Source organism: Physcomitrium patens, chromosome 3, assembly GCF_059467195.1.
Source record: "Physcomitrium patens ecotype Gransden chromosome 3, ASM5946719v1, whole genome shotgun sequence".
NCBI classification, from domain to species: Eukaryota; Viridiplantae; Streptophyta; class Bryopsida; order Funariales; family Funariaceae; genus Physcomitrium; species Physcomitrium patens.
This window is the reverse complement of record NC_143412.1, coordinates 10,018,338-10,090,426: the sequence shown is the minus strand read 5'-3', so window position 1 is coordinate 10,090,426 and position 72,089 is coordinate 10,018,338. Positions and strand designations below refer to the sequence as shown.

Here is a 72,089-nt window from a genome sequence, read left to right as displayed (position 1 = left end):
AATGGTTTCTCCCTCAACCTATCTCGATTCCGTTCATGGTTAGGAGGTACTGTTAGAAATTGTACAGCTTTCCTCCCATCTTCGCTCCGTACCCTTGCATAAGCAGAACCATCGTCAAGTACCTTTGTTTCCATCCGTGTTGCCGTGATATAAGGTTGTCCTAAAATCAACGGATAAGACGTTTTATCTTGAACGAAGAAATGTTGCTCCGTCGCAACATCCCCAATCCGAATTTTGACATCTGGACAAGCTCCATATAATTCGCCTCATGTGTTATTAGCTGCTCGTATTGCCCATCCATGTTCCATATCAATTGGCCATTTTTGCTTCTTATAAAGATCTTTAGACATGAGATTTATTTCAGAACCATGATCCACCAAGGCAACTATTGGTTCTTCTATATCTCCTACCTTCATCAATACCTAAGTAGTTGTCCTTGCCCAATGCTTTCGAGTATAATGGCTCAAAGTTTCCATTTCCTTGTCACTAGAATCTTCGAAACGTACTCGCTGATTATACCCATTCTTTTCATTTGTTGGTTGCTTGTAACCAATATCAACCTCTTCTTCATCTCTACATATTCTTGCATCAATAGCATGACTCATTCCAGTTTCGTCCATTAATTGCCTCTTTCGCTTAATGCTGTCAATGATAACATCATGAAACTCCTTCTTTGCAATTCCCAAGACTTCTTTCAATGTGAATTCCACCTTAGCGTTTAATATACGTTCTTCCAACACCCCTTTCAAATTTGTTGCCGCTTCAATGTCAGAAAGTAGTTTATAAGCAGTTGATTTGCCGTTATCTTTTGTCTCCGTTGTTTTTTCTCCCAATGATGCTGAGGTATCCTTTACAGGCAATTCTTGTGAAGCTGCCTCCCGAGCCTTGTCTCCTCGAGTTTGCCTCTTAAAAGAATTTCCTTCTCTAGTATCATCAAAATTTCCTCGTCTTTTTTCTTCCATCAAAGCTTCATGTTGGCTCTTAGCAATATATGCATGAACTGAAAGAGACTCAACAGGATCCTCCCAACCTGTTCTTCTTCGTATTGTAGCTGCAGTTCTCAATAACGCTTCTTGAGGTAATTTCCCTTCTTGCATTGTAGAAACGGCAGAAGCCCAAAACTCACTAGTTTCCGTACTTCCACCAATTTCATCATCTACTCTAGCACCATAACTTGCACTTTTTCATGCTATTGTTTCATGCTCCTTTAAGTAATCTTGAACCAATGCTCTCATTCCTTCCTTGCCAAAATTGGTTTGAAGAAGATCCTCCCTATCTTTCAATGCTATCTTCCCATCTTTCCAACAAATAATTCCCTGCCGTATCATATTATTAAATTCATTGCAATCTTTTCTAGTGTGTGAAGCATCATCACACCAAATGCATCTTTGTACATATCCTTGTTTTGAAACATTCTTTGAATTGTTTATAGAAGTATTCTCTTCAAGTCTTGCCAATTTGATTTGAAGATCTTGCATTCCTCGTATAATTTCTTCCATACCCATATCTGCTTTCTTTGACAAGGATGTCGAAGGTTGAACTGTAGGCATTGTGGGTGGTGTTGTACGTACTGGAGCTTTGGATGCTTGTACTGTTTTCGGAATATTGCTCCTATCCTTCCTCCTTTCTTTTTTTGTAAGCAACCCCACCGCATCTTCAACGCTCTTCCACTTCGTTGTCAATCCTTCATCTTCTTCTTTGTCTTCAAGAAGGGATTCTAATTTCTCTTGTAATTCTCCATCAGGAGCTTGAAGAAATAGATCAACTTTGTTCGGCTCCAATGTCAATTTTTCTACCTTCGATAATTGAGAGTACTGCCTCTCAAATTCCCTTAGTAGCTCTGTTGCTTGCAAATTCTTATTGGGCCGTTCAATCCATCCCAGAAACAGCTTCTTAGTAACGCGATTAGCATCTTCTAAGAAATATTCGTCTTTCAATGCATGTGAAAAATCCTCCCATGAATTCCCACAATGATCCGTAATCGATGTAATATGGTCTCTTATCTCTGGTATCGTGGCAAGTCTAAATAGTGCAACCATTTTCTTCTCAGAAACCCGATTTAATTCCATTTCACGAACATAACATCTTAAATACCTTGAAATATTCCTCCCATCGAATTGATCAATTTTATTGACCACTGCTTGCAATGCTTTGGTTGCCAAAGCTTCCTTTCGATCATTGCTTTGCTGTTGCTGCATTGACAATGAGAAGGCTTGAAACAAACTAGCAATAGACGGATCCATGTACATACCTTGTCCTTTAGAAGACTCCCCACCAGAAACTTCTCCCAAAAATCCTTGAAAATTTTTATTTTCGTTTTCCATAAAAATAAAGATAAAATCAACCAAAATCCAATACCTTCCACCTCAAGCTTTCACGTCGGGTTCACCACTTATGTCGTATTATGTGCTTTCCTACTCGAGAACGCGCCGGGCGTCTGGCTGTAGAAGGTAGTATGGAGATTCGCCGATAGCCAAGCAGTCTATCAGTTTTTGACTGCTAGAATATAAACGACTGCAACAATGTACCGTAAATCTATACGGATGCTCTTCGACTGCTTGTCGAAGTCTTTTTTTTTTTTTTTTGCTCCAGCCGATAGGTCTCTAGACGTTACAGAGAACCCTGAACAACCCAAACTGTTAATCTTCAATACCCCTTTGTACTTACGATCTTGTATCCACTGACTGTCCTGTTAGATTAACCCAATAAATTTCATTCACTCCGCATACTCAATCCTATAGACACCCTTTTAATCCTTCAATCACAGACGTAACTCGATTTTACAAAACAGTCAAGAGTATTCAAACCCACTTCATTTAAAAATCCCGATTCACCATTACAACACTGACTTCAGCAGCGATTGCCTAAGTCTTCCCAAAACTCTACGAAGAAGAAAAATCCAAATTCTATGTCTTTCCTTCCCCGACCCAAAGCATGAAGCTCCTCTCTCTAATTCCCTTGATCTTCAAAGAAAACTCCAATGAAAACCGAACTGGTAACCTTGCAGAAGCTTAAAAACTAGCTTCTCCCCCCCCCCCATTCCCCTGAAAAGAAAAAAAAAAAAAAAAAAAAAAAAAAACTCCCTCCTCAAAACTATATCCCCCCTAACCTTATCCTCTGAATTTCTTCAATCTTCCATCTTAGATCCGGAATTGGCTCCCACCTCAAGCTTGGATCCGAAATTGGCTCTCGCCGTCAAGCTTTCTCCTTCGTTTTTATCTTTAAGAAATCCATTTACCGAAAACAATGTTCCCTGAAATGGCACAGAGAACAGGACAGCCTGAAACAGAATCGAACCCCGTAATCGGGACCACATTGAGTCGCCCGACCAATTCAGGTCCTATATTGGGAAAGATGCCCATAGGAACTTGGATGTTCTCGTAATTAGACCACATTGAGTCGCCCGACCAATTCAGGTCCTATATTGGGAAAGATGCCCGTAGTAACCTGGATGTTCCCGTAATTGGGTCAAATTGGTCCTCCCGTCAGATTGGCTAAGACCCGTAGTAAGACCTAGATTTCCCGTAATTAGACTGCATTGGGTTGACCGGCCAATTCAGGTCTCATATTGGATAAGAGGACCCGGATTGGATTATCGAAATTGGATCCAATTGGCTCCTCGAACCCGTCGTGTGAATTGGTCCTTCTCTTCCTGCTGACTCCCGTTATTGGAATCGAATGGAGCATTTTAGTATGCCCCGGCTGACTGTAACGGAGTGACTGAACCTGACCACTCAGTATTTGTACTGGAGTTAGTCGATGCTCCCAATATTCGAGGTAATTGAATATTAATAAAATTCCCTTTTCTTTTTATTTTCACTGTATACTCGTGTTACAACACGACACCGGTCAACCTTATGTAGTCTAATTACGGAAAATCCAGGTCTTACTACGGGTCTTAGCCAATCTGACGCGAGGACCAATTTGACCCAATTACGGGAACATCCAGGTTACTACGGGCATCTTTCCCAATATGAGACCTGAATTGGTCGAGCGACTCAATGTGGTCCCGATTACGGGGTTCGATTCTGTTTCAGGCTGTCCTGTTCTCTGTGCCGTTTAGGGAATGTTGTTTTCGGTAAATGGATTTCTTAAAGGTAAAAACGGAGGAGAAAGCTCTGACGGCGAGAGCCAATTTTGGATCCAAGCTTGACGGCGAGAGCCAATTTTGGATCCAAGCTTGAGGTGGGAGCCAATTCCTGATCTAAGACGGAAGATTGAAGAAATTCAGAGGATAAGGTTAGGGGGGATATAGTTTTGAAAGGGGGTTTTTTTTTTTTTTTTTCTCTGGGGAATCGGGAGGAGCTAGTTTTCAAGCTTTTTCAAGGTTACTAGTTCGGTTTTCATTGGAGGTTTTTGAAGATCAAAGGGATTAGAGAGAGGAGCTTCATGCTTCGGGTCGGGGAAGGAAAGACATAGAATTTGGATTTTTATTCTTCGTAGAGTTTTGGGAAGGCTGAGGCAATCGTCGCTGAAGTCAGTATTGTAATGGTGAATCGAGATTTTTAATGAAGTGGGTTTGAATACTCTTGACTGTTTTGTGAAATCGAGTTATGTCTGTGATTGAAGGATTAAAAGGGCATCTATAGGATTGAGTATGCAGAGTGAATGAAATTTATTGGGTTAATCTAACAAGACAGTCAGTGGATACAAGATCGTAAGTACAAAGCGGTATTGAAGATTAACAGTTTGGGTTGTTCGGGGTTCTCTGTAACGTCTAGAGACCTACCGGCTGGGGTAAAAAGGACTTCGACAAGCAGTCAAAGAGCATCCGTATAGATTTACGGTATATTGTTGCAGTCGTTTATATTCCAGCAGTCAAAACTGATAGACTGCTTGATTATCGACGAATCTCCATACTACCTTCTACAGCCAGACGCCCGGCGCGTTCTCGAGTAGGAAAGCACGTTATACGACAACGTCTTACTTACATGCTCTTAGGATCCTTTGGCATCTCACGAACTACGAGGGTATCCTATGACACACACTAATGACTCATACTTAGTCTTTGGATATTCTATTGTTAATACTTTATCCTTTTGACTTTGACTCTTGGTCCATGACTTCGTCCTATATCCACTGAATGCCCTTATCATATACTAAGAGTCAAACCTTTGACCACTAATAACTTACCTAAGATAATATCCTATACAAGGTAATATTTTCTACTTTTACTTTAACAGCCACAAATGTAGAAGGGTGTAAAAGACTTCGTTTAGTCATGCAACATTTGTTCAAGATCAAAAACTCTTTGTAATCAACTTTACAGACTTCTTCAACCATTATTTATTCCAAAACAATTACGGTCTTCTGTTTCTATAGATTTCATCACGAATCTTCCAATCTCAGGTTCTTATGATTCTATGTTTGTGATAGTAGATTATTTTATTAAGATGGCACATTTTATACCATATACAAAATCTATCACATGTAAAGAAAAAAATAAGCTCTTTCTTTACAATATCTATCACTATCATGGATTATTCAAGGATATTGTATGAGATAGGGAAACTCAGTTTGTATCAAGATTTTTGCAGACTCTTTTTAAGATTCTAAAAGTAAATATAAAACTAACTTTGGTATTCTATCCTCAAACTGATCGACAAACGGAGCGTGTTAATCAAGTTTTGGAGCAGTATTTAAGATCTATCATCAACTACTAATAATATGATTGGACAACTCTTTTCCTATTGGCAGAGTTTACTTATAACAACACAATATATTCTTCTACAAAATAAACACCTTTCTTTGTCAATTATGGTTATCATCTATGACTTGATACTTTTGACTTTTCAAAAGTTAATAATCCTACGGCAGAAGATTTGATAAATCATTTATTAGAGCTACATACAACAATGAAGGCGCAATTAAAAGAAGCTCAAGAATAACAAAAGATCAATGCAGATGTCTATCAAAAGGAACAACCACCATTCTACATGGGTGATAAGATATGGTTACTTTGTCGTAATATCAAGACTACTTATTTTTTTGATAAGTTGGACTATTGTAGACTTAGACCATTTCTTATTTTTGCATAAATCAATCCAATTGCATATCGTTTATACCTATTATAGTCAATGAAATCCATCCAGTATTCAACGTGTCTCTTCTTCAATCATACAAGACAGTGGACATAACAAGAAGAAGATAAGCTCCACCTCTTCCTATAGAAGTGGACAATAATGAAGAATTTGAAATGGAAGAAATCTTAGATTCAAGGCAACGAGGAAATAAATTGAAATATCTTATCCATTGGTGTGGATATGATATTAATGAATGCACATGAAAGCCAATAAAGAATCTTGTAAATACAGCAAAAGCAATGGAGGCTTTTTATTGATGACATCCATCAAAATCAAGGTAAAAACCTTCTTTGTAAAAAAAACAAGATCTAGACAAGATAACATTATACTTTCAATCCTTGTTTGTAGCTTTTTTGTAATAGTGACACTAAAGAGATGGAGAACCAACAACCAGTGGATTCGATTAAATAGCCTTTATTTGTTGACCTGCCATATGAATCATTGCAATTGTTACAACCTTTAAGACAATGTAATTGAGATAAAAATCCTCAAGAATAACATATTTTTTCTAAAATAGATGGCGAGATATAATGCATTTGATATCACGACCTTGAAAGAGACTCTCAATATTTGATAATTTTATTAGAAGTAAGAACATCTCTTGTTGTTCTCGTTGTGTTCAAGCTTCAATATACCAAAGCAATTGAACTAATAGAAGTGGGTTCGAACATGGAAAAAGATTGGTTATATGAATTGGGTCTATTAGTGTCACAATTGACTGTACTCTGGCTATGTGAAATCAATTATCAAACTACAAAATACCAAGGCTTACTACTTCCGTCTTAATTCAATGCATAATCCATTCCACGACTATCAATTCAACAATACTTCCATATTCTTATCCGTTCATCTCCCACTTACTCTCTTTGTGGTTTATATACATTCAATTACTGATATCGAGCTTACTTATTATATTTTGTTTCTCAATTCATCACACAGAATTATGACTCTCACAGTCTAGCACTCCAGACTAACTTTTGAGTATTTAGAAACTACACATTACTTGTCAACAACAAAGAAACAAAAAGAGGTAGTACCAAGCTTGCTTTGGCTTATGACTATCACAGTCTGGCCCTTGGCTTACAACTCTCACAATGTGGCTCTTGGCTTACAACTCTTATAGTTTGGTTCTCGGCTTGTGACTCTCACAATCTAGCTTTCGGCTTATAACTTTCACAATCTAGCTCCAATCTCTCTTTCTTTAACTTCTTTATCCTACTAAAAAGATGATCTGTTGGCCAATAGATTCCAAAGATTATGACCCTTTGAATTCTTAACCATTTATTCCACTAACAACCTACTACTACTAACTAAACTGCCTAATTATCAGTCTAATTCTCAAGGTTATCAATAACCAACCAATAACTTACTACAAAGTTTATTTACCTATTCTATAAAGCTTCACTCTTAATTAAGCAGTGCCCTCACAAACACACAATTGTTACCTATTTAAAAACTACTTAACAAAATTCTACAAAGGTACTATTTTCTATGGCCCATCCAATTGATTATTTGCTGCATTATCAAATATGCATTCTACCAAATCTGGTTCCAATTGTAAATCTTCTTCTTCCTCCTCTAGTCCGTCTATTGACTCCTTCCTCAACTGGTTTGAGAGATCTTCATTATACTCTTCCAATTCACGGACTTGAGCTTCCTGTTTCAAGATCTGGACATCTCGAAGTTTTAATTGTTGCTGTTGCTGACTCATCCATTCTGGAACATCTTCAATCAATACTTGTGACCGGCTCCTCACTGTTAACTCTTAATTGGAACTATTACTCTCGAAAACACAAGAAATATAAGAAAATGGCACTCCATCCAACCCAAAACAATACCATAGAATCACTTTAACTGGTGCCTTACTCCTATTCTTTTGCTACGTGGTGATAAGACAACATGTTACCCATACTATCCATGGGAGGTAATGAAAAGTAATCTTTTTTGGTGGCCGCATTAAGTTTTCAAAAATCCTGACAAATTTGGATTTTTCCATTCTTTTTCGACACCATCATGATTGGAGAAATCCACTCACTATTTGATACAAGGTAAATAAAATCAATTGCAAGAAGATTGTCTAATTTCTCCTTCAATATGAGAGAATATTTAGGATTAAGGCGATATTGCTGTTGCTGTATCAGTTTAGCATTCTCTTCTAATATAATTCGATGCTCACAAACTTCAGCTGGAATTCCTTTCAAATCTGCATACGGCCATGAAAAAGTAGTTTTATGCATTACAAAGTAATCCATCCAAATTTCTTTCTCTTTGCCTTTTATACCATAATAAATCTGAATGATTTGAGGAGCCTCCCATGTACCTAAATTAATTGGTTGACATTGTGGAATTTCAACAGTCTCTAGAATAATGTTCTTCTCAATTCTAGAATCTTTCAAAAAATTTGACAAATTAGAACTTTCCAACTCCAGTTCCAAAGCACTAACGTGATTAACATCTTGTCTATTCATCCAATATGCAATCATATGATCAGAATCGTCAATAACATCTGAAAGAACTAAGTACTCTCCCGGTCCCTTGCATTGGTATTTCATTCTAGTGTGCTCAAAAACTTGCCTTGTATCAGCATAAATTGAATCAGATATACCAATTTCTTCTTCTGTAGACTCATCTTCATAATCTGACGTGAATTCTCAACTGACAACTTGAGTTTTTCCATGATATTGGATAGGGTATATTTGAAGCACAATTTTATCATTACCTTTTGCAATTGTCAATGTACTACGGCCCCAGTCATTTTGAGCTTTAGCTTGATATAACCACGATCGCCCCAATAAAATTGAGTATGACAATATAGAGCTTTGCAATTGGAAAATAATATAATCAATTTTGTAGGTAATCCCTGTAATTACTGTATCAATACATCGTAAAATATCCATAGGTTTAACTCGATTGGAGTCAGCCATTCTCAAAACAACTATAGTAGGCAATAAGTAATCCAAACCCAACTCCTCTATTATAGCGGCATTCATAAGATTTATATTAGATCCTCTGTCTACTTGCACTCTCGATAATTAGACTCCATTAATTGATGCATCAATCATTGGTGCACTCGGATCGAGATTCAAACTTACTTCTTGGATTTCTTTATTTCAAGATTTGTGACAAATTAATGAAGAATTCAAGATAGTTCGACACTCAGGTGCTATCACCAATAGTTGCTTCATAGAGATCGTGGGCTGTATGGTGCCCAAATCTTTTAAAATATCATATGGTTTTGTATTAGTGATAATTCCCAATGTCCATTTCTTCTTCCTAGTCCTAGACATTGATACATGTAAGTTGGTTTTCTCTATATTAGAAATTGATAAAGCTTCTGGAATTGAATTTGACAGAGCCTGTAAAATCATTTCTTTCAATGAGTAAGATTGTTCTCCCAATTAGGCTGATATTGGTTCTTTGGGATTTACACCTCTAAGAGGATCTTTCAATGGAAAGGGCATTTTCTAAAACTATGTAGAGAATGAAACAGCTTGAAATGGAATCAAAGCCTCCATAATTGGTACCTCATTGGAGTGCACAACCGATATAGGTCTTATACTAAGTAAGGGGCCTATGTCAAGACCTGGATTGGATGTCCCTGTAATTGGGTCCAATTGGTCCTTCGCTTCACGATTATCCAAATGTTGAATTGGTCCTTTTTCCTTTTGCTGACTTCTTGTATGGACAACTTGGACTACTTCTATCTGATGAACTCGTGATTCCTATGTCCCGTTATTTTTTTCTTCTACAATTTATACAATCAATTGTATCTTCTGATCATGATTATTAGGATTAAATAGAACATTACATTGATAATAAAAATGACTCGATTCCTTGCAATTTCCACATACTGAAGCATATTTGTCTATAAACCTTAGATTAAGACATTCACTGGCATAATGACCAATTTGTTGACACCGGTAGCAACGTAGTAGTTTTTGACTCATACCGTCAAGTACACTTGGAGTCTCTATTGGAATATATCTATTAGGCCGATTCCAGGTAGCCATAGTAAATGATCCTAGTTGACCAGTTGTTACTGGTCAAGAATTGGACTGCTGAATTGATATAGTTTGGAGATTATTCCCTTGATTATTTCCACCAATCTATGTCTTTGTTTCATAAGCCGGATTATAATTAGTATTTTGAAAATTTCTAAACCCATGATTAGGTCGATTTGAGCAATTACTATTCCAACCATCCATATTTCGAGTTTGTACTTGATTAATATTCCATTGAATTGGCTATATCGTCTGGTTATTGAACTGTTATTACCTTTGTAAATGCCAGCAGTTTTGGATAGGGTGCTTTCCTCTATAAAATATACATTAAACACCCGTTTGTCTAGGTAACGGATATTTTGTATGAAAATGACCTTGTTCCTTACAATTATTATACCATACATTAGGTCTCATATTAGAAGGCTTATGTCATTTCTCCTTATCTTTAGCCAAATTCACGGCTAATTCTTCCATCTTCTTTGTTAGATTTAATAATAAGGCTTTATTTGGATCTTTAACAATCACATTTGTGAACAACTCTGGTTGTTGATAGGTTGGCGATGTAAAATAAGGTGTCATTATTATTAGCGCTATTGCTTGGAGTAGTATAGCATTAATTGATTGTTGCAACATAACATTCTTCATGTTGGAGTCAGCCATTTGTGGATAATTATCCATTGACACATTTTTCGGTTGTATTTCTTGGCTTCCTGAACTTGAAATCATTGTGGCCCCCATTATTAACAATTGGTCATAATGACATTCTCTCCACACCTTTGCTCATGCCAATGATGCCTCTACCGTAGCTAGTCGAGCCTCTTTTACAAACATTTTTAATTTTGGTGGATGCAAACCATTGATTAATATCGACAATATAAATGCCTCTGACATTTGATTATTTGACCATTTACAAAATATATCCACGATCCGGCCATAATAGGATTCTATTGATTCCTCCGCAAATATCCTGCTATTCATAAAACTTTCTCTAAGCCGATCTTCAAATCCAATTAGTCAAAAATGGATTAAGAAGGCATTCCTTAAGGCCTCTCAATTGACAAATCTATCCACTTATTGCCAAATATATCAATCAAAAGATGTATCTTTTAAAGTTGTTGGCAACTATCTCAACTAAATGTCTTCAGTTCTACCATTATTAGTTACGTAGGCTATCAAGAATTGAGATATATGGTGATCAGGATCAGAGCCCGACCAACCACTAAAAGTAGGTAATGGTGCCACACTTGTAGTTCGGTCTCCTACTACTCTTATTTGTACCACAATTGGTACTTCTGACACTCCCGCAGCCATTGATATTATCATTGGTGTCCTTACTATTTGAATTTGAATTTTTCTTCTTTTGATTTTATTTGGACCTACAATTCTTTTTTGTCATTCCTGTAGAAGATTTCTTATGCGTAATTGCTCTTGTCCTTCTTTTGCTTGTCGATTAATTCTTTGATAATCCTCCCATTCATGATTATCACTCATAATCTTTCATTCTTCTTTACAAAATCAATATTGCCTTGAATTATAACTCACATATTTATAACCCTAAAACTAGTTCTTCTCATGTTTTCATTCAACATATAATTCCATCTCCCATATAATCAATTTCTAAAATTTCATATTGTTATCATTTCCTTGATAGTGGCACCAAAATGTTGTTCTCGTTGTGTTCAAGCTTCAATGTACCAAAGCAATTGAACTAATAGAGGTGGGTTCAAACACGGAAAAAGATTGGTTATATGAATTGAGTCTATTAGTATTACAATTGACTGTACTTTGGCTATCTAAAATCAATTATCAAACTACAAAATATCAAGGCTTACTACTTCCATCTTAATTCAATCCATAATCCATTCTACGACTATCAATTCAACAATATTTCCATATTCTTATCCGTTCATCTCCCACTTATTCTCTTTGTGGTTTATATATATTCAATTATTGATCTTCAGCTTACCTATTGTATTCAGTTTTTTAATTCATCACACAGAATTATGACTCTCATAGTCTGGCTCTCGGCTTATGACTCTCACAGTCTAGCCATTGGCTTACGACTCTTACAGTCTGGCTCTCGACTTATGACTCTCATAGTTTGGCTCCAATCTCTCTTTCCTCAATCTCTTTATCCTACCAAAAAGATGATTCGTTGGCCAGCAGATTCTAAAGATTATGACCCTTTGAATTTTTAACCATTTATTCCACTAACAACCTACTATTACTAATTAAATTACCTAACTATCAATCTAATTCTCAAGGTTATCAATAACCAATCATTAACTTACCACAAAGTTTATTTACTTATTCTATATCTCCTAACGGTGTTTCAAATATTTTATTTGAAGGAAGTTATAAATGCCTCAACAATGATCAAATAACAAGATGGTCTTCTTGTACTAGTATGGGACACTATCAATAGTTGAGAGGTCCTATCAACCATCTTTGAAGAGAATAAAGATCTGAGTATGTAGCGAATATAATTTGTCACATTATAGATTTCTTCAACATATGATGACTACTCCTCATCAAACTCGTCCCTAAAAGAGGGAGTAATGTTATGGACATACGCATGTAAGCCAATAATTACTTATATAAATAAGTAGAAATAAGTAGAAGTAGGTAAAAATAAGTTAATTCTATAATATCTTATATAGAAGCTTTTTAGAAGCTTAATAGATGCTACTTTGATTTTATGGATTAGAAACGAGATCAACAAGTTGGCCATGTGTCATACATATTATTAACTTGAAGATCTAGCTAACTATATGGTCTACATGTAGAAAAACTTGCCTTGTAAGTCAAGGCATGTGTCCTACAAAGTCAACACATATTGGAGGTTCTATAGAACATCGCCATATAGCCCCTAGTTAGGTAGTATATATAGAGACAAGAGTGAAGCCCTTTTCACTTTTGTCAACTCTTTTCTTACTTCTAGTCTAGTTTAAAGAGTCTCAAGTCTTTTGGCAATAAGCCATTTCAATTTCTTTTTAATATACATACTTCTTTATTTCTATTTTGTTACTCTTTCTTTGATATGGATTTCATTGGTTTATGCATCATCTTTTAGTTCATGTCCTTGGCACATATGGATTTTTACATGACCAAAAAAATATTGGATTAAATTATAAGAAAAATCAAGGTTATTAAAAATCTAGTCTATTCAAGGATTTTTCTTCTTTAGCCACAATAATCTTAAAATAATTGAATTAAAAAGAGATCTCATTAAGTTAAATATTACTTATTTATTATAATCATTAATTATTATATCTAAAAGAATTATTTTATAGATAATATCTTTAAAAAATAAAAAATGACAATCTATGATTTTTACATGTATAGATTTGGCTTTCTTGCCTAATAGTATTTCTTATTTTTTAGGAATGTCTTTATCTATAAAATAGGTTGAGGCTCTTGAATTTAAGAAAGCAAAATCTTTGTGATTTTTTTGGTCCTAAATAAACTTTTATTATAAAATAAGGTGAAAGATTTGAGAAGAAAATAAGACCTTTATTAGGTATTTCATAAGATTTTAACAATATAGTTCCTATTATAACTAAAAATCTGATTTTTTGACATATTTTCTTCTTTGGAAATTATGCTCATTATTTTGTGGTTGTATTGCTTCTTGGAGTAATATTTAATAGTATACAAAGATTCTCTATAATATAAGTATAAATCTTCTTTACTACATTAAATCTTTTTTTTTCAATAAGAAGTTTGAAACATACCATGTCAATTTGTATAAGTTTTAACCTTGATGAATAAACTCCTAAAAAATTAAAAGCTATTGCCATGATTTGATTTGTACCTCTTTGACTAAATCTTTATTTTTAACATCTTTTTATAGAGTTGATTGTCACATATAATGGCTTAAGTAATAAATTACTCTTATAAATTTTCTCTTGATAGTATCAATATTAAATCTTTGATATTATCTTTCAATCCATATCAAAATTGATTGATTAAAGCTTTGTCATTTCAATCCATGCTACAAGTAAGGTTTTAGAATTTAGCAGGATATATAGTAGTTGTATATAATTCTTATTGTAAAGATACAAGTTTGATCTTTGCTATCTTTTTTTAATCATTTTTTTTAGATGGAACTCTAAAGACTTTTAAAAATAAATTCAAATCATAAAAGAGTCAAAAATCATTATGCAAATTCCACCAATAGATCTTAATTGGTGGAATTATTAAAAATATAGATTTTAATTATTTAAATATAAAAATACTAGTATTAAAGAATCTTTTTGAGGATTTAAGTATTTATTAGGATTTAAAAATATTTTTAAAATACAAGAGTCTTATTATAAAAAAAATTATTAAAATAAAATCATATTGAGTGGAATATGACCACACTATCTCAAAAATCCAAGATCCTTCTAATCCACAGCAATATAAAGCCTCATCTTAAAATAGGAAAAAATAAATTAGAACAAAACTGAACGGAATTAAACATAATAGGATATGAAAGATAATACTGAAAAAACAGAAACAAAATAGAACAGAACCGAATAGAAGATGTAAAACCAAATTTTACAAAGAAAAAGGATCCAAAGCCATATCTAATCAAATGTCCTAAAAGGCTCAGATTAGTCCTATTTATACCTTTTTTTACCACCCTCGATGAAATAATATCAAACTATCTCAAAAATTTAAGATCTTTTTATTCTATAACAACATAAAACTTCATCATAAAATAAGACAAAATAGATCAAAATAAAATTGAATGAAACTAAACAAAGTAGGACATGAAAGACAAAGTGAGCAAATGGAAATAGAATAGAACAAAATTGAATAAAAAGATGTAAAACCAAACTTTACTAAGAGAAAGGATCTAAATCCATACTTGACCAGATGCCCAAAAAGGCCCTAGTCAGTCCTATTCATACCTTGTTTTATTATCTTTGACTTTCTAAAATATTCTTAGATTGTAGATTTCACATAAGTAACCATAATAAGAATTTTTTAGAAGGTTCTATGATGGACCTCACCTAAATAATTATCCTTAATTTTTTCTAGAATATTCTATAATAGATCCTATATGGTCCACTAATCTAATCCAAATTCTAGAAACTTCTATGGTTCTATGTATCTATACAATTATCTTATCTATACCTTGTTATAGTTAATCTCCCTCTACTAATGTGGAACGTCTTTGTTTTGCTCTTGATGGTATTTCCAAATTGTCTCTTAATAATAGGTGAGGTTTTGTGCAAGTTTCCACATTATATTATGAATAGGATAACCTTTCCAAAGAACTTTGTATTGAAATTGTGGATGCCTGCTACCATGATGAACATAGCAATGCTCCAAAATATTGTCCACTTTATATTCTTAGTGGTCATCAACTACAATTGGTGGTTGTGGTGATTGATATCAATCCAAAATTTTGGCATTTTGGCTTAATATAAAATTCTTTCAATTGCAAAACATGGAAGATTAGATGGATCCAAACATGTAATAGAAGCTTGAGGTGATATACAATATGAAAAATCACTGTAGAAATATAAAAAGATATAAGGCACCAAGGTGCTAGTTTATAGATTTGGATTGATGTAGCAAGTAGCAAGTTGGCATTGGAGAGTAAGATCTAATCACTCTCTCAAAAATTCTTGTATTACAAATGATTATCAACATACTACTTTTGTCGATTTTGTGCAGTGAAGAAGCAGTGCCATACCTCTTCTAAGGCCATTATAAGTTATTGTATAAATTCCTCCATTGTTGAGTTGTTGGTGTCAACGGAACAATGAAGAGTTGTTGGCATAATTGGATGTTAACTTGTATTCAGAAAAAAATGGTGGATGACTAATACTTACTTAAATACTATCATTGTAAGCAAATTCCAAGGACGACAAGTATTCATTCCAATCATTATGATGAACCACTACAAATGCCTGTAGTATATCCTCCAAGATCAAATTTGCATGCTCTATTTTCTCCATTTGTTTGAAAATGAAAGGCTGTAGATATGGCAAGTTGTGTACCTCTTAGCTTGAATAAGGCTTATCAAAAACTTTCTATGAAGCATGGATCTCAATCTATAATAATGACATGAGGTAATCCATGGTGACAAAAAATAGTATCAAAGAATACTTATGCAAGCATTAAGGCATCAATATCCAAGCACATCATAGCCAAGTAAAGTTGCTTCAAGAGTTGATCCACAAAGACCGCAATCGTAGTATGATTTTGAGGCGTCTCCAACAAACACATAATGAGATCCATAGTCACATGCTTTCAATGTGCCATATATACCAAAATTAGTTGCAATAATCCTAGAGATGCTATATTATGTATTTTATTACATTGACATGATTCGCAGGAGCGTTGTCGTGTTGTAACACGAGTATACCGTGAAAATATAAAGAAAGGGGACTTTTATTAATGTTCAGTTACCTCAAATATTGGGAGCAACGACCAACTCCAGTGCAAATACTGAGTGGCCAGGTTCAATCACCCCATTACAGTCAGCCGGGGCATACTGAAATGCTCCGTTCGATTCCAATAACGGGAGTTAGCAGGAAGAGAAAGGACCAATTCACACGACGGGTGAGCCTGGTTCAAAGAGCTAATTGGATCCAATTTCAAGAATTCAATCCGGGTCCTCTTACCCAATATGAGACCTGAATTGGCCGGGCAACCCAATGTAGTCTAATTACGGGAAAATCCAGGTCTTACTACGGGCCTCAGCCAATCTGACGCGAAGGACAAATTTGATCCAATTACGGGGACATCCGGGTCTTACTACTGGACTCTTAGCCAATATGAGACCTGAATTGGTCGGGCGACTCAATGTGGTCCCAATTACGGGGTTTCGATTCTGTTTCAGGCTGTCCTATTCTATGTGTCGTTTCAAGGAACGTTGTTTTCGATAAAAAAGATCTCTTAAAGATAAAAACGAGGAAAAAAGCTCTGACGGCGAGAGCCAATTTCGGATCCAAGCTTTGACGGTGGGAGCCAATTCTGGATCCAAGACGAAAGATTGAAGAAATTCAAAAGATAAGGTTAGGGGAAAAAATAAGTTTTTGAAGAGGTTTTGAAGAAGAAGGAGAGCTAGCTTCATGCTCCGAGTGGGGAAAGAAGACAGAGAATTGGGTTTTTTTTTCTTCATAGGGTTTTGGGAAGACTGAGGCAATCGTTGCTGAAGTCAGTGTTGTAATGGTGAATCGGGATTTTTAATGAAGTGGGTTTGATTACTCTTGATTGTTTTGTGAAATTGAGTTACGTCTAAGATTGAAGAATTAAAAAGGTGTCTATAGGATTGAGTATGCGGAGTGAATGAAATTTATTGGGTTAATCTAACAAGACAGTCAGTGGATACAAGATTGTAAGTATAAAGCAGTATCGAAGATTAACAGTTTGGGTTGTTCGGGGTTCTCTGTAATGTTTAGAGACCTATCGGCCGGGACAAAAAGGACTTCGGCAAGCAGTCGAAGGGCATTCGTATAGATTTATGGTGTATTCTTATAGTCATTTATATTCCAACAGTCAAAAACTGATAGACTGCTTGACTATTGGCAAATCTCCATACTACCTTCTACAGCCAAACGCCCGGCGCGTTCTCGAGCAAGAAAGCACGTAATACGACAAAAGTGGTGAACCCGACGTGAAAGCTTGAGGTGGAAGATATTGGATTTCGGTTGATTTTATCTTTATTTTGTGGAAAACGAAAATAAAAATTTTGAAGGATTTTTGGTAGGAGTTTCTGGTGGGGATTCTTCTAAAGGACAAGGTATGCACATGGATCCATCTATTGTTAGTATATTTCAAGCCTTCTCATTATCAATGCAGCAACAACAAAGCAATGATCGAAAGGAAGCTTTGGCAACCAAAGCATTGCAAGCAGTGGTCAATAAAATTGATCAATTTGATGGAAGGAATATTTCAAGGTATTTAAGATGTTATGTTCGTGAAATGGAATTAAATCGGGTTTCTGAGAAGAAAATGGTTGAATTATTTGGACTTGCCATGATACCGGAGATAAGAGACTACATTACATCGATTACGGATCGTTATGGGAATTCATGGGAGGTTTTTTCACATGCATTGAAAGGCGAATATTTCTTGGAAGATGCTGATCGCGTTACTAAGAAGCTGTTTCTGGAATGGATTGAACGGCCCAATAAGAATTTGCAAGCAACAGAGCTACTAAGGAAATTTGAGAGGCAGTACTCTCAATTGTCGAAGGTAGAAAAATTGACATTGGAGCCGAACAAAGTTGATCTATTTCTTCAAGCTGCTGATGGAAAATTACAAGGGAAATTAGAACTCCTTCTTGAAGACAAAGAAGAAGATGAAGGATTGACAACAAAGTCGAAGAATGTTGAAGATGCGGTAGAGTTGCTTACAAAAAAAGAAAGGAGGAAGGATAGGAGTAATATTCCGAAAACAGTACAAGCACCCAAAGCTCCAGTACGTACAACACCACCAATATTGCCTACAGTTCAACCTTCGACATCCTTATCAAAGAAAGCAGATATGGGGATGAAAGAAATTATACGAGGAATGCGAGATCTTCAAATCAAATTAGCAAGACTTGAAGAGAATACTTCTATAAACAATTCGAAGAATGTTTCAAAACAAGGATATGTACAAAGATGCATTTGGTGTGATGATCCTTCACACACTAGAAAAGATTGCAATGAATTTAATAATATGATACGGCAGGGAATTATTTGCTAGAAAGATGGGAAGATAGCATTGAAAGATAAGAATGATCTTCTTCAAACCAATTTTGGCAAGGGAGGAATGAGAGCATTGGTTCAAGATTACCTAAAAGAGCATGAAACAGCAACACGAGAAAGTGCAAGTTATGGTGCTAGAGTAGATGATGAAATTGGTGGAAGTACGGAAATTAGTGAGTTTTGGGCTTGTGTCGTTTCTACAATGCAATAAGGAAAATTACCTCGAGAAGCGTAATTGAGGACTGCAGCTACAATACGAGGTAGAACAGGTTGGGGGGATCCTGTTGAGTCTCTTTCAGTTCATGCATATATTGCTAAGAGCCAACATGAAGCTTTGATGGAAGAAAAGTGACGAGGAAATTTTGATGATACTAGAGAGGGAAATTCTTCTAAGAGGTAAACTTAAGGAGACAAGGCTCAGGAGGCAGCTTCACAAGAATTGCCTGTAAAGGATACCTCAGCATCATTGAGAGAAAAAACAAAGGAGACAAAAGATAAAAGCAAATCAATTGCTTATAAGCTACTTTCTGACATTGAAGCGGCAACAAATTTGAAAGGGGTGTTGGAAGAAAGTATATTAAACGCTAAGGTGGAATTTACATTGAAAGAAGTCTTGGGAATTGCAAAGAAAGAGTTTCATGATGTTATCATTAACAGCATTAAGCGAAAGAGGCAATTAATGGGCGAAAATGGAATGAGTCATGCTATTGATGCAAGAATATATAGAGATGAAGAAGAGGTTGATATTGGTTACAAGCAACCAACAAATGAAAAGAATGGGTATAATCAACGAGTACGTTTCGAAGATTCTAGTGACAAGGAAATGGAAACTTTGAGCCATTATACTCGAAAGCATTGGGCAAGGACAACTACTTAGGTATTGATGAAGGTAGGAGATATAGAAGAACCAATAGTTGCCTTGGTGGATCATGGTTCTGAAATAAATCTCATGTCTAAAGATCTTTATAAGAAGCAAAAATGGCCAATTGATATGGAACATGGATGGGCAATACGAGCAGCTAATAACACACGAGGCGAATTATATGGAGCTTGTCCAGATGTCAAAATTCGGATTGGGGATGTTGCGACGGAGCAACATTTCTTCGTTCAAGATAAAACGTCTTATCCGTTGATTTTAGGACAACCTTATATCACGGCAACATGGATGGAAACAAAGGTACTTGATGATGGTTCTGCTTATGCAAGGGTACGGAGCGAAGATGGGAGGAAAGCTGTACAATTTCTAACAGTACCTCCTAACCATGAACGGAATCGAGATAGGTTGAGGGAGAAACCATTGCCAAAGATTGTTGAAGGATTTAAGGATTTTGGGGAGGTACCACTGTAAAGCGAGATTATGGAGGTACAAAAGAGGAGGTACTCTCGCGAGATGAAGGTGCCTTTGATTCGAGTTTTATTGGTATTTTGGAGAATGGAAATATTATGTATAAGAAATTTAATGCTTTTAAAAGGAAAGAAAGAAATAGATTATATAATACTGAAGGAGAATTATGCAAGTTAAGTACATTGCAAGATGATGAGAGGATTTTAGATGTTTATGAAGAAAATAGACTGGAAGATTCATTGGAATTGATTACATCTATTGGGTTAGGAGATAATGATAAGATTGTTGAGATTCATTCAAGAGAGGTTTATACCATACTTGAAGCTTTTCAAGCACTAGAAGTCACTGTAGAGGTGAGATATAAAACTGAAGATAAGAAGGTAAAGCCTGTTGCCGGACTATTACCAGAAGATTCTAAAGAACAAATAGGAGAAGCATCAAAAGAAGCAAGTTTAAGAGATCCAATGAGTATTGGACATCAGTTTACTAAAGAAACTTTTGAAGAATTGAAGATTGATTCTGATGGTTCTTTATTGCTGGAGGAAATTACTTGCTTCAAAAAGATGTTGGCTAAACAAGGTAGATTATTTGCTTTAGAATCTCATAAAATTGGGTGTATGGATCCAAATATTATAACACCTATGGTTATCTTCACTGTACCACATGTACCTTGGAATCTAAGTCCGATTCTAGTACCGAGGGCACATTTACCTAAATTGGAGGAACTATTTAAAGAAAAGATAAAGATGAAAATATTGGTACCCTCGTTTGTGCCGTATTCTAGTGGATGGTTTACGGTACCTAAGAAGAATGGGTCACTACGGTTTTTTCAAGATATACAACCGATGAATGCTGTAACTGTCAAGAATGCAGGAATTGGACCTATTGTGGATGAATTTGCTGAGGCGTTTGCTGGAAGGGCGATCTATTCAATGGGTGACTTGTATTCAGGTTGTGATCAATTTCAACTTGCCGAAAGAAATAGAGATATGACAACAATGAGGACACCACTTGGATTGGTTTGAATGTGCACTCTTTCTCAAGGCGCGACCAACTCAGTTGCGCATATGATGAATGGGATGAATAAGGTATTGAGAGATTTTATTCCGGAAAAGACTATGCCTTTTCTAGATGATGTTCCTATAAAAGGGTGCAGAGAAGGAGACAAGGATGAAACTTTAGATAAGAGGGGGTGTTGCAAATATGTTGTTGATCATATACAAGATTGTGAAAAGATTTTAACTCGGCTTGAAGAAGTTCATCTTACATTATCGGGTATGAAGTCCGTATTTGGAGTACGAGAGGTTGTGATTGTTGGACATTTATGTGGATCTTACGGAAGAAAACCAGATCCGACTAAAGTTGATGCAATTGGAAGGATGAAAGAGGATTGTGATTCTTTAATAGAGGTTCGCAGGTTTTTAGGTGCATGTGTATTTTATCGAATCTGGATCCCTCATTATGCTCACATAGCGGATCCATTATATGAACTGTTACGCAAGGGCTACCGATTTAAATGGGAAGAAAGGCATATTCAGGCAATGCAAAGATTGAAGAAATTATTGATGTCACCTCCAATATTGAAGAAGGTTGATTATAAGTGCAATAAACTAGTGATTCTTACTGTGGACGCTAGTCCAATTGCCATTGGATGGGCTGTGGGTCAAGATGATTCAAATGGGAAGAAATTTGCAGTTCGATTTGGGGCTAAACTTTTAAGTATTCGTGAGCGTACATATTCACAAGTCAAAAGAGAACTTTGAAGAGTCGTTTTGGCTATGAAAGCTGAAAAGGACTATTTGATTCGGGCAGTAGTAGTAATTGAAACAGATTGCTTGCAATTGCTTTGAATGATTACTAATTGTTCAACGCCAGATATTGCAATGTTGAGATGGATTGCTTATATTAAATCACTAAATCCAGAATTTAAGCATGTCACTGGAAAGGACAATTTAGTAGCAGACATGCTATCTCGAGCAAGATACGAGAGGGAGGACGAAATGGTTGAAGACATTGATGACATCGGATTGAAATTCTATTCAATATCAAATCTCAACAGGGATGACAAGCTATTTCTTGAAGAATCTTATGAAGGAGAATTATTGGATATTGGTCATTATTTGAATACCTTGACTAAGCAGGGGAATTGGTCTACAGAAAAATTCAAACAAATAAGAAAAAAAACATATGGATTTTTACTTCGAGATGGATTCTTATGGAAGAGACCGAAGAAAGGATTTGGGATGCCACAACGAGTGATAGGCAAAAGGGAAGAAAAACTAAAATTATTAAAGGAGTTTCATGATAGTTTATGGGCAGGGCATAGAGGAATCTGGGCTACTTTTGCTAAACTCAAGGAACGATATTGGTGGAAAAATATGTATTGAGATGTGCTCTCATTTGTAGAGTCATGTGAAATCTGTCAATCGTATTCTAATATCCGACATCGAGATGGTCTTCATCCTACGTATCCTCTGGCTATTCATTTTAAATGGATTGTTGATTTGGTTATTATGCCGGTTGGGTTATGGCAGATGAAATATTTGGTTTTAGCTCGTGAAGATTTATCAAATCAAGTAGAAGGAAGAGCATTGAGGACAAAATCTACAGAGGAGATTTGTAGGTTTTTGCTTCAAGATGTCATTTGCTACTACAGATGCGTAGGAAAAATCACTGCAAATCATGGAGAATTAAATGCACAAGAAGCTCGTAAGTTCTTTGAAAGATGTGGGGTTAAACTATCACTGACTAATGCTTATAATCCGGAAGGGAATGCAAAAAGCAAACGCGGTCATCCACCGATTGTGAAAGCATTAGTTAAAGCTTGTAATGGGAAAGTTAGAGAGTAGCCACGGCTTTTGTCATTTGCATTATAGGCTGATCGAACAACACATAGTTCGGTGACAGGATATATGCTAGTAGAACTTATGACAGGTCAAAAACCAATTATGCCGATTGAAGAAAAGGTACTTACTTGGAGTATGCTACCATGGGAAGATGGATTGACAAGAGAAGAACTTCTGGCTATTAGGATTCGACAATTGGAGCAAAGATCGGAAGATGTGCAGATAGCATTGGAAAGGTTAAAAAGAGCAAGGTTACAAAACAAGGCACGATTCGACAAGCAACATCGATTGAGACCTAAAGCAATCGAAGAAGGTGACTAGGTACTTGTTTATGACAATAGTCTGGATAATCAACATAGTACTTTGCGGAAATTTTCAAAACGTTGGTTTGGACCATATGTAGTAACAACTGTTCATGATAATGCAACTTACTCATTACGAGAGTTAGATGGTAAAAAATTGAAAATACCAATTGCAGGGAAGCGAATAAAAATATTTAAATGAAGACACGCGAAGATGAATATGGAAGACCTTAATGAAGGTATAGAGATTCCACAGCAAGAAGATGAAAGTGATTTGGATAATGAAGGTGACGAAGATGAACTGGACAAAGATGTAGAGGATATATTTTGAATCAAATAGCAATTGGGTAAATTGGTGCATACCGGAGGATGCACAAGTTCAGAGGGAGTGGATGTCGTGTTGTAACACGAGTATACCGTGAAAATATAAAGAAAGGGGACTTTTATTAATGTTTAGTTACCTCGAATATTGGGAGCAACGACTAACTCCAGTGCAAATACTGAGTGGCCAGGTTCAATCACCCTGTTACAGTTAGCCGGGGCATACTGAAATGCTCCATTCGATTCCAATAACGGGAGTTAGCAGGAAGAGAAAGGACCAATTCACACGACGGGTGAGCCTGGTTCAAAGAGCTAATTGGATCCAATTTCAAGAATTCAATCCGGGTCCTCTTACCCAATATGAGACCTGAATTGGCCGGGCAACCCAATGCAGTCTAATTACGGGAAAATCTAGGTCTTACTATGGGCCTCAGCCAATCTGACGCGAGGACCAATTTGATCCAATTACGGGGACATCCGGGTCTTACTACTGGACTCTTAGCCAATATGAGACCTGAATTGGTCGGGCGACTCAATGTGGTCCCGATTACGGGGTTTCGATTCTGTTTTAGGCTGTTCTATTCTATGTGTCGTTTCAGGGAACGTTGTTTTCGATAAAAAAGATCTCTTAAAGATAAAAACGAGGAAGAAAGCTCTGACGGCGAGAGCCAATTTCAGGTCCAAGCTCTGACGGTGGAAGCCAATTCCGGATCCAAGACGAAAGATTGAAGAAATTCAAAAGATAAGGTTAGGGGAAAAAATAAGTTTTTGAAGAGGTTTTGAAGAAAAAAGAGAGCTAGCTTCATGCTTCGAGCGGGGAAAGAAGACAGAGAATTGGGTTTTTTTTTCTTCATAGGGTTTTGGGAAGACTGAGGCAATCGTTGCTGAAGTCAGTGTTGTAATAGTGAATCGGGATTTTTAATGAAGTGGGTTTGATTACTCTTGATTGTTTTGTGAAATCGAGTTACGTCTAAGATTGAAGAATTAAAAGGGTGTCTATAGGATTGAGTATGCGGAGTGAATGAAATTTATTGGGTTAATCTAACAAGACAGTCAGTGGATACAAGATTGTAAGTATAAAGCGGTATCGAAGATTAACAGTTTGGATTGTTCGGGGTTCTCTGTAACGTTTAGAGACCTACCGGCCAAGACAAAAAGGACTTCGGCGAGCAGTCGAAGGACATTCGTATAGATTTACGGTATATTCTTACAGTCGTTTATATTCCAACAGTCAAAAACTGATAGACTGCTTGACTATTGGCGAATCTCCATACTACCTTCTACAGCCAAACGTCCGGTGCGTTCTCGAGCAGGAAAGCACGTAATACGACAACGTATAAAGGTTTGAACATGACAATCCAAACCTATCCAAAATCATGTCCTTGAGATCCATTGTAGGGTCTTATCTTGTCGTAGATATCTAGATATTGGGATGTCATGTCTCTCCTGAAGTATGCATGTCCAAAGTTTAGCATTTTTGGGTACATAAATTTGCTTCTTGAAATAAAGCAAGCTATTATTAAGAGTGTAAGTTTGATATTGTATATCATCTATCTTCAACCAATTACTAATTTTCTTAAAATAAACATCCCATTATGTAGCTTCTTTCCATTCTACCTCTTTGGTTAGATCTAAAATGATACTATTAATGATAATATCTTCTATCTTATCTTCCAATTCATCCTTTAAGTCTAGTCTCCGTGATAAATTATCTAGCACAGTATGTTGTTGCCCTTGCTTATACTCAAGTTGGATATTAACTATTCTTTCCAATGATGATGCCATAATTTCATATTTTTCAAATACAAATCATATAGTAAGGATCTATAGTCAATGTAAACAACCACTAGCTTTTCTAATAGATAGTATTGTCATATCTTTGTGGCATATATAATCGCTAATTGCTCTCGATTATGTGTAGAGTAATTGCGCTTTGTCTTTTTGAGCTTGCATGATTCATATACCATAGCTTGAAGGCTCCTACCAAAGTCTTGTTGAAGGATCACTCCAATAGCAAAGTCAAAAGCATCAATATCAAGTATTGTTGTATTATATGTTGTTTTGTTTAGGAATGCACGAGGCACCTAACTATGGAAGATGAGGTTGTGTTTCACAAGTATCCAAGAAGTCCTAATAGGTTTCAATTATATGAGAAGAATATAATCCAAATTTTAATTCAAAAGTCCTAAAAAATACTCTTCTTAGTAGCCTCAATCATATATAAATCCCAATTACCTTGTTACTTTCACATTTAAGCAATTTAGATTTTTCTTGTAAGAACAAACTCTAATTAGTGAGCTTTGATAAGCTGTAACTTCTAATCTGATTTTTTACTTGATGTAAAATTTTGCATGCAATTAGAAATGTAAGTCTTTTATATGCTTAAGAAATTTTAGTCCAATCCAACTTACAAATTGTGAGAAAACCTCCAAAAATTACACTAAGGTCACTTGGTTGCCAATGTGAAAGGTGATACAGAAGTTCCAACAATGATTTTTCCTTCTCAAACTGTTAACTTCAATTCAAAATTAGTATATAGTTTGATCTTCAAGTCTTCCAAGCCTATGCAAAATTTTATCTTGATTCAATTAATAGATCTTTAGATATCATAGAAATCCTACCCAACTCCAAATTGCCAACTTCTGATATGTTCTTATACCAAAACCTAGATATCTCCCAATTGCATTGTTGAATTATCAAAAAAATTCACATATACTTAGAAAACCTAATTAACCAAGCACTTTCAAAATTTAAACTATAGGAGTGACACCAATTTTATAAACTATCTGAGAGTCCTAGCCCTAATTTTATTACATAAATCCTTAATTGTCAATACAAACCTTAATTTTCAATAATTTTTTAGGCCAATCCTATTTTCAACTTAATCATAGTATCAATCATATTAATTATTTATCATTTTTAATCTAATTTTATCAATTTATGGTCTTTCTAAAGTACCAAAAGAGTCTCTATAGCTTAGAAGATAAAAGTACTAATTGACCTTCAATCTACTAACTATTAAGATAAGAAAATAACCTAAAAGGCTTTTATAAAAGCCATTTTTAGATACCTTGAATTAATATTGAATCAAGATAATTAGATAATAATTAGAAATTCAATTTTGATTATAGTTTCACTATATAGTCGTATTACATCACGACAATGTACAAGGAAGATTAGGATCATACAATTGTAATAATAAAGCAATAATAAGGGCCTTCTTTAACTTATCAAAGGCATTTTGTTGCTCCAATTTCCATTCAAATGAGGCACCCTTTTCTAATAGGTTTATCAATGAGGCAGCAATATGAATAAATTGCCAAATAAAATAGCAATAATAAAATAGCAAATAAAATAGTAAGGCCTAAAAATGAGTGAACTTTAGAAGCATCTTTGAGGGTTGGCCAATTCTCAATAGCTTTTGCCTTTGGGGGGATACCACATGTCCCAAAAAAGTGACTTTTGACTTCAAAAGTTTATATTTTGATTGCTTGCAATAGAAGCAACTATCTTGTAGCTGACACAATACTTTTCATATGTATTGCTTATGCTCTTTAGGGATTTTACTATATATAAGGATATCATCAATGAAGATGACTACATACTTATCCAAAAAGTCTTGAAACAATTTATTCATGTGACCTATAAAATAGGCTAGAGCATTGATAAGGCCAAAGGATAAAATCAGCCATTCAAAATGTTTATAGTACATACAAAATGACATCTTTTCCACATCCTCTCTTGAAATAGGTATTTGTTATTAGCTGCTCGAAAGATCTAATTAACTAAAGATGGTCGTACCTCAAAATTAATCAAGAAGATCATTTATGCATGGAAGTAGATATGTATTTTTAATAGTCTGCTTATTGAGACTTCAATAGTCAATATAATGGCAAAGTCTACTATCAATTTTAGGTACAAAGAGTATATATGCTTTCAATGGTAATGAGCTTTCTCAAATGAGGTTTTTTTTCAAGAATTTATCCAATGACTTTTGTAGCTCTTCTATTTTTTTTTAATATTGGGCAATAAATTGGTCGATTTATTGATTTGGTTCTAGACAATAGTTCTATTTGAAAGAAGGTATTTACATTAAGAGATATGCCATTAGGTAGGTTGTTTGAAAAGACATCCTGATATTTCCGTATGAATTGCTCTGTCCATTCTATCCCTTCAGTTGTCTTTTCCACTATTGATGCAAGATTTGGAACCACCATTTATATTGATTACTCATACTATAGTTGCTTCTTCATAAACATCGTCCCTACAAATAAGTCTTTGGTTATAGATTGTCTTTCTTCTTTGATGTGGAGGTGCAAAGAGTCACCTTGCGTCTTCCATCTTTAAAAGAAATTGTCCTTGCTATCCAATCAAGTTGTTAATTTGCCATCTCTAGCCATGGCATATCAAAGATAACATCATACTTTAGCTTTGTCACTTTAAATTTCTCTCTTAAAACGTAGGTGTCTGTTAGTCTCAAGGTTTCTTCTTTACACATCTCATTCAATACGTTCTCTTGATTATTTGCAAGGTATATACTTCTTTCCTTGATTTCTTTGGTTTTAATTCTAAATTGGTTGACAATTTTAATTGAGATGTAATTTTTTGTAGAACCACAATCTATAAGCACTCAACATAGTTGTCTTTTTAGTAGCCCCATTTGATGTACTAATTAATTCTTTTTATAGTTATCTAAGGCTATACCATTTGTCTTTGAGTGACAATAGCTACCTCAAGTACTAGCCTTTAATGCCTTTACTAAAGAGCCCCGTATTCATGATCTTACTTTCACAGACATATATATTTATTCCAATAGTTACTTATATGATTAGATAGAAGTAGATAAATATAGATTATTTTTATAAAGTCTTCAATGATAACTTCTTAGAAGCTTCATAGATTCAATTTTAACTTTAGATGTGTTTGTAGGTTAGAAACTTAGCCAACAAATTAACCATGTGTTGGTAGCTTAAGAAATAAGTCAACTCTGTATAATAGCTTGTGGAATAAGCTAACTACATGAGACATACATAATAACTTGCCTTCTAAGTTAAGACATATGGCTAGCAAAGTCAACACATGTTGGAAGTCCTATAAACTATTGCCACTTTTCTCTTAATTAGAGAATATATATGGAGGCAAGAATGAAGCCTTCTTCACTCTTCTCAACGCCTTTCTAGTCTTTAGTCTTTTTCCAAGATTTTTTAGTCTTCTTGTTTTTGGCAATAGCCATTCTAATTCAATATTATATCATCTTTAAGTAACTTTCTAGTTCCTTTCAGTGACACAAAAATGTATTGAGGATTTTCTTTCTTTGAGATTCATGTCTTTAATAGTTTGACAAGAATACTAATATACTATTTTTAATTTATTTTAGAAGTGGATAGATTATTTCATTCTATTATTATATTTTGAAGGTTACTAACTACCTATCTTTAAACAAAAAATCTTATTTTTCTATCATTGATCTTTTTCTTAAAGAGAGTGTATTATCCTTTTTCGTGAAAATTTTTATTAGAGATTATAGATTACCTTCTTCTAATTAAACTTTTTGAATTTGTTTGCATTATCTATAGAAAAAAAAGATTATAGATGCTATTCCTAGTAAAAATAAAAATAGATTTGCAACTATTGTAGATCTTCAAGAACTTATCAATAGTCTAAGAGTAGAAATTTCACGTATTTCTAACATGAATGATGGAATTATAATGTCTATGCCTATCGAAGAAGTTTAGAATCTGTGGTAAGAATTTATAAAGTTGAAAGAAGCAAATAAATCAACTTCACAACCAAATCCAAGGAGTTTTGCTTCTACAAGTATGATGGGAACAAGAATTAGTATGCTTGAGAAGTTTGATGGAAAAAGATCAAAATTTTGAAGACTTTTGTATCAAGTCAAGCTCTATCTAAGGTTGCAGCCTTTCCAATACCCCGATTGATTTATTCAAGTTGGATTTATAGGCACAATTCTATCAGGAAGTACTCCATCTTGGTTTGCACCTTTAATGGTAAAAAATTTGTGACTTATTTATGATTTGAATTCATTCTTAGAATTATTTATGGCCACATTCAGAAGAAGTGATTGAGAAAGAGTAGCAAAGATCAAGCTCTTATCTTTACAGGAAGGATCACGGTCAGCCACCAGATATGCTGCTAAATTTTAAAACATCATTTGCAACGTTATTGTACTGTAATTGCTTATAGTATGTAAAAATTAGTTAAAACATATAATATTTTCATAAGACTTGGTGCATGTTAGAATGGTTAATAGATTAATTTAAAGAGAGTGGATATAAGAAACTTTATTTTAAATTTTATTTATTTTGATTAAGGCATTTAAAAAATTATAGGACCTAAATATTTAATATGAAGCCTTAAGAAGAGATTAGAGTCTAAAGATAAAAATCTAAACTAATATGATTCTTATTAGAAGGAATAAAAGCAAGGCATGGTCAAATGAAGGCAATGAATAGAGATCTTCATCCCTATTGGTTGAAGGCCATGCCCAATAGGCTTTTAGGAGGCGGTCTATGACCATAAGAAGAATTTTTGGTCGCCTTAGAAAGGCATTTGAGAATGAAAAGCTAAGATTATAAGATTTAAGATTTGGGCTATAATTTGGATATAAAAATTAATGAGTTTGGAGTTATGGTGAAGAAGTTACAGCCATTTGTATTTAAAGTATCATTTTAAGACATATTGTTGTTCTTTTGCACATACAAGGAGTTTTATGGAAATTTTTGGAAATTGAAAGATACAACTGGAATAGAAATTTTATAACTTACATCTTTTATAGAAGAATTATTATATTTGGAGTTTGAATGAAGAAGATATAGAGAGTTGAAGTCAGCACATCTAAATCAAAGGTAGTAATTGAGTGATTTTATTCATAATAATGGTTGGAGCCATAACTTAAGTTTCTGGATAAATTTTGGCTAAAACCTTCTAAAGAAGGTAGATTTTTGTATTAAAAAGCTATATATACAAAATTTGTCATATTTAAATATTTAGTGTATGAGATATGAAGAAAATCGCATGCTAGTGTATAAAAACTAGGATTTGAAGCTACTATTAGGATTTTGGTGATATCTTAAGTTTTGCAATGAATTTGTAGTTAAAATTTGTTGTCGTAGTTTTAAAAAGTACATTAGTACTTTTTATAGAATTTGAGTATGTTTAAACAGTCCGATTGAAAGATATGAGTTGTTGAAGTTCAAGAATAATACCGCATAAGGATATGTAAGGATTTAGAATTCTTTATCATATTTTGGGTATTTTTGGGAATTAATGACTTATATCTTTGGTATAATTGCTCTAAAAAGTATTATATATATATATATATATATATATATATATATATAAATTTGGACTTTTTTATCTCAAAATTTGATTGAGCAATTAGAGACAGCTAAAAGCCTAGTGCTTTCTTGAGGCAAGTCCTTTCTATCCTGTTAACTTGAACTCGAATGAAAAAGCTCTTATCAATCACTTTTGATATGGATTGAAGAATAATGTCAAAGACTTATTATTACCAATTTCAAAGATAAAATCTTTAGAATAATCTATTCGTCAAGCTATTGCATGTGACAATCAATTATTTGAAAGATGTCAAGAAAAAAAATATGGCTAGAGAGGAACAAATCAAATTATTGAAATAAGTCACTTATTAAAAGGTATTATCTTAGGTAAGTTGTTAGTGGTCAAAAAGAAGCAAAAGAATATAAGGAAGTTACTATAGTAGTATGTAGGATTTGTAGGTGGCGACTAAGTTAAGAAAGAACCTAGGGTTTAGTTCGATGAAGTAGAAATGGATGTAACCTTAATGGAAGTTGCCTTGTTAGTTGGCAACCACCACCTATAAGTAAGAAGTGTTGGAAGTAAGAGTTAGCTTACTTCATACTCCTTTTTGTGTGCAACTTTGCTGATGCTAAGTTTTGTGACTATAAAGTGCTTGTTCTTCAATAGGTTATGGGCCCACTCACCTTTAGTTGTGAGTTTTAAAGTCATTTGAAGTTTTTATTGGTGTTAAGAGTAAATCTTATGGTTGTTTCTGATATTAGAATTTGGTATCTTCTAAATCTTCTTTTACATCTATTTGTTAATGTAGTTATACTCTTACTTGTTGTTAAGTGCATTCATAATCTTAGAGGTTTTTAGATACCTTAGATTGATGTTTAAGAATACTTGTGTTGTGTTTCCTTGCTGATTTTCATCATTGGTGCTCTAACTTTGTGCTTTTATGTATTAAACTCTTTAAAAGACTAACATATTGTGATAAGATGTGCTTTGTGAGGTTAGAAGTATTTTGTGAAAGAAGAGAGGTGATTAAAGATAGGCAAAGCTTATTCAAGAGGTTATTAGACTTGTGAAGAGTCTTATAAATAAAGTTGAGAGTAATTGAAGAGTGTAAAAAATAGTTTACTCATTAACAAGATATTCTAGTTTTCCAAAGCAGCAACATCTTCTTGTTGACTTTGAGAGTTCATTCTTCTCTTTTCTTGATTTTCTTTGATACAATCCTTTCTTAGACATGGTTGTAAGTGATGGTGAAGGTTTGAGAATAATTGAGAAGTTTAGGAATGACAACTTCTACCATTGGAAGAAAAAAATAGAGTTCTTATTTGCTTCATTAGACCTTTGAGACATTGTTGATGAAAGTGAAGACCCTTCAAGTAACAATGCTGATGTGAAGGTGAAGAAGGAGTACAAACGACATGAAAAGAAGGCTTCTGGCATGATTGCAACAAATCTTGATGATGCCAACTTTTCACATGTAATTGCTTGCACTGGACCAACAGAAGCATAGAAGAGTCTTTGCAATATCTATAAGAGTAGAAATCTTGCTAACATTCTATGAATAAGAAGGAAGTTCTTAACAATAAAGATGGAAGAAGGAAATGACCTCATAGCTCATATCAATAAGGTAAAAGTACTTGCAAATCAACTAGTAGTTGTTGATACACTAGTTGATGATAGAGAAATTATGTTGGCATTACTCATGAGCCTTCCCAAGTCCTATAACTACCTCATTGTGGTATTGGAGTCCATCAACATGAAAGAGCTTACTAAGAACTATGTCACGTCAAAACTTGTCTATGAAGTAACCAAGAGAAAAGAAAAAGAGAATCAAAGTGAGAATTCGGCTCTATTCTTAAGACAAGGCAAAGGTAGCTTTTCTCACCAACGTGATAGTTCAAAGAGCAACATGATAAATTGCCATATTTGTAGAAAACTAGATCACTTTACTAGGAATTGCTATAAAGTCAAAAAAAGAGATAGAGAGAATGCAAACAATACTTGTGATAACTTCAGTGAAGATGACTATGCTTTCATGGCAAGTGAAAGAGCCTCTATGGCTATGATGTCTAAGTAGATTATAGATTCAGGTGCTACTAAGTACATGACACCATATAAGTGTTCATTTGATACTTATAAAGAAATTTCAGCAACCAAAGTTTGGTTGGGAGACAATGGCATGGTACAAGCCATTGGAATTAGCTCAATTGTTGTGGAGATTGTTTTGAAGGACCAAATCAAGAGGATAAGATTGAAGGAAGTCTTACATGTGCCAAAGATGAAACCAAATGGAGTTGCAATATGTGCAACCAAATTATTAGAGATTGTGTATTTTGATATTTGTCGACCAATGAAGACACCATCAATTGGAAGAACAAGGTACTTTGTCACATTTATTGATGATTTTTTAAGAAAAGTGTGGATTTACATCATAAAAACTAAGAGTGAGTGCTTTTCAAGATTTAAGGAGTTTAAAGCTCTTGTAGAAAAATAATGTGAATGCAAGATTAAAGTATTGTACACGAACAATGGAAATGAATACATGTCAAAGCATTTTGATGAATTCTTGAGGATTCAAGGTGTTGCAAGATAAACCTCTACTCTTTACACTCCACAACAAAATGGAGTTGCTGAAAGAGTAAATTATACCATTGTGGAGATGGCAAGGAGTATGCTTCATGCACAACACCTTGGATATGAGTATTGGGCTCAAGCCATGGTTACTTCAGTATATACAAGGAATAGGTATCGTACAAGTGCACTTACATCAATGACTCCACAAGAAGCTTGGAGTGGCAAGAAACCTTTTGTTTCATACATAAAGATCTTTGGATGTATTTCTTATGCAAAAGTATCAAATTACATGAGGTCCAAACTTGATGCAAAGAGTACAAAATGTATATTTATTGGATATTGTGAAGGTACAAAGGCATACAAGCTCATGTGTTTAGAAACCAAGAAAATCATCAAAAGTCATGATGTTGAGTTTTTGAAGCATAAGAGTACTTTTGAGCACTTGGAGATATGTCCAAGTGGCAATAATGGTGTGTTTGTGGACACATCATCAATTTCAGTAAAGAAAGAAGAAGAAGATGATGGTGACAATGAAGATGGAAGAAATGCAAATCAAGGTGAAGTGCCAAAGAAGGTAGACCATAGTATGCCTTCGATTGTTAGAACCAACAATGAATACAATGAAGATATTGATGATAATGATGATGATGAGGAGTATCAACCTTTAAGTGAGAAAAAATAAGCTTTAAGGAAGAAAAAGCTTGAAAGAAAGGATAAATTGCAAGAAGATGAAGCCTCTCCAAATGAGAGTAGATATCCTTTGAGAGAAAGAAAACCACGTTGTGAATGATAGAAGGACCACATATTTTTTCAAGTAAGTGAAGAACATGCAAATGTTGCTCTTCTTGCTGATCTATTAAATTTGTATGATGCAATGAAGTCCACAGATGCTATCAAGTGGGAGAATGCTATAGAAAAAGAATACAAATCACTCATGGACAATGGAATATGGGAATTGACTCAACTTCCATTAAATTGATCTTCAATTGGTTGTAAGTGGGTGTTTAGAATCAAAAGGGATGCAATGGGTAATATTATGAGATACAAGATTAGATTGATTGCCAAAGGCTACTCACAAGTTTTTGGTGTTGATTTTAATGAGACATTTGCTCCTGTGGCCAAATTCACTATCATTAGAACCATTGTGGCTATTGAGGCAGCAATGGACTTAGAGATGCATCAAATGGATGTGAAGACGGCATTCTTGAATGGAAGCTTAAAAGAAGATATCTACATGGATCAACCTCAAGGATTTGTACAAGAAGGAAATCAACATCTTATTTGTAAGTTGAAGAAATCTTTGTATGAACCAAAGCAATCTCCAAGGGCATGGTATCAACGTATTGATACTTTCTTTGTGATTGAAGGATTTATAAGGAGTGAGGCTGATCATTCCTTGTATGTAATGTAATGAAATGAGTTCATATTGATTGTCATCTTATATATTGATGATCTAATTATCTTAACCAATACTATGAAGATGATAGATTGATTGAAGGTAAAGTTAGAAAGAGAGTATGAGATAAGTGATTTGAGAGAGTGTCACTATTGTTTAGGAGTGGAGTTTGAAAGAGATTGTGCTAAGAAGACCATTACAATGAGCCAAAGCAAGTATATTGAAGAGGTGTTAAAATAATTAAACATGGAAGAGTGTAAGCCTATTAGAACACCTTTAGAGACCAATTTGAAGTTGATAAAACTCATGGATGAAGAATTTGCTGAAGTTGAAGGTCAAATGTAAGAAATTCCATACAAGGCAGTAGTGGACTCACTAATGTATGCAATGATTGGCACAAAGGTGGATCTTGCATATGCAGTGAGTGTTGTGAACCAACACATGTCAAAGGCTAGACCAATCCATTGGGAAACCATCAAAAGAATCATGAGGTACTTAAAAGGCACTTTGAACTTCAAATTATGCCTTGGAGGTGATAAAATTACTTTGCATGGTTATTGTAATGCGGATTAGGCTGGAGATGAAAATGATAGAAGATCAACAATGGGCTATGTATTCTTTGTTGGAATAGGAGCTATATCATGGAATTGCAAGAGACAACCAACAATTGCAAGGTCAACAATGGAGGCGGAGTATATGGTAGCAAGCCATGGTGCAATGGAGGTAATATGGCTAAGACAACTTTTAGAGGACATTGGAGATGTACAAATAGAAGCAACTCCAATGGAGTGTGACAATTAACGATGTCTTACATTTACAAAGAATTCCAAGCATCATTCAAGGACAAAACACATTGACATTCAACATCACTTCATAAGATAGAAGATTGAAATAGGAGTAATTGATATGAAGTATTCTGCAATAGAAGATATGCTTGTTGATTTTTTGACAAAGGCATTAGTAAAGGATAGACACCACATGTTGACAAAGGCATTAGAATTGAAAGCTCTTTGACCAATAGCAAAGTAGGAGTGTTGAAGTAAGTCACTTAGTAAAAGGTATTACCTTAGGTAAGTTACTAGTGGTCAAAAGGAGGCAAAAGAGTATAAGGAAGTTATTATGGTGGTATGTAGGATTTGTAGGTGGCGGTTAGGTTAAGAAAGAATCTAGGATTTAGTTGGATGAAGTAGAAATAGATGTAACGTTAATAGAAGTTGCCTCGTTAGTTGGCAACGACCACCTATAAGTAGAAAGTATTGGAAGCAAGAGTTATCTTAGTTCATACTCCTTTTTGTATGCAACTTTACTGATGCTAAGTGTTGTGACTTCAAAAAGCTTATTCTTCAATACAAATAATGACGACAATCCCTAAGTTTTTAGAAATTTATTTATCAAAGCAAGAACTAATACAAATTGATATATTAAATTTTAAACTCCTCATAAAGCAAGAAAGAATCAATGACGTCAAGATGGCTTATGCTTATTTTGTGAAGAAGCTAAACATACTGCTCAATATTGTCCAAAAAAACAATGTAATTATAAAATGAAAAGCACAATTACTAAAGAAGACAATGTATTGAAAGATGAGTTGTTTTAGCCACAATAGATACCACTAATTATAAGTAATTTAATTGAAGTTGTCTTGTAATTTAAGTTGAGAGGTAGAATTTATCTTTACATTTATTTATATCAATGATGCAAATCAAGAGAGAGCACTCTCATATAGAAATATACTTATGAATTAAACTTGAATAAATCCATTAGGATATTAAAAAAGATGTAATTTTAGATAATACTTTATTTATTGTAAAAATCTTTGAAACTTTCATCTTGTTCCATCAAATATATTTGGCATATTTGTCTCTACCCCTGTTATACTTATAGTAGAAGACATTTCAAATTTTGAAGTAAACTTGATTTACTTGCTTCTTTTAATTGCACAACTTCTTGGCATAGACTTTGAACTTCATTGTTAACTTCTTCTATAAGCATGGAAATAGTACCTTAATGATTTTATTTAGAAATATGTAAGATTTTTATCCTACAAATATTGACAACATTGTAAAGATCTGTAATTTTTACAAATCTATTCTCACTTGTATTGAAAGAGACATCTATAATTTTTTCTTTTATAAACAACTCAAACAAATCTACAAGTCAAATTAAGAGAAGATAATCTGTAACCTCTACAATCAAATAAAAGTTTTTACAAAGAAAGATAATTTAGTTTTTTTGAAGTAAAAGTCAATATTAAAAAAATAAATTATTAGTTCAAAGGTAAATAGTCTATAACCTTCAAAATATAATATAAATAGTGAGTTAATCTATTCACTTCTAAAAACAAAATAAAAAAAATTAATTAGCACTTTTATTAAATTATTAAGGATATGAATCTTAAAGAATTAAAAGATCAATATACTCTTGTATCACTTGAAAAGTTTAGATAATCATTCAAAAATGGTATGATATTAAACTATAACTATTGCCAAAGACAAGAAGGCCAAAAAGTCTTAAAATAAGACTAAAGACTAAAAAGGCAATAAAAAGAGTGAAAAAGATTTTATTCTTGCTTCTATATATACTATCTAATTAAGAGCTAGATGGCAAGATTTTATAGGACCTCCAACATAAGTCTAATTTATAAGACACATGTCTTAATTTATAGGAAAAGTTTCTTATATATGTACCATTTAGTTAGCTTGTACCTCAAGCTATTAATACATATGACATATGTCTAACTTTTTGGCCAAGTATTCAATCTATTAATTACCTATAGATATATATAAAGGTGAAACTATGTTTATAAAGCTTTTAGAAAGCTTTTTTATAATATATTATTAAATTAATTTATTTTTATTTATTTCTACTTATTTATATTATTTATATGATTATTGGAATAAATATGTATATTTGTGATATAATCTCTATTACTTATTGTTGATAAAAATATAATTAATTTATTATAATATCAAGTTTATTTTTCTTTGTAAAAATTTTGATTATTATAGATTTTAATTATTTTTTTTTTTGAATAGATCAATCAAATTGCATATTTATTATATTTATTTGAGTCTATAAATATTTATTTTTTATTCCATGTATCTCTTTTTCAGCTATATAAGATACTTGATATATAAAAAAGATGACAAATGTTGCTTATTGCTATAGAAATAGACAACAATCAAAACTTTGATATAAAGAGGTCTTTGATTCAATACAACACCAAAATATGTTAATATATCTTATATATTAGCATTGATATGATATTAATAAAATTACATGATCTCTATGCAAAAATCTTGAAAATGCAATAAGAAAGATTGATGCATTTTATTGACAACATCCATCAAAAATAAAATAAAGAGGCAAGAAATTCTTTACAATAAAGCAAAACAAGTTCTATGAAGATTGCATCCTATCTTTAATCATTATTTGTAGTTTATTTATATTTTTAGCATTAATGAGATAATAAATCAACTAATAAATTTATTTCAAAAACTTCTTTTTTTGAATTACCAAATAAGACATTTGAAATTATAATAGTATTCAAGACATTATATTAGAGATGAAGATTCTCAAGAAGAACATGTTCTTCCTAAAATAGATGGAAAAATATAATGCATTTGATAAGATAATCTTGAAAGAAAATTTTTATATTTGATGATACTATTGGAAGTAGAAACCACTTATCATAGATACACATATTTATTCTAATAATAACCTATATGATTAAATAAAAGTATATAAATATAGATTAATTTTATAATATCTTCTAAAAAAGCTTCTTAGAAGCTTCATAAATATTGTTTCATCTTTATACATGTTTGTAGTTGATTAGTAGCTTTGAAACTCGATCAATAAGTTAATCATGTGCCATACATGTTGGTAGCTTGTGGAACAAGCTAACTATATGGCCCACATATTAAAAACTTATCTTGCAAGTTAAGATATGTATCTAAAAAAGCCAACACGTATTAGAGGTTGTATAGAACATTGCTACTTAGCTCCTACTTAGATAGTATATATGGAAGTAAAAATGAAGCTATCTTCACTCTCATTAATGCATTTTTAGTCTTTATTCTTGTTTCAAGTCTTTCTAGTCTTCTTGTTTTTGGTAATAGCTATTCTAATTTAATACTTTATCAAATTTGAGTGATTTTTTAGTCTTTTTTAGTGACACAAGAGTGTATTGATCTTTTAGTTCTTTGAAGTTTATGTCCTTGAAAATTTGATAAAAGTGCTAACTTATTATTTTTGGTTTATTTTAGAAGTGATTAGATTATTCAACTTTTATTGTTGTGTTTTGAAGGTTACAAACTATTCATTTTTAAACAAATAATTTAATTTTCTAATAATAATTTTTTTTCTTAAAGAAAGTAGATTAATTTTTTTTATAGAAATATTTATTTAATATTAAAAGTTATGGATTATTTTTCTTTAATTTAATCTTTTGAATTTATTTAAATTATCTATATAAAAAAGATTATGAATGCTACTTTCAACAAAAGGAAGAATAAATTTGTAACTATTGAAAAACTTCAAGAGCTTCTAAATACTCTAAAAGTAGAAATCTCATTTATTTCTTATGTGAATTATGGAGGTATTATTTCTACACATATGGAAAAAATTCAAAATCTATGTCCAAAAGTTGTGCAATTGAAGAAAGTAAATAGATCAATCTCATAAATAAATTTACAAAGTCTTGTTTCTATAAACATAAGAGAGATAAGGATTAGTATGCCTAGGAAGTTTGATGGAATAAAATCAAAATTTCAAAGAATTTTGCTATAAGTTAAGCTCTATATAAGATTGCATCCTTTTTAATACTCCAATGGATTTACTCAAGTTAAATTCATAGATGCACTTTTATTTGGAAGTGCTCTTTCTTGGTTTGCACCTTTGATAGGAAAAGATTCACAATTGTTTTATGATTTGAATTTATTTTAGAAAATATTTATAGCTGCATTTGGAAAAAATAATCAAAAAATGGAAGCAGAGACCAAATTTGTATTGTTACAGCAAAAATCACATTTAGCCACTTCATATGCTACTGAATTCTAAAATCTTGCTTGTGATGTGAATTGGAATAAAAAAGTCCTTATCAACCAGTTTTGATATAGATTAAAAGCCTATATAAATTGATATAATATATTTTAAAAATCTTATTGAACAAGAAAAGATGCATTGTTGTCAAAAAGATTTGTACCTATATTGTAGAAAATCCAAATACATTGCTCAATATTATCCAAAGAATAAACGTAATCACAAAATGAAGAGCATGTAATCTTATATAATATATAATAAAGGTCCTATTTTCTCCTTAGATCCCTCACCTTCTTTCATAATAGAAGTTCATTTAGGACCAAAAAATCACAAAGTCTTAGTCTTATTAGATTCTGCAACCTCAACCTATTTTATAGATAAATACTTTATTAAAAAATAAAAAAAATATTATTGATATAAGAAAACTAAATCTATACATGTAGAAGTCATAGATGGTCATTTGTTATCTTTTGGAGATGTTATTTATGAAATTATTCTTTTAGATGTAGCAATTAAAGATCATAATAGCATAGTAATATTTAATATGATAAGATCTCTTTTTCATATGGTTATTTTAAGATTATTGTAGTTAAAAAAGTAAAATTTTCAAATAGATTAGATTTCTTGTAATCTTAATTTTTTTTGTAGTTTGATCCAAAATTCCATTTTTCAAATAGAAATACCTAAGTATACTACATCCAAATTTTTACTAATATATATAAAAGCTTTTATTACTATGGCAAAAAAAAATAATCTTTAGTTATATATGCTACGCTCATTTTTAATAGTAAAAAGACATCAAATAATATTCTTAGCTAGTATCAAGATTTTTAGGATATTTTTTTAAAAAATATATAAATATTCTTCTAAAACATTGATCTTATGATTGTTCAATTGATTTGCAAGAAAAAAACTCAACCATTATTTGAATAGATCTATAGCTTATCGCAAAATGAATTGGCTACATTAAAAGAATATATTGATGAAAACTTGGCTAAAATCTTCATATGCCATTCAAAATCTCTAGCAAGAGCTCCTATTTTATTTATAAAGAAAAAAAATAGATCTTTATAGATGTGCACAGACTATCAAGGACTTAACAAGATTACCATCAAGAATAGGTATCTTTTACCTTTGATTATAGAACTTTGTGACCAAATCAATTAAGCAAAGAATTATATAAAAATAGATCTATAAAGATCATACAACTTGATTCACATTAAAAAAGAAGATGATGGAAGACTATTTTTTAAATTAGATATGGATATTTTAAATATAATATCATGCCTTTTAAATTCATGAATGCACCAACTGCTTTTCAACATCTCATGAATGATATTTTTTATGAATTTCGTAATGATTTTATTGTTTATTATTTGACAATATTCTAATCTATTTTAAGAATACAAAAGAACATAAACTTCATATTTTTTATGTATTACAAAAACTTAGAGATGTAAGATTATATGCTAAGATGGAAAAGTATATATTTCATACTACTTAAGTTAACTTTGTAAGTACATCATTTCCAATAAAGAATTAATGATAGATTTAAAAAAAGATCTAGACTATCATAGATTAGAATATTTCAAAAATAGCCAAAAATATGCAATATTTTTTGAGATTTGTAAATTATTACAAGATCTTTATCAAAAAAAATAACAAGTTGTAATTCTTCTTATATTTTTGACATATAAAGAAAAACTTGAGTAGAGCAAAGAAGTAAAAGTATCTTTTAAAGCCTTAAAGATAACATTTATTTTTACAACAATTTTGTATCACATCAATTTTTTTAAGACATTCTTTATAGAATTAGACACATCAAACTTTGTTATAGGTGTCATTTTATCACAAATGGAAGATGATAAGATCCACGTGATAGCTTTTTATTCTAAATTTTTTTCAACAATCAAGATTAATTACAAGATCCATGATAAAGAGCTTTTTATAATTATAGATTTATTTCAAGAATAGAGTCTTTATTTAGAAGGTACCTCAAGTCTAATCATTATATATATTAATTATAAGAATCTTAAATATTTCATGTCAGCACATATTTTGAATCATCATCAAGCTCATTGGAGCATGTCTTTATCAAGATTTGATTTCAAGATTATTTATCAATCCAAAAACTAATAAGGTTTTTTTAGACATCTATCTAGATATTTTTATCTTACACCAAAAGAAGATGATGCATCTTTTGATTAATAAAGAATTATTATCATGAAGCTAAAGCATTTTCACCTTTGAGCAATAAAACCAACATTGACTATTGATTCAGCCTTTCTCAAGATCAATTAACTATGTTCTTTACTCCTTTTGTTCATGATATTAAAAATAATTCTTTTGAGTCTCATGATACTTCTAAGTTTAAGTTCAAGAATAATTTAAGCAATAATTATATATTTAATTTTTATATATTCAAGAATAATTTAAGTAATAATTATATATTCTAATTTAAGCAATAATTATATATTTCAAAAAGTAAAGCACCATTGTGTATTCTTCAAGCTCGTCATGACTTTCTAATAGCCAAATATTTTAGATACAATAAGATTTTGGAGCTAATATCTAGAGATTTTTAGTGGCATCAAATAAGGAAGGCAGTATAATCATGTGTTATTTGTTCAATATCCAAAACTCTTTGTCATTAACCTTATAAACTTCTTCAATCATTTCTTATTTTGAAACAATAATAGTCTTCTGTTTCTATAGATTTTATCTCAAATCTTACAATCTTAGGTTTGTATGATTTTATATTCATGATAGTAGATTATTTTTCTAAAATGGCACATTTTGTACCATATATAAAATCTATCACAAGTAAAAAAATGGCTAAGCTTTTTCTTAAGAATATTTATCACTACCATAGATTGCCCAAGAATATTATATTGAATAAGAAGATTGAATTTGTATGAAGATTTTGGAAATTTCTTTTTGAGATTCAAAATATAAATATAAAGGTTTCTTTGATTTATCATCTTAAAATTGATAGGAAAACGAAATGAGTGAATTAAATTTTGGAGTAATATTTAAAGTGTACCATCAACTACCATCAAGATAATTGAACAACTTTTTTACCATTAGCAGTTTTTATATACAATAATTCAATATATTCTTCTATTCAACAAACACCTTTTTTTGCCAATTATGATTATCATCTATGACTTGATACTTTTGACTTTTCAAAAGTTAATAATCATGCAATAGAAGATTTGGTAAATTGATTATTAAAACTATATGCAATAATGAAGGCACAATTAAAAGAAGCTCAAGAAGAACAAATGATCAATAAAAATGCCTATCACAAAAAAAAACCACAATTTGATGTAAATGAAAAAGTATGATTACTTTTTCATAATATCAAGACTACTTATCCTTATGATAAATTAGACTATTGTAAGCTTGGACATTTTTTTATTCGTAAATAAATCAAGCTTGTTCCTTATTGATTACATCTATCAAAGTTTATGAAGTTCCATCATATATTTTACGAGTCTCTTCTTAAGTTATATAAGACAATAAACATCTTGGAAAAATAAGCTTAAAATTAGCTCTCCAATCCCTATTTCTAATCTCCAAATACTTTTATATTTTGTCTTAAGCACCCATTTTAATGACTAGAAGTCTAATTTTGACCTTATTTCACAAATGGTCGACCTCCAAGTATCATTTTAATCTATCATAGGAATTTTTTAGGCTAATCCTATCTTCAATTTAATTCTAGTACCAACTATACTAATTATTTATCTCTTCTACTATATTTTTATTAATTTATTGCCTTTCTAAGGCAATAAAAGAGTTTTTATAGCTTGAAAGGTAAAATTAGTAATCAATCTTTAGTCTATTAGCTATTAAGATAAGAAAATAAAATAAGAGGCCTTTATAAAAGCCATATTTAAATATCTTGAATTATTATTGAACTAAAATGATTACATATTAATTAGAAATTTATTTTTTTTATTATATCTTCACCATATAGTCATATTATAATATGACAGCTCCAAAATAGATTAGAATTTTTTTTTTATTAGTACAAATATGATATTAGTGAATGTATAATGGATCAAATAAAGAATCTTACAAATGTTGCAAAGAGAGTTAAGACTATTTATTGGCAACATCTATCCAAACCAAGATGAAGAATTGCAAGATCTATAAAAGATGATAAATGCTCTTCATGGAACTTGTCTCTAGAAGGAAGGAAGGAGATAATGTCATGAATATATATATTTATTCCAATAATTACCTATATGATTAGATAGAAGTAGGTAAATATAGATTAATTTCATAATATCTTCTAGAGAAGCTTTTAAGAAGCTACATAGACATTATTTTATCTTCACTTGTGTTTATAGTTGATTAGTAGATTAGAAATTCGGTCAACAAATTAACCACATGCCACACATGTTGATAACTTGTAGAACAAGCTAACTATGTGGCGTACATATAAAAAACTTGCCTTGCAAGTTAAAGCATATGACTAACAAAGTAAAAATGTGTTGGAGGTCCTATAGAACATTACTACATGATCCCTTGTAAAATAGTATATATGAAGGCAAGAATGAAGCCTTCTTCACTCTTGTCAAGGCATTTCTAGTTCTTAGTCTTATTTCAAGACTTTCTAGTCTTCTTGGCTTTTAGAATAGCCATTCCAATCTAATACTATATCAACTTTGGATGATTTTTTAGTCTTTTTTAGTGACACAAGAATATATCAACCTTCTAGTTCTTTGAGGTTTGTGTCCTTGATACCACTTTCAATGGTATCTCAAATATTTTACTTAAAAAAATCTATTAAGTTTTATTTTTTTCTTATATAATTGGTTTATAAATAAAAATATTATAATAGAATAGAGACTAAAAACTAAAATATTAAGTTTTGAAATAATATTAAATATATATAATATATATGTTTATTGGATATAAACTAATATTTTTTGTTTTTATAATTATAGGTGTCATATTAATTCTACAATAAAATTAGATGTTAAAATTAAAAAATATTAATATTTTTCTTTTAAAAACTTAAAAGAAATTTTAATAATAATTTTTAAAGAAATTTAACTTTTTAGATCTTAATTTTAGATCTTATCTTCTAATATTTGTATAATTATCTTTAAACTATTTCAAATACATGGTTAATAATAAACACATTGTTTGTATTGAAAATGCCACTAAATATAAGTATACACCTATAAAATAAATTTAAGATATATATATATATATATATATATATATATATATATATATATAATATAATATAAAATTACAAAAATTATAAATTTATTTTTAAAATATCTATAAAAAAAATTAAAGAAAAATTCAAAAATTAAGATGTATTGAGAATAACATGAGTGTATATAAAAGTTAAAATTATCTAAAAGATCTCTAATTGCAATTTGGCCAAAACGTTTATCTTATAATTACATGTAAAAGAAATATACATAAGTGGAAGATTAGAATCAACTTTAATCTCATTAATTGTTTTTTAAAATCTTTTTTATTTGAAAATTTTAAGTTTTTTATACTTTAGCAATAACCACTTATTCATTATACAATGTACTCATTTATCATCTATCTTTTGTATATATGAAACTTTCTTTTATATAAAACTAATAATTTATAATTAAATTTCTGGATTATCTTTTAAATGATTTTTTGCTATCAACTAATACCATTATATGTATGAATAATTTTTCAAATTATATTAGCACAACTTAATTCAAATAGAAGCAAGTTCACTTTTAAATTAAATAATATTTAATATTGTAATAACAAAGATTACACCTAAGTTGTGGTAGAGGACTTTTACAGCAAAGTTTCCAATTGTATATTTTTATTTTTTCTTGAACCAAATTAAACATGATTTTTTTCTAATTACTTATACATTTCTCTTGAAGTATTTTAATTTTTGAATTTAATCAAACCTAAGAAATTTTCTAATTTACATAAATTTATAATTTTAATCTAAACAAAAAAATGGTTTTTATGCATTTATAAGAAGAAAAATTAAAAATTAAGTAAATTAGATTAGAATCTACCTTATTTTACACCAAATGTAATCTAAAATCTAGTCTTGATAAATCTTATATTTTATATTGATATGGTTGATTATATTTTTATATCAAAATAAATTATGTTTTATCTTTGTTAGTTGCATGTATAATGAGTGTTATAATATTTTTATAATTTAAATATAAGAAGATTATAATTATATTTTATAATTATAATTTTAAATATATACATATATAACTTTGAAATTTATTTGATAGAAATATATTATTTAAATTTTTCATTTGTCTTTATTTTTTTATAATTTTTTACAATAAATTGAAATAAAAAACATATATAAAAAATGACATATATTGGGTATTTATAATGCACCCAATAAATTTACTAATACCATCACAATTTTCCATCTATTACATGTTCCATAGTTTTTGCTATTCCTACTACAACCTCCCACCCACTCAATAAATTTCTTTTATTTTTTTCCTCAAATATATATATATATATATATATATATCTATATTTATTGAGAAAGAGAGATATAAAAATAAATTGATAACAATAAATTGTGATGGCAGTAGCAAAAACAATGTTAGTATTAACAATGTTATATATATATATATATATATATATATATATATATACTTTAAAATATTAAAATATTAAAAACATCAGTAAAAGAATTTATGAATATATATTTTTATTTATGCAAGAATTATAAAAATTCAAAAAAATATCACAAAAGAATTTAAAGTGGATTTAAAAGCACAAATAATTATAAATAGTAAGTAAAATAAAACATTTTTTTAAGAGTGATAAATAGAAAACTTACAAATATATATTGAATTTGGTAATATCCTATATATAGATATATATATATATATATATATATATATATATTCGTAATAATAGTAGACTTATGTTGATCATGAAAATCCATATTGAGTTAATAATATCTTACATAGTCTTTTCAAATATTATTTGTTTTATAATACATAACTTTTTGTTTGGCTTCTTCTCAAGAAACAAAAGAATGCAATAATTATTTTATTTTATTTTATTTTTGTGACATTCAAGAGTAGAACATTTATGCATATACAAATTAATACGTGTGGGAAAAACTTTTGATAAAAAAATATTGTAAGAAATGAGTTTAAAACGCTATTGAAAAAAGTACAAATCAACATCTTCTTCAAACACATTAATATAATTTGGATTTATTTTATACTAAAATTTGTACAGAGATGAAATATTTAGATTGCAATCTATCTTGTATTAATTGAAAAAATATATTTAATAAATCTATGTAAAACTATGAAATTCAAAAATATAAATCTTTTAAATATACTTCAGATTTAAGTATTGAATATGAATTGCAAAATTCTATTGATAAAGCTTTATTTGTGGCGAATTCTATATAGTTATATGGAAGAACTATATAATTTTCTATTTTTCATTAGATCTATTAAGATTAATTATTTTAAATAACCATATTTTCAAATCAAGGATCAGATTGAAGTATTTCTTTTATTGAACAACTTCTAATTGTTGGTTTCTTAGGACAATTTGTACAATAGCAATAGGAGATAAGAAAAATACTGCAGTTAATTGACTTTAAATGAAGGTTATGTCATTATCTATTGTTTTTAGACTGGGTTTTTTGGCTAATTTACGTAATTTACCATTATCTTCCAAGTTTTATAAGTCTTCGACTATATGCTTTTCTGATTGTTTCGAGATTTAGAGCAGAAAATATAAAAAGTGAACAAGACAAGCCACTGTCGATACAAATCTTCGGTGCAGTGACTTGCACACTAACAGTACAACTTTAGACTGACAAGAAGTACTTGTCCAACGCATTGGCTTAAGCCCACCAGATTAGTTAAGTGGACTTATAGTCCAGATGTACAGCGCCAAGAGCCAATTTCAGATAATCGAAATCAAAATTCTCTCAGACGTAAGTGTGCTTCAAGGCATCTGGCATGCCAGACGTTAGCTAAGATCCGTGATCTAAAAGTAAGGTCGTTATCACCGAGAAAACTGTGACCATTGAGGTAAACAAGAAGCTTATGTACTTGGGTAGGCATTAAAAGACACGGAGATTGTTACTTAGGTCTCAGCCTAAAAACAAAACAAGACAGATCCTGCATCACTGTTTCGGCAAAGTTTCAAGACAGTGGTAGGCAGACTAACACATGAGTATCAAACAGGAAAATCCTCTGTAGCCCTCCGGAATGAGGAGAGCACGACTCCGGCCGGCCTCTAGAAAGAAACATCTCAAGAGGAAGAGAACCAAAAAACCGAAAGATCTTCCTTTGAATACTCAAACATCAAGACCCAAGTAAACAGTTCTCGTCATGACCTACTCGTCATTATAAAAACACATACCTTTAGATCCAAACCAAAACCACCAAGCCTCATAGTTGGATTGTGCTACATCATCTGGTCGAAACCATCAAAAGTAGCTGGTCAACAAGATCTATAATCATCGGCCAGACATCACCTCAGACACCAAAATAGACCCTATGGACAACACCGGCACGGTACCTGAAGCAGACAAACCACAGGCAACAACAGTAACCCCACGAAGTACCTCAAATTAGAGGAACTAGAAGAATGCGACCCGTGCGTGGATCCCAATTCTGCTCGGTATCTCCCAGCGGGATACTGATCGAAGATACTGATCTAGTCAGCGGAGAAATTTATCTGGTTCCCATTTTCTTATACCAGAGCTGCAAGTTCTAGAAGTTTCTATTGGAGAGAGTTCTCGCCCTGCAGGTGGGCATTTGTAGACCGATTCCACGATATATCTAGACTTTTCGAAGAGTGTTCTAAGCGAAGGATGTTTATAGATTATGTAGATTTTCCGCGGCTATGGGTCTGAACTTGGAAATAGGTTACCTATCTCGTTAGATAAGAGAGCCTCTGGTAAAAGGAGTGTGATTCGATTTGCTGACGTGGAGCAGTTTTTCACTTGTTGTTCGCAGTGTCGTACACATGAACGAACGTATGTAGATGACTTTGGTAAGGATGTGTGTATATGCATATATAAACAAGAGGTCATATATATTCAAGTACACTAGTTATCAAAAACAAGAATTTTGTGTATATATATATGGTTTGTTACAATAGATGTTGAAAAAAAATCAAATAAAAATATTTTTGTATATAACTACTATGAAGTATATCAAATAATACTCTTTATAAGTTTCAAATAGATGTTAAGCTAACATTCAGTATTACATTGTGAATAATGTGATTATAAAAATTAGTACTTTTAATTTTAATTTTATAAGTTTTAATTTTATTTTTAACATCCTTATTTTAATTTTAAAATATTTATCAAAATTAATTAAACTTACTGAAAACAAAAAATAACAACCTGTCCTTAGTATATCACAAATTTTGACAATTGTCCAACATTTACAATCCAACAAATGTTAAATGTATACAAATTTAAAGTTTAAGAAAAATAAAAACAAAAAACAACATCGAGAGTAGACTCTAAAGCATTATTTTACATATACAGATAAAAATAAAACAAAAGAAAAAACAATCTTATCCAAAATGACCTCCAGCAACCACACAATGACAAAGTTACACCTAAGATTGCAAAATAATAATAAGAAGTTAAAAAGATAAACAATTCAAATCCCAACTGTGAAATCTTAACCATGCTTACTGAACCCACCTATCTGTGTACAATGGTTCACTACAGTATGTGTAAAAAGATTAAAAAGAATTATAGTCACAGTTGCAGTTCACTAACTCCTCTCTCTTACGATAAGATCCTAAACACTACAACATATCCTGCCAAGACATCATCCACGTGGACTGTGTGCCTGGTTCATTTTGCTTAGAAGCACCACAGTGAGTCTGCGCATACGGTTATAGGATCAGCTCTGGTGGAGCGTGACGACGGAGCCGGGACCCAGGAAAGCGTCAGTCTGCTCCAGGGCGGTGTCGAAGAATCCACCCATGTGCATATTGCGTGGCTCTACAACAGGAGGAGAGAATTGCATCAGGATGTCTCGTAATGTCACCACGCCCTTCACTCGTCCTTCGTTGTCCACTATGAACCCCCTGTCGCTGCGAGCTCTGAACAGCTTCTGCATAGCTTCCTTCATGCTGTCACTGGAGCTGAACGTCACTGGGTCCTGCATCCCTGGTGTTTGGATGTTGGACAGGCTCAGTGCTGCAGCAGATGCTGCAGCCGTGAAATCCTCTGGCTGGGGAGTTTCCTGAGGATGCGTGCCACCATCTTCTTGCAAGAAATCCCGAGCAAGCATCTCCCTGCCAGTGAACGGTTACATCAACTGTCAAACTCTAAAGGAATTGCAGTTGGAAGCAGTTTTGTTGAGAAAAGGACATAGTTTGGAGATGTAGACGATGGTGGAGGAGAACTCACTTGCGATGGTAAAATACTTCAGGTTCGTCTAATATTATTCTTAAATCGCAGTAGCGGATGTTTCCGATGAGGCGCTTAGTAGATCGGTCGAGAACTGGCACGCCGCTGATTCGGTACTTCCACATTGCACGCAGCGCTGTCATGAGAGTGTCGTCGTCGTGGACTGAGATCATTTGTCCCCCGTTGGACTCAGCTTCAAACCTAAAAGCCAGAAATTCTCTCAATTAGTATGTTTCCTTCGTCGGAGAGACCCAGCTTGATTTGGAATGAATTGGTTAAGCATCCTGCTCTTACCATCCGCGATAAATATCACAACAACAGTTAAACAAGACTAGCAAACGAATCTCACCCAGCGTTACTGAGTTTCTGCTCGGCAATTGTCTCAAACCAGTGCAATCCCTCACACTGAAGCAATAACTGAACAGCAACGTCCTGTGCACACCCCCAAAACACAATATTAGGTTTGACGACCTTAGTGCACCAGCGTATGCTAGAAAGATATAGCCCGCACATAGTTGTTTTTAAACGACTTTGGGACCAGCAGAAGCAACATGAACAAAGAAAAAATTGCAAAAACCGCCCAAAAAGATATCTCCTCATGAACAGAAACCCCATACAATTGTTGCAGCACAACCTTGGTATACCGTGAAGACATATGATTTCAGAAGTATTGTCTAAAGGTGCGTTATCAGTTTCTATACCCAAGCTTGAGCTCGCACGCTTGGGTAATACCTGAGTGATGAAGCCCCTGACGCTCTTCGAGTCAGCATCCACCACTGGAACAGCTTTTAGCCGATGTTTGGAGAGTAGAAGCAAGACGTGAAGAAGCGTATCTTCGGGACGCACTGGCAGAAAGGGACCCCACCGAAATGATCGTGCCATAACACTCACCTTCACACAGAAACTTCCTCAATGAGCCAGAGTAATTCAGCTGGAGCACAATGCATGTGTGCTCTTTCAAATATAAACATCCCGACGATTGTTCAAGACGGATGTAGTGATCACCTGGGTAGAATTCACTGTGTCGAGTTTGTCTAAAAGGCCAAAGAAGCCTCCGCGGCTGTGTGGTTCTTCTTGGGAAGTTGATGTGCTCTCAGGTGTCGGTGAATTTTGTTTCGCCTGCGCTCCCGGCGACAGTTTCTCCCCTGCACGTGCTAATAACTCTTTTGCTCTTTTTGGATTTCTTGCTTCCACGGAAGAAGTGGCATTTTGAGGTGCATCGGTGGGGCTCAATGCCATACCGGAAATTTTTGCATCTGCCTCTGCAACTTCTAACTCCTTCACATCAAGTGAGAAGAAATTCAGTTCTCGCTAATAACAAGAATGGAAAGAGGCGGGGGGGGGGGGGGGAGGATCAAATAGTAATAGAATTGCACTAGAAACAATGGGCCCTTCACGAGATCAGATGAGCTTCTGATGAGAAAGAGAAACTGTAAAAAAAATTGAAATTCAACCACAATACCTCTAGAGCCCAGAGGACAAGGCTGGCGAAGTCCAGAAGACCCACGTACTGATCCGCCAATGGCACACCACTAGTCTTATGAGGATCCCGGATTGGAGCACCAAGAACTTTCAGAATGTACATTTTCTCAATAGCGGTACTTATAGTGTCCCTCATATCAAGCTCCAACACTAATATCACAACAAAACCTGCCCTGTCAGCAACTGAATTATAAAATTGATTTCTAATTCTTGCAGGCATACGAAGTCCACTAAAAGCTAAGATCTCTCTCCTTCTTCGAGCAGAGTTCTGACAGAAGAAAATTTCCTGGAGACCTGAATTTGTTGGGATTCATTGCAGACATCCTCGTTAACGTCGCGACACAGATTTCTGAGAGGGACTGGGCCTAACCTTCTGCATTGGCGATTCCTGGAACAGAGAATAAAGGAATGCGGTCAAAGAAGCATTTTAAGGCCTCAGTGGGTGGCAGGCCCCCACCCGGTGGCTTCTCGTTAGCCAACTCCTCGAGACTTTCATTTTCCTGTTCGATCTTTTGCAGCACTACATTTTTTTTCTCGTGAATGCTGCGCTCTGTATCCGACACCAACCTCTCTAGCTTGGACCTTTCCCCCATAGCTCCAAACGTAACCTCCTACCCACTCAATTAACTACTGGCGTAACCTCAAAGTAATTGGATTGTCTGTCACATACACAGGAACGACCTCCACCTGAGAAGCAAGTAGTTGAGTTTAGAAAACAGCTGGAGTGCACAGCCATGGCAGCTGATGAATAGATTCAGAGGAAAAAAAAAAACACAAAAAAAACACACTCACACACACACACATCAAAGAGGAAAATTATTCTAAAAATAAGAATTAAAAAGTATCCCCTCCAAGAAGTAGTAAAGGAGTGCCCTGCATCGTTTCAAGCCATTCAAGACATACCTACTCCTGGGGGGAGTTCATCACAACAAAGTTACAAAAACCAAAATTACGAGGAAGAAACCCTGGATGTATAAACTCCCGCACCAAAAAGCCGACCCTTCACAGCGCTGCGACACTTATACACAAATCCAGAGGAATCACAGGGGGGCAAGGATGGGGCACAGTGCGAGCGAGCAAGCCAGCGAGGTGATTTTATAAACACGACCCATGTGGGTCGAGTGATTGGTTCCAACAACTGGGAAAGCGTTGTCTAATGCGAGAATCAAAACAGGGCAAAGACGGCATCGCGCGTGACCCACACCCACGACGACGACGCTGGAGCTAAAAAAAGAAAAAAGAAAAAAGAAAAAAAAACAAAAACAAAAACAAAACAAAACAAATAAACAAATAAAAAAACAAAGAAAAGGAAACCCCCCCCCCCCAATGCCACGTCAGCATTGAGTGCTGCCTCCGCAGTCGACGGGTGGCAAATGCGTCGATGAATGTTCTCCCGTTTTTGATCTCATCTATCGAATTTCATCAAGGGGTAGGTTCGGGATGGCCCCCGGTTTGGCTCGGGCAGCTGAAACTTTCCACCCTGAGTCATGGTTGAGTTCGGACCAAGAATGCGTCAAAAAGGGTTTCTCTTTTCTTTTCTTTCCATTTTTTTTATTAAAGAAGTAACATTTATATTGATGCGAAGAGTAGAATTTTTTCTTATATTATTTTTTTTTTTTTTTTGAGTTTTAAATTTGATATTCACAATTAAAATAACATTACAAATTCCTTGTGTGTGTGTGTTTTTTTTTCTTTTCTTTATATGGTAAAATATAAAAGGAAGTCATTGAGGTGTAGTAAAATATTAAAGGACAACATAATTTGTATAGATGTATGGACGTTTGGATGGATGATGACAAACACAATTTTTTTTTTCTTTAGTTAAAAAGATACTTTATTTTATTTTGAAGAACTTTATTATAGAAGTAACATGTTATATTAAGTTTTAGGTAGATTGAAACCTCTTAAGTAAATTTAAATATTTTTAAGTATATAATTTTTATGGTGATTAATTATAAAGTTATACTAATATTTTTTATATAATTATTTTGTATGTTTACTATATAAAAACATAAATTAAATAAGACATTGTTTGCTTTTATATCAAATATATAAATATTAAGATACAAATTATATATATATATATAATATATTAACTTAATAAATAAAAATCATAAATTATATAGCAAAAAACTTAAATGTATATAAAAAATTACTTATTTTTTCTATTTTTAAATATTTTATCTAATATTAATAGATTTTATTATGCAAAGTAGCATCATCAAGTTGTAGTAGCTACAAAACAATCGAAAATCTCTAAAGTCTAAACAACCTTCAATAGATTTATGATACATGTAATTCTACAATATTTTGCAATAACTTCTTAAGAAGTAATAGCACAAATAATTATTGTAGTTTCTATGCATTGCACTAACAATACCAATTCAACCAACTTTAATAATTTATTTATTTTTAGTTGTAACATCACTTGTAATTACTAGTAGATTAAATAATATTATAACCTTTTACTCTTCTATTATACAAGTGTATACATCTAAATAATATTTGTTATTAATGCATTATTGTTCCAACTCCACTAATTATAATTTTTTTTTACATCAATTTTATTCTTCTTAATCTTAAAATAAAAAAGATGTTAATCTCTTGTAAAAAAATAATATTTAAATGATAGAATTTTAAATATGAAATAATCTTAAACAATTATTATATGGATGATTACATAAGTAGCTAAATAGATGAATGAATAGATATATGGCTCTTTTAGTGGATGAAAAAATATATGGATATACACTTCTAATCTTAATAAAATTTGTGATACAATATATCAACTATAAAAAATACAATGATACTTTTATTAGTTTTATGACTAAATTAACTTTTTTAAATGTATTGGATAAAAAATGCTATAGACTTTGTGTCACGGATATATATATATATATATATATATATATATATATATATATTTATTTATTCTAACATTTATCTATATGATTAAGTAGAAATAAATAAAAATATATTTATTACATAATATTTTTTAGAGAAGCTTCCTAAAAGCTTCATAGATATTGCTTTGACTTTACATGTGTTTGTAGTTGATTGGTAGGTTAGAAACTTCATCAATAAATTAACCATGTATTGATAGCTCGTAGAACAAGCTAATTATGTAGCATATATATAAAAAACTTGCCTTTCAAATTAAGATACATATCTTGCAAAGTCAACATGTTTTGGAGGTCCTATAAGACGTTTCACATAGTTCTTAGTTAAGAATATATATGGAGGCAAGAGTAAAGCCTTCTTTATTCTTGTCAACTCTTTTTTTGTCTTTAGTCTTCTTTTAAGACTTTTAAATCTTCTTGTCTTTGACAATAGCTATTCTAGTTTAATACTATATCATCTTTAAGTGACTTTCTAGTTCTATTGAGTGACACAAGGGTGTATTAAGGATTTCTTTCTTCAAGATTCATGTCTTTAATAGTTTGACAAGAGTACTAACTTACTATTTTTACCTTATTTTAAAAATAAGTAGATTGTCTTACTTCTATTATTGTATTTTGAAGATTGTTGACTACTCGCCTTTAAACAAATAATCTTGTTTTTTAATACTAATTTTTTCTTTAAAGAAAGTAGATTTTTTTTCTTTGTGTAAATTTTTATTTGATATTAGAGGTTGCAGATTATTGTCCTCTAATTTAACTTTTGAATTTGTTTGAATTGTCTATGAAAGCAAAGATTATGGATACTACTTTCAAGGGAAGTGAGAATAAATTTGCAACTATTGTAGATCTTCATGAGCTTTGAAACATTCTAAGAGTAGAAATCTAACATATTTCTAATATTAATCATAGATGTACTATTCCTATGCCTATAGAAGAAGTTCAGAGTCTGCATTAAGAAGTTGTATAATTAAAGGAAGTAAGTAGAACAACCTCACAACCAAATCCAAAAAGTTTTATTTCTACAAGTATGTCAAGGATAAGGATTAATATGTCTAAAAAGTTTGATGGAATAAGATCAAACTTTTGAGGATTTTTGCAACAAGTCACGCTCTATATAAGGTTGCATTTCTTCTAATACTTTGATAGATTTACTCAAGTGAGATTCATAGGTGCACTTTTATTGGAAAGTGATCTCTCTTGATTTGTACTTTTATTGGAAAAGGATTCGTGACTTCTTTATCATTTGAATTCATTTCTAGAAGTGTTTGCAGCTATATTAGGAAAAAATGACCAAAAAAGAATAGTAGAGACTAAGCTCTTATTTTTATGGCAAAGATCATGGTCAACCACTATATATGCTCTTAAATTCCAAAAGCTTGTTTGCAACATGGATTGAAATAACAAAGCCCTTATCAATCACTTTTGATATGGGTTGAAGGATAATATCAAAGATTTGTTATTAATAATATTAGAGGCAAAATCTTTGAAATAATTTATTGCTCAAGCCATTGCATGCAAAAATTAATTATTTAAAAGATGTCAAGAGTAAAGATTTGGTTGAAGAAGAACAAGTCAAATAATGATGAAAGCTCCCAAATTTTCAAAAACTTATTTATTAAGGCCATAATCAATGCAAATTGATATAATATATTTTAAATTCTTCACAAAGCAAAAAATAGACTTAATAATGTCAAGAAGATTTATGCTTGTATTATAGAGAAGGTACACATACCACCGAACATTATCCAAAGAAATAATGCAACTACAAAATAAAAAGCATGGTTGCTAAAGAAAAAAATGTTTCAAAAAATAAGTTTCTCCAACTATAATAAGAACTATGCAGTTAGAATCTTATATAATTCTTAATAAAGGTCATATTTTCTCCTAAAATCCTTCACCTTATTTTACTATAGAAATTTATTTAGGACCAAAAAATCACAAAGTCTTATCTTTTTTAGATTTAAGAGCCTCAACTTTTTTTATAGACAATTTTTTTTCCAAAAAATAAGAAATATTGTTAGTCAAAAAAACTAAAATTATACTTGTAGAAGTCATAGATGGTCATTTGTTATCTTTTGAATATCTTATACATTAGACTATTCTTTTAGATGTAAAAATTAAAGATAATAATAGTATGATAATATTTAATGTAATAAGATCTTTGTATAATTTGATTATTTTAGAATTATCTTGATTAAAAAAATATAATCTTCAAATAGATTGAATTTCTTATAATCTTAATTTTTTTGGTAGTTTAATCCAAAATTCCATTAGTTAAATAAAAATATATAAGTCTAGGATATCTAAACCCTTATTAGTAGGTGCAAGAGCTTTCATGCATGTTGTAAAAGAATGGACATCTTTTGTTATATATGCCATGCCCATTTCTGATGGTAGAAAGATAGCAAGTAGTATTTTTAGCAAGTATTAAGATTTTTAGGATGTTTTTGAAAAAAAGAATGAAAATATTTTTCCAAAGTATTGTCTTTATGATTGTTCCATTGATCTTCAAGAAGGAAGCCAACCACCATTTAGACTAATCAATAGCCTATTACAAAGCAAATTGGCTATACTTAAGGAATATATTAATAAAAATTTGGCTAAAAATTTTATATGCTATTTTAAATCTCCAACCGAGGTTCCTATTTTATTAGTAAAGAAAAAAGACAAATCTTTGCAAATGTGTGTAGACTATCAAAGACTAAAAAAGATCACCATTAAAAATAGGTATCCTCTATTTTTGATTTTATAACTTCTTGATCAACTTAATTAAGTAAATATCTATATAAAAATAGATCTATAAAGAAAATATAATCTAGTACACATTAAAAAAAAGAAATATATGAAAAATTATATTTTGAACTAGGTATGGATATTTTGAATATAATATCATGTCTTTTGGACTTTTAAATGTACCAACTACTTTTCAACATCTAATAAATGATGTCTTTTGTGAATTTCTTCATGATTTTATCATTTATTATTTAGACGACATCTTAATTTATTCTAAGAATACAAAAGAGCATGAAGTTCATATTTTTTGTATGTTATAAAAATTTAGAGATACAAGATTATATGCCAATTTAATAAAGAATATATTCTATACTATTCAAGTTGACTGCTTAAGATATATCATTTCCAACAAAGAACTAATGATGGATGCAAAGAAGGTCTAGACTATCATAGATTGGAAGATTTCAAAAACAGTAAGAAATGTGTAATATTTTTTAAACTTTGCCAATTACTATGAAATCTTCATCAAGATTTTTTTTCTAGTTGCGACGATTCAAAATACATGCTGCTATGAAATAATCGAGGTTCTTGTAATATATATATATATATATATATATATATATAGTGGTTGGACTAGAAGTGTCTTTTAGATAATGATGCCATTCTTAAAAAGAATCCACAATTGCAAGAAGTTTTTTTTGTAGATCTCATAGTTAATCTTGGCTGTTGAAAATTTCTTGGAATGGAAAGCTACTAGGTGGAGCTTGTCATCTTCTCTTATTTGTAACAAAATAACACCTATAGTAAAATTTGATGCATCTTTTTTCATAAAAAATGCCTTGAAAAAGTCAATGCAATACATCATTTGTATAGAAATAAATGTTGATTTCAAGGCTTTAAAAGATGCTTTAACTTCTTTGCATATAAGATGTATAAGAAGAATTGTAACTTGAAAAAAATTCTTGATAAAAATCAAATAGTAATTGACAAAGCCCAAAAAGTATTACACATCTCTTATTGTTCTTGAAATCTTTCAATCTATAATAGTTTGAATCTTCTTTGCATCCATCATAAGTTCTTTGTTGGAAATGATATATCCTAGGAAGTCAACTTGAGTAGTATGGAATACATATTTTTTCAACTTGGGATATAATCTTGCATCTCTAAGTTTTTGTTATACATGACAAATATAAACTTTATGCTCTTTTGTGTTCTTAGAATAGATTAAAATTTCATCTAAATAACAAATAACAAAAACATCTAGAAACTAAAAAAAAAATATCATTCATAAGATGTTGAAAAGTAATTGGTACATTTATAAATCCAAAAGGCATGACATTATATTCAAAGTGCCCATACCTTATTCAAAATATAGTCTTTAATTCATCTCTTTCTTTAATGTGGACCAAATTGTACGCTTCTTGTAGATCTATTTTTGCATAGATCTTAGTTTGATTTAGATGATCAAGAAGTTCAGATATAAAGTATAAAAGATATCTATTCTTGATAGTAATCTTGTTGAGTCTTTGATAATCTACATACATTTGCAATGATCCATGTTTTTTCTTCACAAATAAGATAGGAGCTCCTATAGGAGATTTTGAATAGTTCTTTGTTGGAAATTCATATAGGAGATTTTAAATTCTTGGCCAAATTCTTGTCAATGTACTTCTTGAATTCAATCAACTCATTTTATGATTGACTATAGATTGGACCAAAAGATGCCTGACTTCCCTATTTAAGGTCGATTGAACAATCATATAGATGATGCTCTAGGAAAATATTTCCATTCTTCTCAAAAACATCTTGAAAATCTTGATAGTTTTTTAGAATGTGACTTGAAGTCTTTTCAACATTAAAAATAAGTGTGGTATAAATAACAAAAAATAATCCTTCTTTTTTAGCATGCAAGAAAGCTTTTGCACCTACAAGTATAAGTTTGGCTACACTAAATTCATGGCTTTGTACAAAAATCTTAATAATACTTTGAAAAAAGTCAAGTTTATGAGAAATTCAATCTATTAAAGGATTATATTTTTTTTGCAACAATAAACCTAAAATTACCAAATTAGAAGGAGACATAATTATATTAAAAATTATCCAACTATTATGATTATTTATTTCTACATCTATAGGAAGTATTTTATAAATAATATCTCTAGAAGATAATGGACGGCTATCTATGAATTTACATGTATGGATCTAGTTTTTTATACTAATGGTATTCTATGGCTTTTAATAAATTCTTTACTTAAAAAACAAGTTGAGGCTCTTGAATCTATTAAAATAGAGGCCTTGTGATTATTATGTCCTAAAAGCACATATATTATAAAATAAAGGAAGAGTTATGAGAAGAAGATAGGACCTTTATTTATACAAGATTCTAGCCGTATACTTGCTAGTATAATTAGACAAATTTGTTTTTTGACATTTTTCTTCTTTAACAATTATACTCTTCATTTTGTAGTTGTGTCATTTTTTTAAACAATGTTGAGTAGTGTACTTAGTTTCTCTACAATATAAACACAATTCTTCTTGATGTCGATAATTCTTTTCTTATTTAGCAAGAGGTATAAAACATATTGCATTAATTATATATCTTCTACTTTCAAATGTTTAGATTTGAAATCATTGATGTTGTCATTGAATTATAATAACGTGGAGGTTTTCTTGTATAATTTTTAAATTAAAACTTAAAAATCTGATTGTCATATGTTACAAAAAAGTCAATTGCTTGATTCAATGTCTGAGTATCAAGTAAGTTGAGCATCAATTTTTTTATCTCATATTATAATCTGTAAAAAAATTAGCTAATAAAGGCAACATAATCTCATTTGACATTAGTCAATAATTATCGAAATTATAAAGTATATGATATCACTAATTGATTTTCTTGTTGCAAGATACAAATCTTATTTTTTGCAATACAAATTACATTATGTTTTCCATACATAAATCAAAATTCTACCAAAAAAGCCTCTAGATTATTCAATATTAGATCTTGTCATTCAAAAAAAGATGATAACCATAATAATATAAAATATTGATTGATAAATCCTTAAAACTTAGATCTTGTACCATCAAACTTCTTGTGTAAATCAATTCTAGATTTTGTAACACTGGAAGGATGTTCTATTATAGAAAAAAGGATGTGATTTGGTGTAGATATTGAAGTGGTTCCAATAATTTCTATATCTTTACTTCTTGCCATTTTTGTTGCTTTTAAACATGATAAACTAAATTGATGCATTACAAACATCAATTCCCTCAATTGCTCTTGTATTTGTACTATTACACTTTTTATTTTAAGAAGCTCTACCATGATAATACTTAGAAAAAAAATATCTAATATTGCTCAAAGCAAACAAAAAAGAGGATTTGAAAACAAAGAAAATATTAAAAATAATATTAGTATAGTAGAGGGTAATTTGTAACTTCTAATATGCTTATATCTTATCAAGAGATTGGGATAATCCACTCTTAATTAAGAAAAGGCAAAGCTCTAATATTTTAAGTATACTCTTGTCAATTTGTCAAGGATAAGAAGTCAATGAAAGTAAATAGTTAAATGAGGCTCTTTCAAGGAAATATGAAAACATAGAAATTAGAGAATTATGTATTTTGAAAAGAAACTGGAATGGCTATTGCCAAAAGACAAGGAAATTAGAGACTCTTAAAACTAGACTAAAAAAAAAAAAAGAATTGATAAGAATGAAGAAGGCTTTACTCTTACTTTTATATATACTATCTATCTGGAATTTATATAGAAATGTTCTATAAGATCTCCAAAAATGTGTTGACTTTGTATGACACATATCTTGACTTGCAAGGCAACTTTTTTATATGGACACTGTCTTGAAGAGAGAGTTTTGCCTTGAAAAAACATCGAGTTTTTTACTACTACAGTTTGTTCTACTATCTTATAACTTTAAAAAATGCACAATACTTTATAAATAAAAATCTTTGTAAGTTCACTTGTCCCTCATATCAAAAAAAAAAAAAAAAAAAAAAAAAAAATCTTTTCATTAAACATTTGTAAATCAAAAAAAACACGAGAAAGCCAAAACCTCCTTAGAGAGTCTTTATATCTTCCTTCTAAGATGGTTGCCATCCTTTCAAAATCCTAAATTTTATTTTATTTCTAAATCCTAAATCCTATTTTATTTCTAAACCCTAAATCCTAAATCTTACTTCTAAATCCTAACCCTAAATTTTTTATTTTTATTTGAGTTTGTTTATTTTTTTTAAGAAAAAAAAAATTAGGATTAAGGATTCCAAAGGATTGATGCCATCTTACTCAAAGCTACTACTAACATATGGCTTCTTTCTTTTTAAGAGAAGCTATATACTAATCTATCAAAAAGATAAATATATAAAAGATGTGGACATCACACATCATGCTACTATTAAAGAAGTTTTATTTTGTAAGAAATAGTAATTTAAAGAAATTTATAAAAATTTATATACCTATTTATAGATCTATTAAAAATATGTCTATTAAATTTTATATTAAATAAATTTTTCAAAATTTATTTATCCTAAATCCTATTTTTTCTTTATATAATTTACTTTTAATTTCTAAAAATTATAATACTTATTGCTAATAGGATTTGTTCACCTATATATATATATATATATATATATATATAAATATATTTTTATTAATCTTTATTTTATATAATATTTAATTAATTAATTAATTATAATTTTTAATTTTTTTGAATATTTTATTTAATAAAAAAATACAAACTAAGAACTAATAATTTTTATAGTTCTTATCTAATTTTTATATATTTTGTACAAATATGATACAATGATGCCACATAGTTAGCTTGTTTTGCAAGCTACTAACATAGATGTCATATAGATAGCTTGTTGATCAAGTTTCTAACCTATCAATCAATTATAAACATATATAAAGTCAAAACAGTGTCTAAAAAGCTTCTAGAAAGTTTCTTTAAAAGGTGTTATGAAATTAATTTACTTTTATCTACTTCTACCTATTCATATTACTTAGATAATAATTACAATAAATATATATCTGTGACATATGGACTTCTTTAGCCATTACCTATTTCAAAACAACCATGGTCTTTTATTTCTATGGATTTTATCACAAATCTTCCAATCTCAAGTTTGTATGATTCTATATTCGTAAGAGTAGATTTTTTTACCAAAATCATACATTTTGTATGATATACAAAATCTATTGCAAGTAAAGAAATAGGTAAGCTTTTTCTTGACAACATCTATTCTATCATAGATTATGTAATGATATTATATTAGATAGGAGAACTTAATTTATATCAAGATTTTAGAAAACTCTTTTCAAGGTTTTAAAGGTAGATATAAAGCCGTCTTTGTCTTTTCATCTTCAAACTGATGGATAATTATAAAGGATTAATCAAGTTTTAGAGTGGTATTTGAGATGTACCTTCAATTTGCATCAAGGTGATTGAATAACTCTTTTGTTATTGACAAAGTTTGCATACAATAATTTAGTATACTCTTTTACTCAAAAAATATATATATTTTTTTTTTATCAATTATGGTTATCATCCATAACTTGATACTTTTGACTTTTGAAAAATTAATAATCTTACAGCAGAAGATTTGACAAATTGTTTGTCAGATTTACATGCAACAATGAAGGCACAATTAAAGGAAGCCCAAGAATGACAAAAGATCAATCCAGATACTTATTGCAAGGAATAATTATAATTCAACATGGGTGATAAGGCATGGTTACTTCATCGTAATATGAAGACTACTTGCCCTTGTGACAAATTGAACTATTCTAGGCTTGAATCTTTTTGTATTTGTAAACAAGTAAATCTTATTGTTTATTAATTACATCTTTTGAAGTCTATGAAAACCCATCTCATATTACACATATCTCTTTTTGAGCCATATAAGAAAGTGAATATCTTGGGAAGAAGAAAAGTGCCACCTCCTCCTATAGAAGTGGATAATATTTAAGAGTTCAAGACGGAAGAAATTTTAGATTCAAGGTAGCACCTAAATAGCTTAGAATATCTTATTCATTGATATGGATATGATATTAGTGAATGCACATGGAAGCCAACAAAGAATCTTGCAAATGTAGGAAAGAGAATTGAGGCTTTCTATCGACGACATCCATCAAAATTAAGATAAAAAATAGAAAATCTTCACTAAAAAGAAATAAGATCCAAGATAGAATTCTACTTTCTATCCTTGTTTTTAGCCTCTGTGTATTTGTGACTTCAAAGAAATGGAAAACCAACAACCAAAAGATTTAACTTAAGAGCTTTCATTTGTTGACTTATCAAATGACATATTGCAATTGTCACAACCTTCAAGACAATGTACTTGAGATGAAGATCCTCAAGAATGACATGTCTTGCCTCAAATAGATGGCAAAATACAATGTGTTTGGCATCACAACCTTGGAAGAGACTTCCGATGTTTGGTGATTTTATTAGAGGTAAGAAAAACTCCTGACGATGTTCCAAATGTTTTATTTGAAAGAAGTTACAAAGGTCTCAATAATAAGTAAATAATATGATAGTCTTCTTGCCTTTGTATGGGATATTATCAATCGTTGAGAGGACCTATCAACCATCTTCAAATAGAATATGTGGCAATCACAATTTGTCACATCTTGAATTTTCTCAATATATGAAGATTGCTCCTTGTAAAACTCATCCCTAAAAGAGAAGATAAGATCACGGACCTAAATATTTACTCTACTATTTACCTATATGATTAAATAAAGGTAAATAAAAATAGATTTATTTTATAATATTTTCTAGAAAAGCTTATTAGAAGCTTCATAGATGTTGTTTTGACTTTATATGTATTTGTAATTGATTGATAGGTTAAAAAATTAGTCAATAAATTAATCACGTATTAATAGCTTTCAGAACAAGTTAACTATGTGGCATACATATAAAAAACTTGCCTTGCAAGTTAATATACATATCTTGCAAAGTCAACATGTTTTAGAGGTCCTATAGGACATTGATATGTAGTTCATAATTAAGAGTATACATGGAAGTAAGAATGAAACCTTCTTTACTCTTATCAACTCTTTTTTAGTCTTAAGTCTTGTTTCAAGGCTTTCTAGTTTTTTTGTCTCCGGCAATAGCCATTTTAGTTTAATACTATATCATCTTTGAGTGATTTTCTAATTTTTTTAAGTGACATATAAGTGCATTAAAGTTTTCTTTCTTTAAGATTCATGTCCTTGATATTTTGTTTTATAATTTCATAAAAAAATTTCTAAAAATCTCTAAGATTAATAAATTATCTAAGAAATATATTAATTTTAAATTTATAGAAGTATATTCATCTACTTCAATACATCTTTAAATAAAATAGAAAATATTTACATGTAAGTAATTAGATAGAGATATATATATATATATATATATATATACATATATATACATACATTATAGTACACATAATAACATATTAATCAGAGTGAAATTATTCTAATTTCATTTATTTTTTAATATAAAATCTATATTGTGCACTAATGTAAATTATTAATTTGTATAAATTTGAAAATAAAATTTAAAATTCAAAAAAATAGATTATGATTTTAAATTGATCAATAATTTTGACAAATTGTTTTTGCTTGTTGTATTGATTAGAATAATGTAGTTAAATTAATTAAGATATATTTATGATTGTCAAGTTGAGTATGATGGACATTACATAATTAACAAAAAGATCTAACAAATGCTTCATTCAAATGAATCATGCACAAGAATAAACAATAATTTCTTATTTTGTTTTATTTTATTTTTTTGTTACAAAAAAAATAATGTATATGGTGTTTAAAATTATACCATATCTCTATTAATTTTGCAATTCTTATTGCGGAAATAGGCCACCATGGTAGGCAAATATCTACAATGTTTTGATCAAGGACTCATAAATTTATTAGTTTGCAATCGTTGATCTGCGGATTAGGGTCCACATTGGCACCCATTGTTCAAACCCAACACTCAATCTACAGTCACTTGCAGCAGTTCTAGACATCATAAATGGGAATCCAGCTTGAGAAACCAGAATGGCTGCAAAGTTTGCTAGCCAACCTGAACAAACATCGACAAAGGCCTGCATGCTTTCCTCAGCATTCTAGACCTGCAGATCACGATTCTTCCAACCTAACAAAACCTTGAGATATATTCAGATGAGTTTGTCAAGCTGAAGCACATAAAAAGATGCAAGAGTTGCAGACAATTGTTGGTGGGTTGTGCACATGGGACTTACGACAGTTTGTTCGATGCTGTGAAGCCATGATCTTGAGCTTGACAAGAGCAGCAAAAGCTCAAAAATGCTCTTGTGACGCCGCATGAAGGATAGTCACAAGCAATCGGTAGAACTGCATATAAGCTTTTTCTAAACGGAATCAATATTCATGAGGCAACAGTGAATTCATGATGAAAAAACACACCTCGCTGTGTAAGTCTACATCCACCGTGATGGCCAGAATGCATAAATCCAGTAGCCAGTCTTCCAGTTGTCAAGGGAGATGACCTTCCTTACAGCCACAAAACTGACAGTGATGACGAGGAACATCACGAGCCGTTGTACGGTTTTGGACCGAACCAGCGGGGCAAAATGCGTGACGATTGCTAACAAAACCCCGACGAGAGTGTAGAGAAACCCTACCACAAACCCCTCAGCTCCAAGCTGCATCCCGGATCCCTGGTAGAAGAATACCAACTTCCCTTGGTTGTTGTGGTCTTGCATGAAGAGCGGCATCTTGCGGATGATGTTGTGCATGCCTCCGGAAACGCTGAAGAAGTAGATCATTAGGGCTCCCAGACACCACAGCCTAGGCTCCCGCAGTGGCGAGTTCGGAGATGTTACAAACTTCAGGAGGAACGGTGAAGCAAGCAGAATCAAGATGCACAGGGCCCAGATTTGGCCCTTGCTAAGAGGTAAAGGCCGCTCAATGGGGCCACATTCCTCCTTGGTTTTCGCGGTGACAAATGATGCAATTCCTTCGGCTGTCCGAGGAAATTCACCCGGATTCATCTCCTCGCTCACCTTCTGATCTTCGCTTCCCGGTGCAACAGACCTAATATGGGGCAGAGCTTGAACCCCAAAGAGCTGGAACACGCCCTGCATTTTCTTGAATTCTAGGTCACAGAAGAACACCTTGGCATCCGCATCCGTCCCCTCGTTGTGCTTCGCGTACGCTGTTGCAACTAAACCAAACTCTTTTCTTAACTCCACCAATTTCAGCTCCGTGTTGGCATGAAGCTGGCTGGCGTCGAAGAATAAGATCAGAGAATAAGGCCGGGGCTTCGTGGTCGCCATAAACCTGCGGAAATTGCTCTCTTCTAAGCGAATCACGCCATCCTTAGACTGCGATCGCAGGTGCTTAAGCTCTGCCACGCGGTCCTCATTCAGGTCTGCTTCCGAAACCAACAACATCACCACCAACAGAAACCCAACTCCCAAACACCTAGACCTCCACATTTTCGCCGATCCAGCGTCAAACACAAACCCTAACGCCCCTCAACTAGCTTCGGATTCAGCCCCTGCTGAATAGGCTTCGAGAGCAGTTGCTGAAGTATTACCCATAAAACAAGAGTTCTACAAACCCATCGTTAGCTTTCGACCACCCTTCTCCATCCAGGAAGCATGCCAGTTCCCGCGATTCATCACATTCTCATCAGAAATACCGTGAACACGATTTCACTGTAGCATCCAGCTAGAATCAGCACCTCGCAACACTCCAACTTAAAACGTATTAGAATCCTAATCTACAACGCTGGAAACAAAAAGTAACAGATGTTGACCAAAGAAGAAAACGTTGAAAATCGGTCTACCTAATCAGGAAAATTAAAATAAAAAACGAAAAGGGTAAAGAAAATTGAATCATTCAGCTATGTGAACTGCGAGGATTTACTTAGCTTTTTCATCTTATAACGTGTGCACATAGAATTTCTTTTGCACTTATAATAAGAATCACGGGACACCAACCCTGAGTGTCCCAAGGTCAACGTGCTCTTCATTCCACAATTGCGCAAGTCATTAAAATCTACCTCAAAATTTATCTCATACGTAGCCACTTTCGCTCAACCTGGTTGAACTCGAAATTTGAAAAAACTTTTAGTCTTCTCCAGTCTACAAACAAGCTACTACAACCCTACGAAAATTTTAGGAGCAGGCATGTTGAATTGGTGTGCTGGTATTTGACTTTGACCACAAGATTAATGTAGGGAACTGCAGGATGGAAAACATATGGAGGAACCTGTGTTTCGTGATTCGACAGATGTGATTGGAGCCGCACAGTCTCGCGTCCGCGACCTTTTTGAACCAGAACTTTCCAACACAACCACGCCTACAGTTTAGTTTCGACGTTTCCATAGTTTTCATTGCTTTGGACACGAATGCCTATGTGCTGTACCAAAGTTTCTGTCCTCACCCACATTATGCTCCATTCGTGAGCGTTTCAATGATCCCTTTCCCAAGCAAGCTGAATCGAGGGGATCGCATTAGTGATCATTCCTTGGGGGGTGTTTCTTCAGAGAGGGTTGGAGAAGCATGACTGTGTAGCGAGATTTGAGAAGTCAGAAGAAATCCTTCTCGAGGAACTGTGCCCGACGAGTGTCGAACGCACAAGAGCTAGCGGATGCGTCAGGAATGGGTGGAGGAATGGTCATGGAGGTGGATGTTGCGATAGTAGGAGGTGGGATGGCAGGGTTGGCTCTGGCGGTGGCCTTACAAGAGAGGGGTATTCAGGCTCACGTGTTTGAAAAAGCGCCCGCGAAACGGAAACACTTCGGTACAGGAATGAGCATCGGACAAAATGGTATGTTGACGTCTCTTCTACGTGATAAATACTTAGATTGATGCTTGGAAAATTCTCAACCGTGTGCGTTTGATTTTATTGGTCGCCACGAAGTGGCCTGACAGATAAGGTGAATGTGCAGGCATTCGAGCACTGGAAGGAATCAAGCCAGGATTGAGCGAAAAGATGGAATCTCTGGGTCAACGAACGAGACAGTTCACCACTACTATTCGGCAGCCAGGTGAACCTGAGATCAAGATTTCCCCATCGTCACAACTTGTAGCGTCAGAGAGGATGTTTACAATCACATGGAAGTCCGCATGCGACTCTCTTTTAGACTCGTTGATTGACTCTGACAAAGTGCATAGGAGGCACACACTTATCGACTACAAGCCTGTCGAGGTACTTACCCTAATTTGCAGGCTATGTGCAAATTAAGGTGCTTTTGTGATCACCATACAGCTTACAACTTTTCAGATTGTTAAATGGTCACGAGAACTCATTTTTGGCTTTCCCCTCGAAGGATGGTGTGGAGGCGCTCTTCGAAGTGCAGGTTGATGAAGCCTCTGGACTCTCTACCGCGGAGACTAAAGTGACAGCCAAGCTGTTAGTGGGAGCCGATGGTGTTTGGTCTCGGGTGCGAGAGCTCATGGTGGGCGATGAGCCTCGGAACCTCAATCTCGTCACGTGGTTGGGCATAGTACCCACTGATATCGCGAGGTAACCAGTGAAAGAACCCCACGCGAATTTGTTGTAGAATGAATCTGAGGATTGAGACCAGCTCCAGCTTAAGACGACATTGAGGGTCAGAGAAAAACTTAACAGGTCACACACTTCTCGTCCAGGTCAATGCAACTTCACCAGGACGATGAAATCAGCTTCATCTCATATCCTTCTAAGCGGACGGGCATAATTACGTGCCATTGCGGTAAAATCGTCAACGTGCTGTTTCGGTTTTTTTTTTTTTTTTTTTTTTTTTTTTTTTTTTCCTTCAGACAGGATGTTGTCCAGTTTGTTGGGTACCTATCAGTGAGGATTAGTTGTCAGAAGATGCACTCATGGGATCAAAGTTGCGCCTTTACCAGTTGATTCCTACAATGTTTTGGTAGATGTGATGGTAGCTCACCAATGTCAGCGAAATCCGTATCTGAGGGTGCGTGTCGTGGTCATTCAGGCTCTGGACAAAGCCTCTGGCATTTCCGCATTCCTGACGAGAGTGGTGAACTCATGAAATCTTTCACTTCGGATTTCCACGACCACGGTCAAGAGGCACGAAAAATGCGTGTTCTCAAGCGGATAGAAGCTATGAAAGAATTGCAGAATATGAAGACAGTAATCGAGCGCACAGAAAGTTCTGTGATTCGTGAGGATAGAAATTTCGATCGGTTGCCGTTGAGCAGTTGGAGCGACCCAAGTGGTCACGTCGTGCTTTTAGGAGACGGTAATCCCCCCTAGACCCCTCTGGAATACTATCTTCCAATTCAAGCGCAAACCTCAACCCTAAGACTTCTTCTTTTACGTAGTATACAGTTAGGATGAGCTCATATCTAATCAGTGCTTATTCAAGGCACTCCACATCAGGATGCAATGGTTATGAACTGTTTCTGGAACGATTTCGTGCAGCTGCCCATGGGATGTATCCTGGACCTGGAATGGGCGCTAGGGTGGCCTTCGAGGACGCACATCAACTAGCCCTACTTCTTCACGAAGCCTTTTCCAGTCCAACTCCGGCAACCGCGGTGCCAGCCGCAATCAAAAGGTAATATAATGCTTGCATAGTGTGTTCGAATCGACCATGTACTGAAACACCTGATTCCCGAAAGGGGCAGTGGCTAGCAACTCGACTAACACAGCCCAGAGATCCATTTCCTTTCCTCAAGCTTTCCAGTTCGCATGTTACAACCACAACCCATGCATTGATTCAGCTGGTCAAATGCTTCTTGCACTTGTTGCGACAGATACGAGCATCTGCGTATACCACGATGCACTGCGTTGCAAGGATTCGCAGCAGAGCTGACAACCTGGCCGGCTATGATTCCGGAGCTTTTGCAGAGCTTGTCTCCAGAGCAGAAAGCGCAGAGAGTTGAGGAGTTCTTCCGATGGATCAACAAGTATCCTGCCGCCATGGCTGGAGATCCAGACTCCAGCTTCTGGAAACCGGAGCAAGTCACAGGAATGTGAATTCCTTGAATATATATATATATATATATATCTATATATATAGTATTTTTTTTAAAAAATAAAATCAACACCATAAAAAGTCAATACCATAAAAGTCATCAAATGTTATTTTTATTATCACATGTTCATAGATTTGTGGTTGCTTTTTTTGGTTGAAAACTTTGAATATAACTAAATCTATCTTTTAATTTACAAGTTCTATAATACCTCTTATTTGTATAAAAAAAGACTGATATTGTGGATATGAAAGGGAGATTTGTGGTTGCTTTTTTTTGGTTGAAAACTTTGATTTGTAGATACCTTTATATTTTACTATTTTATAATATCAGCATTCAAAATTTTCACATAAGTGAGATATTTTGATTAAGTATGTTTTAAATATCTAAATGAGTCAAATTCACATAATAAATCTAAATCTTAACTGAAAATGTGATTTGATTTGAATTATGGAATTTAATAATTACATCTAATATATTATATGCAATTGTACATATATAAATGCTAAAAACTATCATTGATCTATACATCATTAAAATCTATATTTCTAATTTATTTATTTTATATAATTTTTTAATTTTCTAAGTGGTTTAGAAATAAGAAGATAAAAGTCTAATAAATAAAACCACTTAATATTTTGTCATAAATAAAAAAAACCAAGAATTACTTGATAAAATTAATAACCAATATATTTTATAGATATATAAAATTACTTATGTAAGAAGTGTTAGATGGAAGGTAAATATAGGTAGATTTGATAATATCTTGTGGACAAGCTTCTTAAAAGTTTTATAGATGTAAATTTGATTTTATATATGTTTATAGTTAATTAATAGGTTGGAAGCTTATGGTATAAGTTGGCCAAAAAGTGTATATGTAGGAAATCTATCTTATAAGTTTGACATGTATTAGATGTCATATAAAATGCCCACATGAAGCTCTTAGATAGATAATATATATAGAGACAAAAGTTGTAATAAGGTATGGATAGGATATTTGTATTTTTATATATAGAGATATGTAGTTGGAGTTATTTTTAAAAAGTTTCTAGAATTGAGGTTAGGGTGGTGATTCATGTAGAATCTACTATGGAACCTTCTAGAAAGGCTTAAGGCACTTACTGTGGTGAAGCCCAACTTTAGAATCTTCTAGAAAGGAAGTTATTTTGATGGGGCCTATCATTAGAAAAATTCTAGAAAGTTCTAAGATAGTTGGATAAAGTATAAATAGGACTAGCTGGGGCCATTTGAGGCATTTGATTAAGTATGGCTTCAAATTCTTTTTTTAGTAAAGTTTGGTTTTCTTCTTCTGTTTTATTTTGTTTTATTCTCTTTTATGTAGTGTTGTCTTTCATGTTGCATTCTATTTAGTTACTTTTAGTTTTATTCTAGTTTGCTTGGTCTTACAATGTGTTGAGATCTTTGTTGTTATGGATTTGGTAAGGTTTTAGAACTTAGAGAATTTGGTCCTATTTCATTAATATTAGAGTGAGTATTAGTTTGTTCTTTGGTAGTGTGTTGATAGTCAGTGTTTAGTTGGAAGTCAATTCTTGTGATCAAATCAGATATTATTTTGGAGCTACAATGAGCTACTTCAAGAAGTTAGCTAGAAAAGAAGAAGGTATTACAATAGCAAAGTTCAGCAAGGAAATTATAGCATCGAAGATATGACA

The 72,089-nt window shown here is 32.3% G+C and overlaps 3 protein-coding genes across 7 annotated transcripts; 1 reads left to right on the top strand and 2 right to left on the bottom strand.

Annotated features, from left to right (window-relative positions):
* Positions 1-49,524: 49,524 nt before the first annotated feature.
* LOC112279385 (SNF1-related protein kinase regulatory subunit gamma-1) lies at positions 49,525-52,976 on the bottom strand. 4 transcript variants are annotated; one of them, XM_090248708.1, is made up of 8 exons: positions 52,793-52,976; positions 52,176-52,492; positions 51,786-51,955; positions 51,329-51,601; positions 51,056-51,214; positions 50,673-50,755; positions 50,324-50,524; positions 49,525-50,208 (listed from the first exon to the last, which is right to left on the bottom strand). In XM_090248708.1, exons 2-8 carry the CDS (start codon positions 52,396-52,398, stop codon positions 49,812-49,814), a joined length of 1,506 nt encoding a protein of 501 aa, XP_090104834.1. In that variant the 5' UTR covers positions 52,399-52,492; positions 52,793-52,976; the 3' UTR covers positions 49,525-49,811. The 4 variants fall into 4 exon arrangements, with proteins under 4 accessions (XP_090104834.1, XP_024369542.1, XP_024369540.1 ...); XM_024513774.2 differs by having other exon boundaries at positions 52,709-52,965; XM_024513772.2 differs by having other exon boundaries at positions 51,786-51,973; positions 52,709-52,940.
* Positions 52,977-65,345: 12,369 nt separating this feature from the next.
* On the bottom strand, positions 65,346-67,061 carry LOC112280352 (putative dolichyl-diphosphooligosaccharide--protein glycosyltransferase subunit 3B). Of its 2 annotated transcripts, XM_090248707.1 has the most exons (2): positions 66,106-67,061; positions 65,346-65,826 (listed from the first exon to the last, which is right to left on the bottom strand). In XM_090248707.1, the coding sequence occupies exons 1-2, from the start codon at positions 66,919-66,921 to the stop codon at positions 65,797-65,799; spliced, it is 846 nt and encodes a 281-aa protein (XP_090104833.1). In that variant the 5' UTR covers positions 66,922-67,061; the 3' UTR covers positions 65,346-65,796. The 2 variants fall into 2 exon arrangements, with proteins under 2 accessions (XP_090104833.1, XP_024371518.1); XM_024515750.3 differs by having other exon boundaries at positions 65,823-67,061.
* Positions 67,062-67,731: 670 nt separating this feature from the next.
* Positions 67,732-70,616, top strand: LOC112280351 (uncharacterized). The gene is made up of 7 exons (XM_024515749.3): positions 67,732-68,260; positions 68,382-68,641; positions 68,763-68,959; positions 69,085-69,167; positions 69,414-69,680; positions 69,863-69,998; positions 70,198-70,616. Exons 1-7 carry the CDS (start codon positions 68,092-68,094, stop codon positions 70,418-70,420), a joined length of 1,335 nt encoding a protein of 444 aa, XP_024371517.1. The 5' UTR covers positions 67,732-68,091; the 3' UTR covers positions 70,421-70,616.
* Positions 70,617-72,089: the final 1,473 nt, after the last annotated feature.

Bases quoted from the DNA above. Each gene is read 5' to 3' on its own strand.
- LOC112280352 (XM_024515750.3), bottom strand. From the start codon at position 66,921: ATGTGGAGGTCTAGGTGTTTGGGAGTTGGGTTTCTGTTGGTGGTGATG.
- LOC112279385 (XM_024513772.2), bottom strand. From the start codon at position 52,398: ATGGGGGAAAGGTCCAAGCTAGAGAGGTTGGTGTCGGATACAGAGCGC. The intron at 50,756-51,055 runs GTATTACCCAAG...GGGTGTGCACAG, and splicing joins TCAGGGGCTTCATCACTCAG to GACGTTGCTGTTCAGTTATT. The intron at 50,209-50,323 runs GTGAGTTCTCCT...GTTCACTGGCAG, and splicing joins GAAGTATTTTACCATCGCAA to GGAGATGCTTGCTCGGGATT.
- LOC112280351 (XM_024515749.3), top strand. From the start codon at position 68,092: ATGGGTGGAGGAATGGTCATGGAGGTGGATGTTGCGATAGTAGGAGGT. The intron at 69,168-69,413 runs GTAAAATCGTCA...GTGGTCATTCAG, and splicing joins CATAATTACGTGCCATTGCG to GCTCTGGACAAAGCCTCTGG. The intron at 69,681-69,862 runs GTAATCCCCCCT...GATTTCGTGCAG, and splicing joins CGTCGTGCTTTTAGGAGACG to CTGCCCATGGGATGTATCCT.